Source organism: Phodopus roborovskii, unplaced genomic scaffold, assembly GCF_943737965.1.
Source record: "Phodopus roborovskii unplaced genomic scaffold, PHOROB, whole genome shotgun sequence".
NCBI lineage: Eukaryota > Metazoa > Chordata > Mammalia > Rodentia > Cricetidae > Phodopus > Phodopus roborovskii.
Window position 1 is genome coordinate 9,966,977 of NW_026126547.1, and position 65,024 is coordinate 10,032,000.

The following is a 65,024-nucleotide window of genomic DNA, read 5'->3' on the forward strand; positions in this document are numbered from 1 at the left end:
ATTCACAATACCACTGCCAACAACAAACCTTAATCAAACAAGCATCAACAATCAATGGTCCTTACTCACCCTCAACATTAATGGACTTAACTCACCTATAAAAAGACACAGGCTAACAGAATGGATACGAAGACAGAATCCATCCTTCTGTTGCATACAAGGAACACATCTAAGCTTCAAAGATAGATATTACCTCAGGGTTAAGGGTTGGGAAAAGGTCTTCCAATCAAATGGAAATAAGAAGCAAGCAGGCATAGCAATCCTAATATCTAACAAGTTAGAATTCAAACCAAAATTAATCAAAAGAGATGAAGACAGTCATTTCATATTCATCACAGGAGAAATCCATCAACACAAAGTCTCATTTCTGAACATCTATGCCCCTAATACAAAGTCAGCCACATTCATAAAAGAAATACTACTAAAATACAAAGCTCATATAAAACCTCACACACTTATAGTGGGAGACTTCAATACACCACTCAACACTAGACAGGACCACAAATCAGAAACTCAATAAAGAAACAAAAGAATTAACAGAAGTTATGTCTCAACTGGGATTAACAGACATCTATAGAACATTCCATCCACACACAAAAGAATATACCTTCTTCTCTGCTCCACATGGAACCTTCTCTAAAATTGATCACATACTAAGTGGCATAACAAACCTCAACAGATACAAGAGAATAGGAATAGTCCCCTGTATCTTATCAGACCACCATGCTTTAAAATTGAAATTCAACAACAACACAAATAACAGAAAACCTGCAAACTCATGGAAACTGAACAATGTGCAATTGCACCACACCTGGGTCAAAAAGAAATAAAGAAAGAAATTAAGGACTTTCTAATATTCAACGAGAATGAGGACACAACATACCTGAACTTATGGGACACCTTGAAAGCAGTACTACAAGGGAAGTTCATTGCACTAAGTGCCCATATGAAGAAAACAGAGGATAGTCACATAAGAGAATTAACAGCGCAACTGAAAGCCTTAGAACAGAGAGAAGAGAACTCACCCATAGTTCTCTGGAGTAGATGCCAGGAAATAATCAACTTGAGGGCTGATATCAACAAAATAGAAACCAGGAAAACAATACAAAAAAATCAATGCAATGAAGAGTTGGTTTTTTTGAGAAAATCAACAAGATAGACAAACCTTTACCCAAATTAATGAAAAAGCAGAGAGAGAACATGCAAATTAACAAAATCAGAAACGAAACAGGGAACATAACAACAGACACAGAGGAAATCCAGACAATTCTCAGGTCATACTTTGAAAATATGTATTCCACAAAAATTGAAAATTCAAAGGAAATTGACAAATTTCTGGATAACTATCACTTACCAAAATTAAATAAGAACAGACAAACAACTTAAATAAACCTATAACCGGCAATGAAATAGAAGCAATCATCTAAAGCCTTCCAGCCAAAAATGTCCAGGGCCAGATGGATTCAGTGCAGAATTCTACCAGACATTCAAGTAAGAAATAATACCACTACTCCTCAAACTGTTCCACAAGATAGAAACAGAAGGTTCATTGCCAAACTCTTTTTATGAGGCCACAATAACCTTGGTCCCCAAGCCTCACAAAGACACAACTAAGAAAGAAAACTACAGACCAATATCCCTGATGAATATCAATGCAAAAATACTCAATAAAATACTGGCAAACCGAATTCAAGAATACATCAGAGAAATCATCCACCTTGACCAAGAAGGCTTCATCCCTGGATTGCAGGGATGGTTTAACATACAAAAATCTATCAACGTGATCCACCATATAAACAAACTGAAAAAGAAAAACCATATGATCATCTCCCTAGATGCTGAAAATTCAACACCCTTACATGATAAAGGTCTTGGAGAGGTCAGGGATAACAGGAACATACCTTAACATAATAAGAGCAATATACAGCAAACCAACTGCCAACATCAAACTGAATGGAGAGAAACTTAAGCCAATTCCTTTAAAATCAGGAACAAGACAAGGCTGTCCTCTTTCTCCATATCTCTTCAATATCGTACTAGAAGTTCTAGCTAATGCTATAAGTCAACAAAAGGAGATCAAGGTGATCCAAATTGGAAATGAAGAAGTCAAACTTTCTCTATTTGCAGATGATATAATAGTTTACATAAGCGACCCAATAAACTACCAGGGAACTCCCACAGCTGATAAACACCTTCAGCAAACTAGCAGGATACAAGATAAACGCAAAAAAGTCAGTAGCCTTACTTTTTTCAGACAACAAAGAGACAGAGAAAGAAATCAGAGAAACGTCACCCTTTACAATAGCCACAAGCAACATAAAGTATCTTGGTGTAACGCTTACCAAACAAGTGAAAGACCTATATAGCAAGAACTTTGTGGCTCTAAAGAAAGAAATTAAAGAAGATACCAGAAAATGAAAAGGTCTCCCATGCTCTTGGATAGGTAGGATAAACAGAAAAAATGGCAATCTTGCCAAAAGCAATCTACAGATCAATGCAATCCCCATTAAAATCCTACCACAATTCTTCACTGACCTTGAAATGATAATAATCAACTTTATATGGAAAAACAAAAGACCCAGGATAGCCAAAACAACCCTATACAATAAAAGAACTTCAGGAGGCATCACCATTCCTGACTTTAAGCTCTACTACAGAGCTATAGTTCTGAAAACAGCCTGGTATTGGCATAAAAATAGACAGGTAGACCAATGGAATCAAATTGAAAATCCTGATATTAACCCACACACCTATGAACACCTGATTTTCGACAAAACAGCTAAAATTACACAATGGGGCGAAGACAGCATCTTCAACAAATGGTGCTGACAAAATTGGATGAGGGTGTGTAGAAGATTGCAGATAGACCCATGTCTGTCACCATGCACAAAACTCAAGTGCAAATAGATCAAAGACCTCAACATCAATCCAGCCACATTGAACCTCTTAGAAGAGAAAGTAGGAGGTACCTACCCTTGAACAAATTGGTATAGGAGACCGCTTCCTGAACATAACTCCAGAGGCACAGATACTGAGAGAAACAATTAATAAATGGGACCTCTTCAAACTTGGAAGCTTCTGTAAGGCAAAGGACACAGTTAGACAAGACCAAACGGCAGCCCACAGACTGGGAAAAGATTTTCACCAATTCTATAGCTAACAAAGGGCTGATCTCCAAAATATACAAAGAACTCAAGAAACTAGTCAACAAAATGCCAAATAACCCTATTAAAAAATGGGGTACAGAACTGAAGAAAGAATTCTCAATAGAGGAAATCAAAAAGGCTGAAAGACACTTAAGAAAATGCTCCACATCCTTAGCTATCACAGAAATGCAAATCAAAACAACTTTGACATACCATCTTACTCCTGCCAGAATGGCTAAAATTAGAAACACCAATAATGACTCATGTTGGAGAGGATGTGGAGAAAGGGGAACACTCCTCCACTGCTGGTGAGAGTGCAAACTCATACAGCCATTTTGGAGATCAGTATGGCGGTTCCTCAGGAAAATGGGAATTAGTTTACCACAGGACCCGGCATTCCCCCTCTTAGGCATATACCCAAAGGATTCACATCCATGCAACAAAGACATCTGTTCAACTATGTTCATAGCAGCACTATTTGTAATAGCAAGAATCTGGAAGCAACCTAGATGCCCCTCAATTGAAGAATGGTTAATGAAGATGTGGCACATCTACACAATGGAATACTACTCTGCAGAAAAAAAATAATGGTATCTTGAAATTTGCAGGCAAGTGGATGGCACTTGAAGAAACCATCCTGAATGAGGTAACTCAGTCACAAAAAGAGGAACACAGTATGTACTCACTCATACATGGATTTTAGACCTAGATCAAAGGATCACCAGCCTATAAGTGACACCAGCAGAGGAACTAGGATACAAAGTGTATTCTAAGAGATTCATATAAAGTCCCTCACAGAACCGGGAAGGGACAAGGCCCCCCAGAGCTCAGGGGAAGTGGTAGGGGCAGCGATTGGAGAGAGAAGTAGGAGAAAACAAGGAGGAGGAAAGGAAAACATGTGCGACCAGGAAGATTGAGCCTGGTTAGGAATAGAAGACAGGAAAGAGAGAGACAGAGACAGAGACAGAGACAGAGAGAGAGAACATAAAAGAGGGAGCCAATATTGGTTTGAAGATAAAATTGAACACAGAGAAAGGTCTAGAGGACTACAAGACTGCTGCCAACTAACAATTTGAGCTTCCGTGGAAAGGCTACCATAAATGCCCTTCCCAGAGAGTGAGATCAACAACTAACTTATCCATGGAGCACTCAACTAATGCCTGTTGGAAACAGGAGCAAACAGCCATACATAAATGCTGAGTCGAAGTAGAACTCAGATGCAGATGCAGAGGACAAGACCAGGCGGCAGAAACACATAGAGACAGCTTACCTGAACAAGGAGGAACTAAAGGGCCACCAGACTGATAGCTGGGATACCAGCATGGGGCTGACTCAGGCCCCCCTGAATATGGGTCTCAGCCAGAAGGACTGAGCAGTCTAAGGGACCTCAGACAGTGGAGCCAGGATGCACAGGGGGACCTTGCAAACACATCCCCCATGGAGGGATAATTGCCTTAACCTAGAGTCAGGAGAGAAGCCCTAGTCCCTACTTCACATTACCTGTCAGATCGACATGACCCCAACTGGATGGCATTCCCCTACATATGGAATTGGGGTGGGGGGATGGGAGGGGAGGGTGGTTAGAGTGCATGTGAGAGGGCAGAGAGGGTAAAAGGGGGGGAGAAGGAGGGAGGAAAGGAGGGAACTGGGATCGACATGTAAAATAATAAATTAAATTAAAAAAAAAATGCTTTGACTCCAAAATTTAAGTTCAAGGACAAGTTACTGGGGAAAAGGATTTCTATTTTTGTTTCCACAGAAAATGAAAAGATGTGGATTCCTTCCAGACTAATGTGGTTTGATCAAGCCAGACTGCCTGAAACAGAGTACCAGGTGATCCTACATTCAAAACAGCTGGACAAAACAGCCTGACAGACTACAGCCTTGATTTCTGCATCTTCTTAGAATCCCCCATGACAGCATCCCTTACCAGGAGGAAGTAGTTTGGAAAGAACGACACCCAAATTCCCAAATATTGTCTATAAATGTTTATTTTCATTTAAATGGACTTGGTTATATAAAATAAATAAAAATAAATAACTTGTTAATAACTTAGGTGGGAGTAGAGGAATGACTCAAACATTAAAATTGTTTGATGCCCTTCCAGAGGACCCAGGTGTGTTCCCAAATCCCAGTGCCCAAATCTTCCAGAGGATCTGATACTTTTTTCTGGTCTACACACACACCATATATTCATGCAAAGGTGAATGCATATACATAAAATAAATCTAAAAATGTGTAGGTGGTACTTTGCTAAGACAGAGCATCAGGTGAACATAATATCTAAAATGCAATGTCTGGAGCATAGTCCTGGGTTTCTCACACATTTCTCTAAATTCTCTGAAGATGAGAACCACAGCCAGCTATAAATAGAAAATATTGCTGGAATTCATGTCATAAGAGTCAGAATGACTGTCCATAAAATAATGGGTAAAACAGCCACCTTTCTGCAAACAGTGGCCAGGCTATCACAAATAGCCAAAAGCATATGAAAAGAAAAATGTCACATCAAAAACCAGCTCATATACACAATGTTTGCCTAAGGTCAGTTTCTACCACAGTGTTGGCAAATCCCATGTTCCTTATGCCTTATTCCCCACCTTATCTTCAAGTTCAAAGTACAAAACAAATACTTACCTGTCTATTCTTTAGGTTTTTTATTTCCAAGCTTAAGAATTTCAAAACTGATGCTATAATTTCATGAGATCTGTTCTCAACTCTTCCCTTTTAAAAGGAAAACACAGTAAGACCCAAGATTCATTGGGTTTGTTTGTTTGTATCATTACTTTGAAAAACTCCCAATTCCTGTGACAGAAGTGATACAATAGAAAATGTGTTTTGTGTAGGCTTTAGTGTTTTAGACCAAGATGAAAGGTCTTTTAAAGCTATATAATCTAGCCGGGCAGTGGTAGTGCCACCTTTAATCCCAGCAGTTGGGAGGCAGAAGCAGGCAGATCTCTGTGAGTTTGAGGCCAGCCTGATCTACAAAGCTACACAGAGAAACCCTATCTCTAAAAATTTTTAAAAATGTATAATCTAACATTACTTCCATAGCAGAAGTTCTTTAAGGATAGTGTCGTAGGTTTGGTGCTTGATAGTTTTTGTCTTCTTGACACAAGCTAGAGTCGCACGGTAAGAGGGAACCTCAATTGCCTCTATTACATTGGTCTGTGGGTGTGTCTGTGGATCATTTCCTTGATGAGTGATTGATGTTGGAGGGCCCAGGCTACTGTGGGTGGTACCACCCTTGCACAGATGGTCCTGGGCTATATGGAGGGCAAGCTGAGCAAATCAATAGTCATCATTCCTCTTGGTCTCTATTTCAGCTACTGCCTCTGGGTTTCCACCTTGAATTCCTCCTTTGGCTTAACCCTTTCTTTCCCCGTGGTGCTCATGGTGTTTATAATAGCAACTGAAAAACAACCTAAGACAAAGAGGAAAGTGAAAATGGAGTTTCTTTCCTGCCAGGTCCCTCAGCTCTTTCCACCCAAATAAACAAACAGAGGCTTACGTTAACTATAAACGTTTGGGCAATGGCTTAGGCTTCTTACTTGCTAGCTCTCTCTAAATTATTACCCATAACTATTAATCTTACCAGAGAATGTCCAGGTGTCCTACCTTCCCAGTAGCTACATGGTGTCTCATTCCTCTTCCCAACATTCTCCTAGTCTGGTAGCCCTACCTATACTTCCTGCCTGGCTTCATCCTGCCTGTCAACTGGCTGAAAGAGCTTTATTCATCAACCACTAAGAGAAACATACTCATAGCGTATGGAAGGGCATCCCCCATAGGAAAGCATAAAGGCCTTTAAGAAGTTATTTCTTTTATTGTTTTTGAGATTAAAACATAATTGCATCTCTATTCCCCCCTTTCCTTTCCTCCCTCTAAATCCTTACATAAACCCCCTTGCTCTCTCTCAATTCATTAGCTTTATTTTCATTCATTGTTTTTACATGCACATATGTGTTGTGCCTACCGGGTTTCCTCAACCTCCAAGGAAGTGACTCCTGACTGCAAAAGCAAAAGGTTTTTATTGCTAAGAACCAAACTGGCTGGGACCTCACTCTATCAGAAGAGTAAGGTGCCCGCTTATGATTGTGAAACGTTTTTAAAGGGAAAGGGAGGTTTGAGACTGCTAGTCTCAGCCCATAAGGTTTCCAAGGTTACAGACATTTCATAGAGAACAAACATTTTACTGCATCTGCAAGGTTAGGGGGGTTTCTTTCTCTAGGACCTGCAGGCTCAGTGGCCTTGTCCTTAAGATAATGGGGAGCAGGGAGAATGTCCTCTCCAGTCAGAGAGTTATCTATATCTATTGGCAGAAGCACTTGTTCTTTCTGGTTTTCCCTTCTTGCCATGGGTCCCGTATCTTTTAGTTATTAATTTTCCCTCACATTCCCCCCTTTGCTACGAATCTTAGAGGCCCAATCTTGGGTCTCTATTAGTTAAAAGACTTCTGGTGAGTTTTGGGGTAGAGGTTACTCATCTTGTCCCCTATATATGTTAGTATCTCAACCAGGGAAAGGGGGTGATGCAGTCCTTCCTGTGCTACTTCCTGCTGATTTTTGGGGTGTTGTCTGGAGCCTGACAAAAGTCAAAAGAAAAGGGGGGGATTCAGGAAGTGGGATGTTTATCAGAGGCATTAGTTCGCAGACTCTGTTGAAGATTCACATCGTCTGGGCCGGTTCACGTCCACAGCAAGTCTGGGCTAGCGGTCTTTAGGAGGAGGCTGTAGTCAGTAACTGATGCTCACCAGCCAGAAGCAGAAATCTGTTGAGACATGTTTAAACTGGGAACAGAAGTTAAAATTTATATATCTAATTGGAACTCTTAGGTCCAAAGTTTTAGTGATCAAGAAGGACAGGAGTCCTAAGACCAGGGAGAAAATCCCATTCTCAGGGACAGCCAGGTGAGATAATAAAAGCTGTACTTATCTGGAGTCCTTTTGACCTGTGAGAAGTGGATCCAAGTTTTATGACTTTTGATCCTCTGACGTCTGTATGAACTTTATTATATAAAAGGACATAAATGTTTTAGATACATTATCATTACCAATTTGTACTGAAATATATATTGTAGAAAAAGTACATATTGGGTATCTGTAAAACAGCAGGAATATACTTATTACTTTGAGTCCTAGCAAAAACTACAGATTTGGGTTAGAAGCTTGTACTTTTTTTCTTCTGTCTAGAGAGAGCCAGTTATAGATTGGACAGCGGTGCCTTAGGCCTGATGAAAAGCCCTTTGCATTTATAGCTAAATGAAAACCAAATAAATTATAAAACCTTGAGCTTGTGACTGAACAGCAGGTAGTCACCACTCAATTAGCTTATCAGGACTTGATTAAATGTTAAGCTCTGAATTTTTATATTTTAAATTATTTTATATCTTTAAGACTTATATGTTTTCATATTTTTAGATTCTTATTTAGGAGCCATATTAAGGCAGCCTAATACTGCCAAGCTGACAAAGTTATGGCTAGCCCAACCACCAATACTATTAGAGATCTGAGAAGGATAAATTTTATGTAACTTTTGAATCTATTAAAAAGTGACAGGGACCAGTCCATATACAGTTAGTCACAAACAAGTCTCTATAGTGTTAGGGGCAGAAATAAATCTTTGCCAGGTCCATAAAGTGAGAGGTTTTTTTTTTTCTTTCTTTCTTTTTCTCTCTCTTTCTATGGAAAAGACTGACCTTATTCTGTCTAGGCAAAGGTGGTACAATCAATTTTCCAGTACCCTGCAGCCTGTCCACAGTCTAAGCTGGGTCCTGCCTGGCAGCAGGCATCACATTTGAGCATCTTGCTCACTGGTCAGTGCTGTCACAACCTGTGGTGCCCAATAATAATCTTCTTTAGAGACAGTAGGTCAGGATCTGGGACTCTCTGTCTGATATAAGCTTTCAAGTTATCATTGTAAATGCCATATTCTGTAGCTCTCTGTAGTATTAGAAGTCTGCCTAGGTAGATCTGAATAGACAACTTTGTTTTTAGTTACTTGTTTTAAGCTTAACCTTTGAAAACATATGTAGGTGACTGAATAAGTTTTATCCCCATTATTAGTTATTAATACTTAGTTTGATTATAACCAATAGTTTATTTATAAGGATGGCTACTATCTTATCTTTTTGTAATATCAAAAATAAAGTACCCTTTATGTTTTTAAAACCATTATCACCTGGATGACTGTTAAATTTATGTTATTAATTTTTCAGTGTTACTAGTTTTAACCTTTAAGTTTTAATTTTTTAACAGATTTAATCATAAAACAGTTTTATCTGAATTTAATTACCAGAGCTCAGAGATAAATTTTGAGCTGTATCCATAAAAGACTGACTACTGTTAGCATTAGACAGTAAAAATATTTAAACCATTTTTGTTTTAGCTCTATGTTTGTAACAAAACTTATGTTTATACCAGAAAACACAAAAGGACCCAACACAGAGACTTACATACACGAGGTTCTCTCTGATTCAGACGGCCCGTCTCCCCTGTTTCGCCAGGAGGGTGTATAATACCAAACACAGTACGGATGGGAAGTGGCCTCCCCAGTAGGGTGACTTGGTCCTTGACTGAGTCTTCACCCTCAAATGGCAGGTTAATCCAGCCCTTGGCTGGATCCCTGCCCAGACGAGAATCTGAGGCATCCTCCAAATTCTTCAGGTCTGACCTCTTTTAGTGTGTCCACTGAGGTGCTATTGACCTGTATACAGATACAGATGTCCACTGCTGGACTTGAACGAGAACCTTCCTCTGTATATTTTTTAGACAGTCAAGTAGACTAGCAGACAGACATAGAACACTCACATATGTATGTGCATAAACACAACCTGCTCAGTCTACATAATGTTACTTGCATGTGTGTTTTCAGGGATGACTATACACCCAATCAAAACCAGACTTTTTCTTTGTTTAATAAGGAAGAAAAGAGATTGATTCTATTCAGTTGAGGACAAGAAATGAACGTGAATCTCAAGTAGCTTACAGAAATTTAGGGAAGAGGCAGGAGCTAAGAAAAGAAAACGTATACTCACTTGAATCAGTTTAGATGAACTTCTCATGTTTCACCAGGAATATGAACTTCAAATAAAACCACAAAGGCATCCACTTTGTACCATTAATGTGAATTTGAATCTCCTTTTTGAGAAAGAATGCTTTAAGGTGGGCGGGGAGACGGGAGAATTGACCTACATTTACTTGGTATCTAAAAAATGAAGCTTGAACTCATTCTGGACTCTAGTGCTGGGATTAAAGGTGAGTGACTCCCAAGAATTGGAATTAAAGGTGTGAGCCATCATCACCTGGCTCTGTTTCTCTTTTAGACTGGATCCATCTCATGCAGCTCACAGACATCTGCCTGCCTCTGCCTCTCAAGTGCTGGGATAATGTCCTCTATGTCTGGCCTCTGTGGCTGGCTTCTGTGGTTAACTAGTGGCTAGCTCACACTCTGACCTTCAGGCAAGCTTTATTTATTAGATCATTAACAAAATACCACCACTCTGTAGAGACTTCCTCCCCATGATGAGTCAAACTGAAATAAATCCCTTCTTCCCCAAGTTGCTTTTGTTCACCGTATTTTATCACAGCAATAGAAACCCTGACTGAGACTATCCTGACAAGATTTCTCCTTAAATTCAGTGACAGGAACAACTTCAGTTCTTTAAAAAAATGTTTGCTTCTTTCTGTCATACTAAAGAACTGATTTCCTCTTTCTGCATTTTTTTCATAATTCTCAGGAAAGTCAGGACTGAACTTTACATAAGGCCCAATTTTGTTAGTCAACAATTTACAAGCCCTTGGATTTCTCTGTGTGTGTGTCTCTATCTCTCTCTGTCTCTCTGTCTCTCTGTCTCTCTCTCTCTCTCTCTCTCTCTGGTTTTGCTTTATCAAAAGTGTCCTTATTACCTTCATATCATATTATGGAAGTAATACATATTCATTATTCATTGTAGTAAATATGACAAAAAATTAAAAAAGGGAAGAGAACAATTATTTTTAAAGACTTGAAAGTATACTCTGATTATACTGTTCTACATTATAAAATTTCTTGTTGTTGCTAGAAAGGAAATTTAACTTTTAACTCCTAAACACTATAAAGTATTTATCAGACAGATGCTAAGAATCCAGCATCATTCATGGAGAACACACAGACCTCAAAAGACACATGTAGCTTGGTGATCCATTGGTATCTCCCACCAAAGGAAATCATGAACTACCGTTTTAGGTCCCTGCCATTCACTAAGGTATATCCAGAGTACTTATTTTTCTTAAACGGCAATCAGCATAGAGCTCTATTTTATGAAATTCCACTAGGCATATATGAGATGTGCTGGGCCAACCATCAATGTAGGATAATGGAGAATAGTTAAGTTACCCTTAAAAAAAACAAAAACAAAACAAAACAAAAACTTCTCTAATAAAAGGTATTACACATTATAGAACCAGAAAATATCTTGATCTTGACAAATGCCCTTTTTAACTTAAATTTCTAAATTTTTGAGAGTTTTATACATGAATGCTTGTATTTTCATCATTTCAAACCCCATTTTTTTTCCTCCAACTCCTCTCATGTCCCCACACTCCCTCTCAAAATCATGACCTCTTCTTCTTTAATTGGTGGTGGTGGTGGTGGTGTGTGTGTGTGTGTGTGTGTGTGTGTGTGTGTGTGTGTAAACACAACCTGCATTTAGAGTTCATTTAGTATTGCTCATGTGTCTATATGTGTAGGGCTGACCACTTAAGGGTGGGTAACCTATCAGGGCACTCATTCCTAAAGAACGCTGATTCTTCTCTTTGCAGTCACTAAATGTCTGTACCTCTTCATCTAGGGGTGGAGCCTTTGTGAGATTCCCCATCCATGTTACAATGTCAATTGGTATTGTTATTGTACAGGTCTTGTTCTAGTGACTAAATTGTTAAGATTTCATGGGTTAAACATCCCTGGTGTGTGTGTGTGTGTGTGTGTGTGTGTGTGTGTGTGTGTGTGTGTGTGTTTCTGTCACATTCTCTAACTGTTGGGGGGTAGCTTCTTTTGATGAGGGATGAGAGCTCATTCATCTTTGGGTTTAAAGATAGGTATTTAGAATGTAGTTAAGCATTATCCTGTTTTAGGGAACTGTCAGTAATACATTCTCTCAGGTCCATGTCCTTACTGTAAGCTCAGATAGGATGGACAAGGACTCTGGCACTCGGGAGCCAGAATACTGAGTGTTAGAGCTCAGATGGAAAGGTATTCTGGCACTCAGGAGCCAAGGAATATCACAGGAATACCATAGCAGCTTACAGCCCTGCTCCAGGGAAAGGCTTCCCCAGTGTATCAGCTCTGGCAGTTCAGCTCCAGTACCCAAGAGAATGGAGCGTAACAACTTCACTTTGCCTGCTCCACTCAGAGTCTTCTCTGTGTCTCTGTGTCTCTGCTCCGGTAAAAGTGGCCAAAGGCCTCACCCAAACCTCAATCATGAGAGTTATTGGGAGGGAAGAATCCAGGAGAGTGGCTGCCCTCTGCCAGGGTGGCAGTACACAGCCAGGGAGGCTGAACAGCTGCAGGCTGAACAGACACGGGGTTTATATAGGACTTCTTGCGGGGTGGAGTTTTCCTAGGGAGATTTCCAGGGTGGGGATTGGTCAGATTTCAATCCTTGAGCTCAGACTGGTAGATCTGCTCAGGGATTGGTTGGTTTTCTGCATAGGTTTAGGGTCAGATTTGGCTCATGTTTCAGGGCCAAAATGTGTTTCTTTCACTGGTCCTTTCTAGCCTTTTGGCTCTAATTTTAGGACCAGGGTGTATTTCTTTCACTAGATTTGATGCCAAGGACAAAGTGTGTTTCTTTGGCACTGGTTTCATGGTCAGAGTACATTTCTTTGTTTCTGGTTGTAGGACCAAAGTGTGTTTCTTTAGCTCTGCTCAGGGTGTGTTTCCTTGGTTGGCCCTTTTCCCTTGCATTTACCAGCCAGGTAGGTTTATAATACCAAGAATGATTTACTTCTTATTTAGCGTTCCTGAAGTCCAATTAAATAGCTGATGGTTACCCTCAAGATGTAAGTGCCACTACATTCTTGGGGATTCTTACTGAGGTTCATGGGCTTTATAATGTGCTCATTCTTGACAACTTGCATAACCCCTTACAGTACTATGAGATCTATTCCTCGGTTTCCAGGTAGATTCCAACATTTCAACATTATTCCTCCAAGACCATGTCCAAAGCATATGGCATCTTCAGCAATAGACACACCCTTTTGTTTACATTCCTTCTTTTCCTTTCGTCCTTCTGAGCGCTCTCATATATTTGACCCACTCTCCTTTGAGAAGCTATACTCAAACTCTCACCAATGTGACCACCCAAATGCGAGCTGAATAAGGATACCTGTTGCATAACAGTTTCCTCTGAGAACTGAAACATTCCATCCTGTAGAACCGTCTTAAACAGGAAGGTAAACAACTCAAAAATAGCTTCAGTAGGCCCCTCCCTGCCAGAGTAAGCAATAAAAGCTGAGAATCTCTCTTAGACTAGCAGAGCTGGGTTGCAAAGAACACTGTCAGAGGAGAAAAGCTACAAAGATTCTGAGACCAGACCAGCTTCCGGGAAGGAGAAGCCAGCAGAACTGCATGGAACAGGTTTAGACCAGAGTCACTTGGAAAGGACACTCTCCTGTCTGCTGAGCTGCCTGCAGGCTGTGCAGTTGTTAAGCCTGAAATCCAGAACCCGAATCACCATCACGAGATCCACTCTGGTGCAAAAGCAAATAGTCTTTATGAGTTAACTCGGGTCCCTCCATGTGTCTGAAGCTGTGGCAGCAGACGCAGCAGCAGGAGCAGAGCAGGGAACCCAGAGCATAGAGGGAAGGGAGTTTATATAGTAGCCAGGCAGGAGGGAGGAGCTTGGGGAACTCCACACCTGCCTAGCTACAAGCCTTGTGATTGGCTCAAGACCTCCACGACTTCATAGTTATAGCCATTGGATTGGCTCTAGCCTGGACTGAGCTAACTGGTTGCCCTGGGGAAATTCCAAGTCCTCTATATGGTGATTGGCTGCCCCCACGAAGTGGTGGGAATTCCAAGTTTAGGGGAGAATTCCAGCCTGAGGAGATTCCAAACCCAGGGATTGGTCAGTTTTTCTAGATCAAGGATTGGCTAGTTTGGAGTCAGGTTCTCCAATTCCAAGGCCAAACTGTGTTTCTTTCTGTTGTTCTTTTTGGCTCCAATACTAGGGCCTGGACAAATTTGTTTTACATGTTCTGAATCAAATTTTTTGTTGTTATTTTTTTTTTATTTGATTGGTTTTTGTTTTGTTTTTTGTTGTGTTTTTTGTTTTGCCCCCCCCCCACACACACACACACCTCCCGCTAGTTTTGGAGCTAGGGTAGTTCTGGGCTTAGGGATAAAGTGTCTCTTTCACTGTGCTTCTTTCACTGGGTTGGAGCTTGGACACAAACCATTCAAGGGATTTTCTGAGGCCTGGGTCTCTCACAGTTTGTTCCAGGTTTCCCAGCTTCATTCCCAGGTTTCATTCATGCTGGAATGGGCCTTGGTGATTCAACTGTCTTTGAGTCATTTTTGTTCCTGTAAGTACCTCCTTATTCGTATTCCTGTAAGTAATTCCAGTAAAGCTCATTGGTTCTCCAAATTGGGCATTGGTGGTATCCATACTTTGATCTGTGGTGGGTTCCCTATCTGGGTAAGTAGATGTATGTGTTGTGTCTCCCCAGGGAAAGTTTTGTCACACAACACCAATGGACATACCAAACTGGATGGGGGAAAGCCCACGAGGTGCCAACCCCACACAAACAGCTACAGGCAGCTGAGTAAAGCAGGGAGCAGGAGAGGTGATCTTTCCCAGGGAAGAGCATACAACTTAATTTAATGTCCAATGATAAATGGTCATCCCTGAAAACATACATACAAGTGAAATGCCCTTTCTTAATCCTTCACCTATGGTCATAGCAAAGGGTCCATAAATTTATCACCACTACTGTAGGAAAGAAAGCTTTGACTCTTAGAAGATTATTCACATGGGCCACAGTTACTGGGGACCACAGCTATCTGTTGCCTCCATCCCCCCCCCCCCGCCTTTTCTTCACTGATGATGGCTGAATGTGGGGTTGAAGGCTGTGATTCCCCCTCAGTTCATTATATATTGTCTTAGTTACTGCTCTATTGATGTGAAGAGACATAATAACCAAGGCAATTCTTATAAAGGAAGGTTCTTAATTGGGGATTGCATATAGTTTCAGAGAGTTAGTCCATGATCACTATGGCAGGATCTTCCAGGCATGGCACTGGAGCAGTAGCTGAAAGTTTTACATCTAATCTGTAAGTAGCAGACAGAGAAAGAGAGATACTGAGCCTGGCATGGGCTTTTGAAACCTCAGAGTCCACCTCTGCTTCCTCCCACAAGGACATACTTCTTAATCCTTTCCAAACAGTTCCACTAACTGGGTATGAAGCATTCAAATATATGAGCCTATGGAGGCTATTCTCATTCAAGCCACCACACATATAGAGCAAAACAAGGTTGATTCTTTCAAATCTAAAAGTCAATACTGGATGGTCTAATTCTGCTTCATACTCTAAGAGATCTTAGTATATCCTATTACTTACCAAATGCTGTTTCTCAACACTTATGTGAACTGTCGTTCATGGACTACTAATTCTCTCTGTGATAATAATATTAGACTTTTAAGAAAGTGGTTTTGACATCTGAAAAATGTGAAGCGCTACATGTTGTATTATGGTGTTGGCAATGGAAAAAAAAAATCACTGCATCAAACTAAAAGCTCTGAAACAAAGAATGATTTTCTAAGAATTGTGTGTGTTGATGCACAAAAATATATCCCAGTTTTTTTCTTTTTGTTTAAATTTGAAACAAGGTTGTTTTACATGTCAATCCCAGTTCCCTCACCCTCCTATCCTTCCCTATCATCCCCACCAAACCCCAGCCCATCCCCTTTCTGCTCCCCAGGGAGGATGAGGCCTTCCATCTGGAGTCTTCAAAATCTGTCATATCATTTGGGGCAGGCCCTCCCCCATGTTTCTAGGCTGAGAAAGTATCCTTCTATGTGGAATGAGCCCCCAAAGTCCATTCATATACTAGGGATAAATACTGATCCACCTCCAGAGGCCCCATAGATTGCCCAGTCCTCCAACTAACACCCACATTCAGGGAATCTAGGTTGTTCCTATGCTGGTTTCCCAGCTAGCAGACTGGGGTCCATGAGCTCCCCCTTGTTCAGGTCAGCTGACTCTGTGGGTTTCTCCAGTCTGGTCTTGACCCCTTTGCTCATCATTCCTCCCTCTCTGTTACTGGATTCCAGGAGTTCAGCTAGTGTTTAGCTGTTATCGCAGTATTTTAAAATAATGATTTGTCCTTAGTTGATTATGACACTTTTTCACAAAATAGCCAGTAATTCTAATGGAACTGGTACTCTGTGTAAATACATGAAACAGTACTTTAACATTTTAAAGATACTTAATATCCCACAAATCAGCATTATTAAAATGTGCATTTTAACTGAAGGGTTGACATTGAACTAATCAACATTACCAGAAGTTAATGTTCACAGTTTTATTGATTGGTGTTCAGCACTTTCTCGGAAATACTGCAGACATCACATATAACCTGTTAACAACATATACAAGTTTTTATCCTCCTCCTTAAATCATTTCTTTCACATCCTCATTACTGCCTAGCCCAGCTCATTCTGCCCCTTCAGCTGCAATGCATGGAAAACATTAAATGATTCTTAATATAGTCATACTCACTGAATAATTCATAAATTAAAAAATAATCTTTTATCTCATAATAATTTCAACACTTAACAAAGAATAATACTCAGTATTGTGACAATGTTGAGATGAGTCAAAAGTGTTACCACGTTTATGGTGGAGTAGTTTGACATGAAAGAGCTCTTAAAGCAACTTATCTAAACCTCAAAGGGTAGGAAATATTTTAATTGTCCTTTGCTCTGGCTTCTCCTGGTCCTCAGTCTATGGCTTGCAATACCAATAATTCTTGCTTTTATTCTCCCTCTCATGGCTCTTTCTGGACACGAGTCAAGGACTCATCTTCCTCACTATACTTGGCTGTTATACAAATGGAACTATCTATATACTTTCAGTGTCCCCTAGAAAGTCCCACTGAAGAAATATCTCAGCCACCTCACCCAATGACCCCACTCAGCTCTAGGAGACTATAGAAAGATTGATGCCCCAATTTCCTAGATGACAGTTAGGGTTACCACTTTGTGGGGGGCTGGGCATGAGAGCAGGGGGTACAAAATATTCAACCTTACTTAGCAAAGAGATGCCCCCAACATCGCATTTCCAGAAATGTTATTGTTTCTCTGGCCAGGAACGGGAACAGCAGAGCTTGGATATCTTACCTCCTCTTAAATGAGCAGCCCCACCTGCAGCCTAAACTCAGGGGTGATGACAAAAACTACCATACAAACATAGGTTCCTTCTGGTGAACAGTTTTGGAACAGAATCTCTACTTCTTAGTGAAGATGGGTTGTATTCATTCCCCAATTCCACCATATTGTCTAACTGAGTTTAGCGTTACTGCTTCAGACGAGAAATGGGGCAGTAAAGAATGAGATCTATTTCCAGGTGGAGACTTGTGGTTGTCCCCTCCCTTGAGGGTTAATCCAAACTGGCAGGTCAATAGCCTGGCTAAGGAATCACCCCCTACAAACACCCAAGAAGGTGGATCCACATGAATTCATGCGGAAGAGACAGAAGGAAAAACCATTTCTTTAATAGGACAATCTACTTTTCCTTCCACAGTCCCTGTCTGCTTTGTACTTGTCCCATACTCACTGTAAGGTTCTGCTGGGTCTGTCTATGTCTCTAAGTGAAGAAAAGCCTAATTTTCCCTTCTTTTCTTTTTCTCCTGGATGCTTGTCAGAGCCTAAGCATGCTTTCTCTGGTATTTCGGGCTCCTCTCTTTCTCGAAAGTTCCTCTCCACATCTATGTACCTACTTGTCCACCATGTAGCTGACCTCCAAGGCAACTTAACTGGAACAGCATGAATTTTGTTTTTCCTTTCCCTGCCTTCCTCATCCAGACAGCTGCCAGGATTATATCTAGTTTGCACTAGGGTTTTTCCTTTAAACTAAGTAGTCCCTGAGCTTCAAGACAAATAATAAAATTATACAGATAATGTTTACAATTAGATTTGTATCTCTTTGCCCTCATCATAGGTATATCATTATGAATCTAATTACTTTTTGTATCATTATGAATCAAATTACTTTTAGATGTGGAAAAATCTACATATGACCATGGTTAAAATACAGTAGTAATGCAAGTCAGTCAACATCTGGGGGCATGCAAAATGTGTCTGGTACTCTTTGAGCATGCTGAGTATTCAATAATAAATAAAACAGAAAAAAACACCATCCTTGTGTTTCAAATACCACCCTCATGTTTCCACTACCTATCATCCACCCACCCACTCTCGTAATTAATTTTTAGCAACTGTTAATCAATGTAATATAATATACCTTTTAAATAGTCCATAGCAATCTGCACTATATATGTGTATTATGTATGCATACATATATTTATGCATACATAATACACATATACATAAATGTATGCATGTATAATACATATGTATGAGAATTTATTCATTCATTCGGTATGTTGTTGGGTCTTTTTTTTCAACCATTCTTTATGAATTGACAGTGCATTTAAATTTTGTTTTGGTTTTTGCAATCATAGATACTATAAACACCAATACGGCAGAATCATGTATGTATCCTATATCATATATATAGCTTATTATTTCTGAGGAAACGGTCTAACCTGGATGAGTACAAAGTTACAGACAAGCCTATCTTTTGTAATTGGACGCAGTAATTGGATCCTACATTTCCCAGGTATGTAGAGGAGGCTATGGTACTATCCACCTGTGTGGTGCTGAAGAAGGAACTCATATTCTGTATCCGAAACCAGGTCCATACACCTGGTCTCCCTTTGCTGCTCTAAACTTTCAGCTGTCAACAGATGTCTATAAGAAGACCTTCCAAATAACATCTAACTTGCAGTATCATATGTAGTGCTATGCAGTAGTCCTTTGGGCTAATCGCCATGACCTACACCTTAAGTGCCATACTAGTTTACCTTTTACAGAGTTGGTTAGTTCATCCTTACAGATTTGTGTAAATATATGTGATTGATTAAAGTGCCTTTCTTGAGACAAGAAGTGTATAGTGAAAATGAACGTATAGGGCTCTCTCAGCCTCCCACCCCCCCACTCCTTTCTCCCTAACCCGCATCTCTCTTTCTACCTGACCTAGGGTAGCTTCCACTCCACAAGAGAAGGAACTCTGCCTTCCCGGGCCATTTGCCCTAAGCGGTCACTTCCTGAAATTTAAATCATTAGCTAGCAGTTTCCTAGCCTGTTTCCCGTCACTTGCCTCTATTTTCCCTCTCGGCCTCTTCACACCAAACCGCAGCTCAAACCCTCTAGAAAGGGAATCTGCATCCCTTGGTGCCTACACTCTGGGGTCTCCGCTGCTTGTTGTAATAATCTTTGCCCAGTGCCTCCCGCCCCATCCTCCTAGCATCCGGTGCTGTTCTAGGAGGAGCCTAAACGTCAGTCCTGCTGAAGGGGATTGTGGTGCGTAAACAGGATTAACTCTCTAGCCCCCAGCTGTGCTGATTTGCGGGGCAGCCTGCCAGTCCAGTCACCACGAGCCCTCGCGTGCGTGCAGGGCCCAGCGCATGGAGCGGGGGATGGGGCGGCCAGATGCCTCCGTGCTGTCTCTAGAGCTGGCTCCGTGGCTGAGTGCGGTGGAGGGCCACAGCCTCACCAGCTGCTGCTTAAAATCTGGGGTGGACCGAGGCGACCGCTGCTAGCTGTGGCCTGCATCCATCTGCTCCCTCTTCCTCCCACTGCGTGTCCTCTCCGCCCATCGCGCTGCAACAGCTCCCTCCAGCCCGCACTGTCCATCACCACGGCCAGGGTTGCCGGCCCCTCTGCCAGCTATGGGAGACCTTCCCGGGCTCGTGCGCCTTTCCATCGCACTGCGCATCCAGCCCAATGACGGCCCTGTTTTCTTCAAGGTAGACGGCCAACGCTTCGGCCAGAATCGCACAATCAAGCTACTCACCGGCTCCTCCTACAAGGTGGAGGTGAAGATTAAGCCCACAACACTGCAGGTCGAGTGAGTGTGGGGAGCCCCGGGTGGCAGGGCGTTAATACCCTCGTTTGGGAGAAGCACAGTGGCCCCAGGACATCCCTAGCCTCCACTTGTTTCCCCTAGTCTCTCCCCTGCTCAGCGGGATCTGGGGTGAGGGCGGGAGGTGAACGCCCTGTCTGCAAGCTACTCCCCTGCCCTGAGCTTGTAGTCTGCATTCCAGCTTCCTTCCTCCCATTTCAGAGAGTGCTTTTAAATCTGCGACAAGAAGCCAGGGTCTGGGCTTTGTTGTGTTTGATTGGGGGATTGCTTTGTTTTGATTTCTTGTGAATTTCTCTTCTGCCCAGCTACAGTGGGAAACCACAGGTATCATAGGGTGGGGCAGATGGTAGAAAGACATGGAGGGATTCAGCAACCGCAATCCCATCCCTGCTTTCCTGGGTCCTAGGATCTCTCCTGCTTTTGCTGAGGAGACTGAATGGGGTGGGGGAGGGCTGAGGAATGAGGAACCTCAGGGGACAGATGGTCATTGGGTTCCCTGAGGGATGCTCTCCACTACTCTTTTTAGAGGGCGCCGCCTGTGCTGGGGCCTCGCTTTATGGTTTTCCTTGCACTGTGGCTTTTCTTTCCTTCCTGGCTGAATTTTTTTCGGTCAGCCCGGTGATGTTACCTGTGATGGTTAGCAGCATCTTCGCAAGAAAGGTGTGAAACAGTGTACTGACGTGTGGAAAACAGTTTATATATGGACCTTAGTTCCGTTTCCTGTTGCTGTGATAAAATTCCCTGGAGAAATCAACTTAGGAAAGAAAGGTTTTGTTTGGCTCACAATTGGAAGTTACAGTCCACCTTGTGAAACAGTCGAGACAGCTAGAACTTGAAGAAGCTAGTCACAATTACATCCATGGTCAAGAACAGAGACAGTGATTTGATTCATGCATGCCAGTGCTCCACTGACTCCTCTCTTTTCTCAAGCCCAGAGGCCAGCCCATGAGATGGTACCCTCACTTTTAGGGTGGGTCTTGCCACCAAGGTTAAGAAAATCCCACACAGACATGGCCAAGCCATGGGAAACACGTCCTCACTGAGACCTTCTCAGGTGGTTCTAGACGGTGTCAAGGTGACAACTGAAACTAGCCATCACAAGGTCCTTTACTGTCTTTCACCTAAATGTGGTGTGAAGTCAAGTTTGTAAGAATGAGCAAAACAAAACTTTCGTCGCTAATGTAGCTGACTTATGCTGAGAGAGGAAGGGGCTTTGAATCTATCGAATACCTTTAGTTAGCTTGAACTCATTAACTTATTTAGCCTTCTGGACACAAAGATCTGTAGTCACATTTGCATGGTTTCTGGTATTCCCAGTCCATTTATTTATCAACATCCCAAAACCTCCACCTCACAGGTCCCTGTACCCGTTGTCCTCACACTGCCTAGTTGTCTCTGCACTTGCAACCAGACTCTTCCTTTCTCATCTGCCCTGACAACATTTGCCTTTATAAGTGTTATTTCTCTAAATTTTGAGTTAATCTAAAAGCAAATTTGGTGATGGCAAACTTTTCTCTTCTAACACTTAAATTTTATTAAGGATTTCTTCAGTGCCCTAATCCAGTGATTCTCAAATTGAATTTGGCTTGTTGAACTGGTCGATTTGGGCTCACCAGAGTTTCTAGTTTGGTATTTCCATGGTGAGTCCTAAACATTTATATACTGAGAGGTTGTCAGTTGGTACTTGGAATTTTGATAACAAGGATACAAGGAATGATACAACTGAGAATTTCTAGAATGAGATAAACCTGGATGAAAATATTTGATTTTTGGAACAAACAATAAAAAAATAATAAAATCCCTTAGAGAGTTAAGTCAGAGGTCTTTGAAATTTATCTACATATACTCGTCACCCAGATTTACCAGTGCCAATTACATCCCAGACCAGTGGAATCCTGATCACTGGAATTGGAGTAGGGCTGAATATAGGTGAATTTTAATTCTGTAGATTATTTCAGTGAGAGAAGAGCTCTTGTACATGAGAATACTGAAGTCAGTCCGGAGAGTGGAAGTAGTTGGTCTATAATCATAATACTGTAGTATTATGTAGTTGAACAACTGTAACCTCCCAAGCTTTCTACCATGTCTTCCTTAGCCAAACCCTGTGGGTTTCCTCTCTACGATTTTGGTTCAGATTAGAACAGGATACCTAAGTTAATTCCTACCATCTGTGCTCAACTCAAGTCCATTGCAGGAACATTTCCATTGGTGGTGTGCTTGTCCCACTGGAGCTGAAGTGTAAAGAGCCTGATGGGGAGAGAGTTGTCTACACTGGCATATATGATACAGAAGGTGTAGCTCCTACCAAAAGTGGAGAGCGACAACCCATCCAGATCACCATGCCGGTAAGTTCAAGTTGGAGGTGTGGGGTATGGTTTCAGACAAATGGAAACTACAGGGGGAAAAATCACTACCTCTTTAAAAATAAGAAAAGATGCTCTGGAGCCAGCTACTGTGGAAATTGGGTTTCATTTCCCTCATGGACCTGTGGAGAGAAAGTAATGTAACTGATGCTCTTTTGCATGACAGACTTAACTTTCAGACATTAAAGATACCAGGTAAATCATTCTGGGAGAGAGAGCGTAGCTATGCTGCCATTTTCTCTGTTGTGTTCTATACCGGACTTGTGTAAAGATTGTGATTCTGAATAGCTTAGTCTTTTGGATATGAAAAAGACATCTCTAAATAAATGACATTTTGATACTTAAATGCACCCTAATTAAAGGAACCTAAAAAGTGACTGTTATGGTAAGCAATAAGTCTTACCATATCCAGTGCAGTCATTCCTCGGAGATTCATTCCATTCACAGATGCCAGAATCCACAGATGAGCATCCCTTATATATGATGGCTCAGTATTTGCAGATAACCCATGCATGCCATCGCCTACACTTACATCACCCTTACAGTGTGACTGTTATGTAAAAGGTTCTTGTGTTTATTCTTTAGGGAATGATGACAAAAAAAAAGTTAATGCTTGTTCAATACATACACAGTTTCTTTCTTAGTGTTTTCAGTTCAACGTTAATTAATCCATGAACATAGAGTCTATTAACATGGAATGCATATGTATATTGTAAGAAAATATTTATCACCAAGGAATATGGACACCAAATAGATGAAAGACTGACAAGTAGACTCAGTTAATTGTATGTGCACACACAATAGATGATGCAGTAAGCTTGCTAAAATATAAGAAATATAAGAAAAGGGCAGATCACCTAGTGGACTACTATAAAAACTGGTTGGTCTTTCTCCTCAAAAAGAGCAGCTTGGGTAGATGGCTCAGTAGCTTGCCGCCAACACACACGCACACGCACACGCATGCACACACATTTAAAATAAATAATATTTTCTAAATGTCCAGACTGTTGTAACTTTTTCTTTCTACTGCAAGTGTAGTGTGAATCCTGGTTGCTTTAGATCCTCAGTAGATGCCCATCTTTAAATTGGAAATAAAAGAGACGTAGAATATCCAACAAAATTTTGTTTTGCAATTTATACTGATTTCTTACTTTAGAATTCCAAGATTATATTTAAAACTTTGAGTTGTGCTTTCAAGCCCCTTATATTGTTATACCTTAAAAGTAGCTGCTCTGTTTATTCAATAATTGGGCTGCCATATTTGTATCAAATCTATAGGCCAGCCACGTGTGATAGCATACATCTGCTAATCATAGCTACTCACTCAGAGATTGGGCAATAGGATAGCTTGTGCTTAAGAGTTCAAAGTGAGGCTGTGAAATAGCTGAGACACCATGTGAAGAAGGGGGAAAAGAAAAGGAGGAAGAGAGGGGTGGTCAATGCATGTAACCACAGCAACTGGAAAGCCAATTTCTTTTATTTATGGCTTGATTATAATAGCTAGGAAGTTCAGTATGATGCTAAATGGATATGGAGAGAGTCATTACTCTTGTCTCCCCATCTTCAGGAGAAAGAGTTCAATTTTTTAACAGTATGTTAGCTGTATAGATTTTATTATTATTATTAGGAACAAGCTTTTTTTTTAACATGTCAATCTCAGTTCCTCTCCCTCCCCTCCTTTTCTGCCCCCAACTCCCTAATCCATCCCCTTTCTGCTCCCCAGGGAGGGTGAGGCCTTCCATGGGGGAATCTTCAAAGTCTATCATATCACATCATACCATGTGTCTAGGCTAAGGGAGTATCCCTCCATGTGGAATGGACTCCCAAAGTCCATTCATGCACTAGGGATGAATACTGACCCACTACCAGAGACCCCATAGATTGCCCAAACTTCCTAACTAACACCCATGTTCAGGGGGTCTGAGTCGGTCCTATGCTGGTTTCCCAGCTATCAGTCTGGGGTCCATGAGCTCCCCTTTATTCAGGTAAACTGGTTCTATGGGTTTCTCCAGCTTGGCCTTGACCCCTTTGCTCATCACTCCTCCTTCTCTGCAACTGGATTCCAGGAGTTCAGCTCAGTGTTTAGCTGTGGGTGTCTGCTTCTGCTTCCATTAGCTACTGGATGAAATCTTTAGGATGGCATATAAGGTAGTGATCAATCTCATTATCGGGGAAGGGCATTTAAGGTAGCCTCTCTACTAGTTCTTAGATTGTTAGTTGGGGTTATCCTTGTAGGTCTCTGAACATTTCTCTAGTGCCAGATTTCTCTTTAAACCTATAATGGCTCCCTATATTATGGTATCTTTTCTTGCTCTCCTCTATTCTTCCCCCAACTCAATCTTCCTGCTCCCTCATGTCCTCTTCTCCCTCCTTTTTCCCCTTCTCTTTCTCATGACTCCCTCTCCCCTCTCTCCATACTCCCAATTTGCTCAGGAGATCTTGTCCTTTTCCCTTTCTCCGGGTTCTCTTAAGTTCCTCCTTGCTTTCTAGTTTGGCTGGTGATGTGAATTGTAGGCTGGTAATCCTTTGCTCTATGTCTAAAATCCATATATGAATGAGTACACAACATATTTGTCTTTTTGTGATTGGGTTTCCTCACTCAGGATGATTTCTTCTAGTTCCATCCATTTGCCTGTGAATTTCAAGATTCCATTGTTTTTTGTGTTGTTGTTGTCATTTTAGATTCCTCTATTGAGAATTATCTATTTAGTTCTGTACCCCACTTTTTAATTGGATTATTTGGTGTTTTGGCAACTAGCTTCTTGAGTTCTTTGTATATTAGGGATATCTGCCTTCTGTCAGATGTGGGGTTGGTGAAGATCTTTTCCCATTCTGTGGGCTGCTCTTTTTGTCTTCTTGACTGTGTCCTTTGCCTTACAGAAGCTTCTCAGTCTCAAGAGGTCCCATGGTTGATCTCAGGATCTGTCCTACTGATACAGGACTCGGTCTCCTGTACCAATTCATTCAAGGGTACCTCCCGCTTTCTTTTGTAAGAGGTTGCGTGTGGCTGGATTTATGTTGAGGTCTTTGATCCATTTTGACTTAATTTTTGTGCATGGCATTATATATGGATCTATCTGCAGTCTTTACATACCAGTGTCCAGTTATGCCAGCACCATTTGTTGGAGATGTTTTCTTTTTTCAATTGTATAATTTTAGCTTCCTTGTCAAAAATCAGGTATTCATAGGTTTGTGGGTTAATATCAGGGGCTTCAATTCAATTCCATTGGTTTACCTGTCTATTTTTGTGCCAATACCAAGCTGTTTTCATTACTATTACTGTATAGTAGAGTTTGAAGTCAGGGATGGTGATGCCTCCAGAAGTTCCTTTATTGTACAGGATTGTTTTGGCTGTCCTGGTTTGTTTGTTTTTGTTTTGTTTTGTTTTTCAATATAAAATTAAGTATTGCTCTTTTAAGATCTGTGAACAATTGTGCTGGGATTTTGATGGGGATTGCATGGAATCTGTAGAATGCTCTTGGCAAGACTGACATTTTTACTATGTTGATCCTATCTATCCCAGAGCATGAGAAATCTTTCCATTTTCTGGTATCTTCTTTAATTTCTTTCTTTAAAGACTCAAAGTTCATGCTATACAGGTCTTTCACTTGTTTGGTTAGCGTTACCCAAAGATATTTTATGTTGTTTGTGGCTATTGTTGAGGGTGACATTTCTCAGATTTCTTTCTCAGCCCATGTATCGTCTGTATATAGTAGGGGCTGCATAGTTTTTAATATAAACTTTGGTATTAAAGAGATTCCCTTCTGCTTTAGTGAGCATTTTCATCATGATGTTATAGAATGTTTTCAAGATTTTTGCGTATTCTCAGAGTTTACCATTAGGTATCTTCCTCTTTGTTTTGTTTGTAACGTAGTACATTTTTTTTTCAATGTTGAAATAACCTTGAATTTCAAGATAAACGGTAATTGGTTATGGTATGTTTCTTTATGAGTAGCTGAACTTTTCTTATTAACATCTTACTAATGATTCTTCTATCTGTGTTTCTTCAAGTGATTGATCTAAACTTTTCTTGTTTTCTAGTCTCACTATCAGGATAGCTGCATGAAATGATTTGGAAAGCATTTATACCTTTCAGATCTCATAATATATTGGATAGAATTCACCAAAAGCTTGCCATAAAAATTCAGTTTCATCAGGCTAGTCATATTTACAGACTTTGCCTTGGAAGTAATTTTATTGTTGTTTTATTTGCTCCAATAAAACTGTTAATGCTAATTCTTCTTTTAATATTTTATTAATCCCTCTGTTAATGTACACCGGAGTGTGTTCTATTACCTACTTCTGTAGCTATAAACATGGATATGCAAGTATTTCTACAGTATGTTGGTTTAGAGTCCTTTGGGCATATGCCCAAAAATGCTATAATAGTCATTTAATAGTTCTGTTTTCAGAATTTAGAGAAATTTTCTTACTACTTCCTCAGTGGCTATATAAGTTTATACATCCATCAACAGTGGCTAGTTCTTGTTTCCCCACATCCTGGCCAGCTATGTTATCATCTGTTTTCTTGGTAATAGCCATTCTGACTGTGATGAGGCAGAATCTCAATACAGTTTTAACTGGCTTCCCTGGTAGCTAAGGATATTGAGCAATTTGTATAGTAATTATTTGCCACCTTAATGTCTTATTTTGAAGACTGCCTATTCAGTTCATTAGCTCATCTTTTGATAGGAGAGTTTCAATTTGGAGTGTTTCATTTTTGTAGTTCTTTGTGTTTCTGGATATTAATACCCTTGGCTATGCAGAAACATCATAATCTTCTCATAGACTACCACCTGTCAACTCTTGGGCTCACTGTATGTGCTACTGGAATTCTGTTTAGGGATTTTCTGCCTGTGTCTACACCTTGAAGTGTTTGAACTGTGTTTTTCTTATCAGTTTCGAAGTTTCTGGTCTTACAAAGTGTGATGGTTTGAATGAAAATGGCCCCCATAAGGAGTGTCACTATTAGGAGGTGTGACCTTTTTAGGGTAGGTATGGTGTTGTTGGAAGAGGTATGTCACTTGGGTGGAATATGGGGTTTCAGATGCTCAAGCCAGGCCCATTGTCCCTATTTCTTCCTGCCGCCTGTTGACTTGGATGTAGAACTCTCTCCAGCACCATGTCTACCTACCTGCTTCCATGCTTCCCACCCTGAATATAATGGACTAAACCTCTGAACTGTAAGCTAGCCCCAATTAAATGTTTTCCTTTATAAGAGTTGCATGGTCATGATGTCTCTTATCAGTAATATAAACCTAAGGCACAAAGTTTCTAGGGTTTTTTTATTATCTTCTTTTCATTTATCCATTTTGAGGTTATTTTTATGTATAGTGGGAGCTTTGTTTCCAGTTTAATCCTTGCCCTTTGAAACATCATTTGGTCTTCCCAGCATCATTTTTAGGTTAGGTTTCTGTTGCTATGATAAACACCATTAACAACAACAAAAAGTTTATTTCATCTTACAATTGTAGACCATCATGAAAGGAAGTCAGGGAAAGAACTCAAGGGAGGATCTAGAGTTAGGAACTGAAGTGAAGGAATGCTGCTTACTGGCTTTTTCTTCATGACTTGATTACCTTGCTTTTGTGTACAACCCAGGACCACCTTGCCCAAGACTGGGGCTACCCACAATGAGCTGGAACCTTGCACATGAAAAATCAATAAATTCACCCACAGACTTGCCTACAGGGCAATCTGATGGAGGCCATTCCTCAAGTGAGATATTGGGGTTGAGGGGCTCTGCAAACACCACAACCAGCAGAGTGTCAACCCATGAGAGGCAAGAAGGGCACAAGACTCAGTAGACAGTCTTGGTTCAAGCTTCAAGAATCTGACACCACATAGTTTATTTTGGACATTCTTAAAGCACGGCAAAATTGGGGGGGGGGGCTTCCTGGTAATAACTCAATCCCATGTGCAAAACAAATTTTCAACATGACTACATCAAAACTCCTGCAAAGTACAAGTGACATCTTCCCTAAAGATGGGTTCTATAGATTAACTGAGAAAACAGGAAGGGTCTGCGGAAGCCAGATGTGCCCTGGCCCCTACAGATAGCACAAAGATCACCAGGCTATGACCCACATCCATCCCAAGCCTTGTGGGTGGAAAACAGGTTATACATCTCTCCCTTTGAAGACACAACCCTGTGTGTTTAGCACTCGTGGTTCCCCTAGTGCTTGTCTGTAAGCACAAGGACATCCCTGCTACAGGTTCTCCCCCATCATACATGTCTTAAGTTTGTGTCAGCTTGACAAAAACCAACCAGCACAATTTGTTAAAGAGGCTGTCTTGTCTGTATAAATTCAGTCTTCCCGACATCATTTTAAAGATGCTATGCTTTCCCCAAAGAATGTTTTGGGACCTGATTAGTTAGCTTTTCTTGTTACTATGACAAAGTACCTGATTAAAGCAAATCAAGGAAGAGAGGGTTTGTTTTGGCTCAGAGATGGAGACACAGCTCATCCTGGCAGGAGCAGGAGACAGCTGGTAACAAAGTCTCTCAAGTTAAGATGCAGACAAAGATGAACACTGGTGCTCAGCTCATTTTCTCATTTTTACTTGGTCTAGGACACCATATAACAGTGCCAGGCACACTTAAGTTGAAGCATCCTATCTCACAGACAGACCCAGATTTGTTTCCATGGTTATTTTAAATCCCACCAATTAATCATCCCAAGAACTTTTACCAAAATCTAGGAGACTGTAACATGTGGGTATATTTTTGGCTCTTCTAATCTGTTCTATATTTCTGTGTGCCTAGTTTTCTATATCACTATGACTCTGTGGAAGTGTTTCTCAACCTTCCTGATGCTATAGCTCTTTAATACACTTCCTCATGTTGTGGTGACCCCCAACCATAAAAAGTATCTTATTGCTACTTCATAACTGTAATTTTGCTACTGTTATGAATCATGATGTACATATTTGATATACAGGATATCTGATGTGCAAGCCCAAAGGGGTTGCAACCCAGAGGTTGAAAACTGCTGCTCTACAGTATGATTACATGGTTAAGTATTTCTGTGCAGGGTTGCTCTGGCTGTTCAGGATCTTATGTCTTTCTCTGTTAATTTTAGGTTTGTCTTCTTCAATAGAAAGAATGTCACTGGCATTTGTTTTTAGAGAGATTGTATTAAATCTGTGTGTTGCTTTTGGCAATATTGCCATTGTCATAATATTAATTCAACCTATCTATTGGTATGAAAAGATTGACTATCTTCTAGTATCTACAAGTTCTTTCTTTATTACCTGTAAGTTTTCATTTTATAAGTCTTTACTGTCCTTGGTTAGGTTTATTTTTTGAGTGCATGCCTCTGTGTGTGTGTGTGTGTGTGTGTGTGTGTGTGTGTGTGAATGTGCATGTAGGCACCTATGTGTGTGCATGAAATTAAAGTCAGGTGTCTTCTGTTATCATTCTCCACCTTAGTTTTTGAAACAGAATTTCTCACTGAATTCAGCACAGTATTATTGACTGACTAGACTGGCTGGCTTGCAAGCTCCAAAGTCTCTCCCACTTGATCCCCAAGCACTAGGGTTACAAATATATGTGACATAGGTACTCGCAAACTTATGTCTTTGTGCTTGTGAAGTGGACATTTTACTAAAAGGGTTATCTATCCAGCCCATAGGTCATGTTTCTGGAATTTTATTTATTCGTTTATTTGTATGTCAGGGAATACCACAGCATACATGTGGAGATCAAAGGACAGTTTTGTGGAAGTTGCTGATTTAAGGAATTTTAAATTTTCACCTCTCATTTATTCAACGACTCATTAATACTTCTAATATATACTTTCTGTAGTTTTTTTTCTATTAATTTCTAGTTCATTTTACTACAATCTAGTAAGATACAAGGGGTTATTTTTATTCTTTTTTATTTGCTAAATCTTGGCTTGTGGCCTCCAATGTGATCTATTTTAGAGAGGGTTTCATGGGCTGATAAATGGACTGTTCTATAGATATCTGCTAAGTTGAATTTTTCTGTAATATAGTTTAACTCTGAGGTTTCTTTGTTGGTTTTTATTTTAGAGGACCTATCTAGAGATGAGGCTGGTCTATCAAAATAATCCACCCTTGTCATACAAGGATGAAGCAGATGTTTTAAGTCCATTGTTACTTACTTTGTGACATAGTCTCCTGCACTAAGTGAAGGAACACAAATTTCCCTTCTTAGTCTACCTACAATGCCTGAAAACCTCCTGCACCATGTGAGAGACCTCCAGCTTCCCCTGCTTAGGTCTGCCTAAGCCCAGTGGAAACCTCGCTCTATGTGCCCAGACTCCTGTACCAGCCCCATCTATGTCACCCAGGAATTCTTCTTCAGGAACCCAACCTACACAGCTTCCCTACACAGCTTCCTGTACCAATTGAGGGACCCTGACTATCCCTCCTTAGGACCCCCTATGCATGAAGACTTCACTCTAAACCAGTGGATCTCAACTTTACTGATGCTGCTTTCTCATGTTGTGGTGACTCTAGCCATAAAATTATTTTCGATGCTACTCCATAACTGTAATTTTGCTACTGTTATGAATCATAATGTAAATATTCATATTTTCAAATGGTCTTAGGTGATCCCTATAAAAGGATCATTAGACCCGCAGGGTGAAACCCACTGCTCTAAACAGTCATTAACTCTCAGAAGAAAGCAATAGAGCCTGTGGCCCTGAAGACTAGCCACACAATGGAAAATTATTTCAAACATACTAAGACTTAACCAACTTCCGAATATTGTACACAGTTCCACTGAAAGAAGAAAGGTGGCTTGAATAACAAAGTGGGGGCTGGAGAGATGGCTTAGCAATTAGGAACTCTTTCTAACCTTCCAGAAGACCTGAGTTTGAGTCATAGAATTCACCTGGAGAAGTTGGCAACTACCTGTACCTCCAGCTCCAGGGGATTTAATGCTTTCTTACGGCTTTCACACATTCATGTACACACACACACACACACACACACACACGTGCTCATGTGCATTCTTGAGCACTCAAGTGCACACATTAATTAAAATAAAAACAAATCTATTTTAAAGGAAAGAAAGACACAGCCAATTAACTTCAGGTGCATATATCCCAATACAAAAACACAAACAAAATGAAAAACCAAGAAAAATGAACACCAATGAAACATGAAAGAACTTCCAGAAGAAGAATTTTAAATAATGGTTATAACTGTATTCAAACAACTCAAAGGAAACATGGACATACTACAAGAAACAAGCTGAATGAAATAAGGGACTAGGACAAGATGCAAATATACAATTTAGAAAAGAGAATTACTAAAGAAAAGCAAGCAGAAATGATGCTGGAAATGAAAGTCCTCAATAAAACAATTTTTTAAAAAAAATTCCCACCAACACAATGCCTTATGTAGAGGACAAAGTGCTAGGTGGAGGAACTGGACCATGCATTAAGTCAATGACAAATTGTTTAAAAATATATTTATGGAACATAGGAGATATTTGAGACATCACTAAAAGGTTTAGCCTTAGGATGGTGTGCATAAAAGAATAAAAATAATATCTTACCAAAGGCATAGAGAATATTTTCAATAAAAGCACAAAAGAAAAGTTTGTAAACCTAGAGAAAGAAATTCCCACCCAGTTACATGAGGCCAACAGAGCACCAACTAGATAGGACCAGAAATGAAATCCTCATAGCATTATAGTTAAGACAGTGGAAGCTCAGAATAAAGAAAGGGTATGGAAAGGTGAAGGAGAGAATGATCAAGTTATTTATAGAGGCAGCATCAGAATAACAGATGACTGATAAGTCAAAGAACCTTTTTCAACTGAGAAGTATCCACAAAGATTTCATCCAAGTTCTGAAGGACTACAACTGTCGACTCAGACATTGTAAATAGAACAAATTATCTATTAAAGTTGAAGGAGGAGTAAAAAGAAAACTTTGTGTGTTAAAAGCTGATGAAAGGAACTCATGATCATTAAGACAGCTCTACAAAGGACACTGAAAGAAATACTTAGCCTGAGGGAAAGGATAAACACTCTAGAGAGGACACAGGAAATAAATAAATAATACCAGGACAGTTAATCAAAGAAATCTTGGAAAGCACCACAGTAAAATGACAGGAATTAATACATATCATTTATTGTGACTGGATATTAACAGTTTCAACTTCCTGATAAAATATTCAGATCAGCAAACTGAATCAGAGAACAGGAGCCATCATGTTGTTGCTTCCAAAAACAATGCACATCACAGTCAATGATGGTCAGCACCTTAGGGTAAAAATATAGAAAGGTATTCTGAATAAATAGACCCAGAGAAGCAAATAGTCATAGCTATTTTAATATCTGACAAGATAGACTTCATACCACAGCAAGTCACAAAAGATGACCAAGGTCCCTTTATACTCAGTAAAAGAACAATATGCTAAGAAAGTATTACAGTTCTGACCATATACACAACAAATACAGGTGCACCCAATTTAATAAAACAAATACCACAGAGTGACCTCAACACAGTGACAGTGAGTGACTTCAAACCTCATTCTCACCAGTAAGCATATCACCTGGATGTGTGTGTGAGTGGCGGGGGGTAGGGGGAATACATTGGAGCGAAATGACATCACAAATCAAATGTGCCTAACACATTTGCAGGACATTCCACCTAAACAAAAAAGATTGAGCATACTTTTTGGCAGCCGTTTATGGTGTTTTCTTCTGAATTGACTCACATGTTAGGGAACTGAAATGACATCCTCTATCCTATTTGACCACTGTGGAATAAATCTATATATTAAAAGTAATAAAAACTACAGAAAGTACATAAACTCATGAACATATAACTACACACTATTAGATGATAGCTGTGACAAGGAGAACTAAAGAAGTAACTTTTAAAATCAGTAGGATTTAATGAAAATGCAAACACAGCAAGCCAAAATCTATGGGGCAATGAAGGCAGTCCTAAAATGAACATATAGTACTAAATGCCTATGTCAAAAATCTGAGAGATATCATATTAATGACTTAATTATGTACCTTATGACATTAGGAAAATAAGAAACCAAAGCCTCAAAATGTCTCACTGTCTCTTGGTTACTTTTCTATGACATACTTCCTCCAACAAGGACACACCTCCTAACCCTTACCCAAAAGTTCTATCAACTCGGGACCAACTATTCAAACATGAGCCTATAGGGGCCAGTCTCATACTGAGATACATACTATGTATCTCAGGATCACAGATCTTCCTGCTTCTGAAGCCTCTCTCCTTTAGCCCTTCCTTGGGAGACCATATAGACAGACATTTTGTCTGCCTTAATCCTCATAATGCCCCTTTGTTGGCCTTTTTCAGTAGCAGTTGAGAGGAATAAGGTAGAGAAGATATGAGGTGGTTATGAAGCTAATGTATGATGAGGAAGGTGACCTTACACATACACTACCAGGTATAAAATTTGTCCCCCATACTATATTATTTGGTCAAAGTTTGAGAAGAGCTGTCATGTTGATGCACACACACAATTTAGCCACCATTTGGAAAGAAGTAATATTAGGATATGAAAATGGAAAAGTGAGCCAAAAAAAAATGTAAGTGGGCAACTCCCAAGGGAAGAACAATTGTCCCATAAGTATATGAATATGATTTTGCTTTTACTATTAGCAAAAATATATGTATATAAATATATCAATACTAAAGCTCAACTATAAAATAGCGAACATTTTTGTATCCTATACACCTACCAAATTCACTCATCCTAGTAGGTTTGTGTTAGATTGCTTAGCAATTTCTGCTGGACAGTTTTCATCTGACAACAGAAACATTTGACTTCACACCACACTATTTTGTTGTTGTTGATGTTGTTTCTCGGCAGTTACTAGAACTTCCAGGACAATTCTGGATAGTGGAGGTAGGGGTTTATACCTTTGCTTTCTAATTTTATGAGCAAAGGATTCACTCTCTTTTTAGGATTTTGTTTGCTATAGATTTTTTTTTTTGGTCAGTTCCCCTTAGTAAGTTTGAAAAACTTTCTGTTTCCAGTCTGCTGAGTACAGAATCAGCACTACACTGTCAACATTCTTTCTTTTATCTGTTGATATTATTAAAGTTAAAGATGTATTTTAAGAAGTGTCTCATGGAGCTGGAGAGAGAGAGAGAGAGAGAGAGAGAGAGAGAGAGAGAGAGAGAGAGAGAGAGAGAGAGAGAGTGCCCATATTTGGTTCCAAGCACCTACAATGAGCTTCTTATAACTCCAAGCCCAGATAATCCAACTCCCTTTTTTGCCTTCCACATAGGCACGCAAATTCATGTACACACACAAATTTAAAAAAAAAAAGGAAATACAAAAAGAGAAAATGCATCATTTGGCAATTTCATTATGAAAATATCATGGTAACTACTCACACTTGTTGAGATGGCTGTGATGTCACAATTCAGTATATATCAGGTCCATTATCACCTAAAACAGTTATCTAACACACATACATATACTCTTTCTCCTTTTATTCTGTTCTAAAAAAAAATTCTTGGTCTTGACATCCTTCTTATATATTTCGAAGTTTAGTATTTCAAAAATAGAAACAATACACAAATTTACTTAAAAAGTCATAACATTTTCTGTATAAACCTCCTTTATTTATGATTTATTTAACAGTTTGGGTTTTTAGAGTGAATTACTGCCAGTTTTGTATGTCAACTTGACACAAGCTAGAGTCATCAGAGGATGGAGCCTTGGTTAAAGAAATGCCTCAATGAGATCCAGCTATGAGGCATTTTCTCATTTAGTGATCAATAGGGGAGGGCCCAGCCCATGGTGGGGGGTTCCATCCTTGGGCTTTTGGTCCTGAGTTCTAGTAGAAGGTGAGCTGAGCAAAAAGGAGAAGCAAGCCAGGAAGCAGCTCCCCTCCATGGCCTCTGCATCAGCTTCTGTCTCCAAGATCCTGCTGTGTTTGAATTCCTGTCCTGACCTCCTTCAGTGATGAACAGCAATACTGAAGTGTAAGCCAAATAAACCCTTTTCTCTCCACTTGCTTTTTGGTCATGGTGTTTCATTGCAGCAATAGAAACCCTAACTTGCCAGGAGTTGGTAGCACTTCAATCTCCCCACCCACCCCCATGTAGGTATGTCTGCATATCTATATGGAGGCCAGAAGTTAACATCAAATGCCCCCCTTCATCATTCTCCACCTTCTTTTTTGAGATCAGGTCCCTCGCTAAATGTGGAGCTCATCACTTTGCCTAGGCTAGCTGCCCAGTGAGCCCCAAGGATGTGCCTGACTCTACCCTCTCAGCACTGGACTTTGGATCTGTACCCATCATTTTACATGAGAACTGTGGACCAGCTTAGGCCCTTGTGCTTGTGCAGTAGGCACCTAGCAGGGAAGCCATCTCCTCAATCCAGTTCCTTTAGGAGCTGACTTTACTTGAAGTTTGTGTCTAGGAGAATCTTGTCGATTATTTCTCTCCCTCCCTCCCTCCCTCCCTCCCTCCCTCCCTCCCTCCCTCCCTCTCTCTCTCTCTCTCTCTCTCTCTCTTTGTCTCTCTCTCTCTCTTTCTCTCTGTCTCTCTCTCTGTGTGCGTGTGTGTGTGTTTTCAACACAGGGTTTCTCTGTGTAACAGCCCTAACTGTCCTGGAGCTAGCTCTGTAGAACAGGCTCTCCTCGAACACACAGAGATCCACCTGCTTCTTCCTCCCAAGTGCTGGGATTAAAGTCATGTGCCACCGCTGCCCAGACTTTTTTTCTAATTTCTACTTCTAGCGTGTGTGGGAGGGCGTAAGGTGAGGTGTGTACAGGTGTGCACACCATGGTGTACATATGGAGATCAGGTGACAACTATGTATAGTCATTTTTTTCCATCCACCTTTATGTGGGTTCCAGGAATAAAAATCTAGTTGCTAGGCTTGCATGCTGCTACTTACTCTTTTCTACTCACTGAGTGATTCTGCCTGGCCAAGCTATTCATCTGTATTGAAGTTATTGCTATAACTCTTTCACAGCTTAAGATCTATGCAATGTATAATCATGCTTTGTTTTGCTTTTTATGCACGACATTGGTAATTTTGATTCTTCTTATTCAGTTCTTAAGAGTGTATTCATTTTTTACAATGTGCACAAGGTCTATATAAACTCAAGCCACACGAAATCCCAGCATGGAGAGGAAAGGAGAGGAAAGGGGAGGGAAGAAGAGAGGTGGGCCCAAAGTCCCACCCCTAGGTGAAGAGCTATTTCAGTTCATAGGTGTGGCCCCTGAGATGTCAACCATGCTCCAGTGCACACACATCCAGGTGTATACAGACAGCACAAACTGTATGTGGTGGGTTAAAAAAAAAATTAAAAGACTCAAGTTGGATGGATAGAGGAAGATGTATCTGAGAGATGTGGAGAGACATGTGAATATGACCAAAATACATTGTTCAGAATTCTCAAAAAATTAATAAAATGAGGGGGGAAAGTTTATCAATTTAGACATTATCAATACACTAGATTTTAAAATAATTAGTTTTTTTCCTCCTAAGAGACAGATGGATGAGGAGGGAGAGGAGCAAGGCTGTGTGGTTGCTTCTCTTCTCAGATAGATGAGAAAACAGTCTGAGCTAGATAGTGAAAGGACCAGGAAGTGGAATTCCAGAAACTTGGTGGGAAAAATAAAAATCTCAAGACTGGGAGAGAGGAACATGTACAGATGTAACAGCAGTGTCTTTGAACTTAACAGCATGACTGTGGACTTAGCAGTAATCAGAGAAGTCAAACCAACTAAAGACGATAAACCAACATCTTGTGTATTTGCTATGACCATTGCCATCAGCTTATTTCTACTTTGGTTTCTTGTGTTACTGAATATTACGGAATATTCTTAGATTAAGACTTCCAGGGACTGGAGAGATGGTTCAGTGGATAAGAACACTCTCTGCTCCTCCTGAAGACCCAGGTTCTATCCCCAACCCCACATGGAAGTTCACAACCACCTCTAATGCCAGTTCCAGAGAATCCAATGCCCCCTCCTGGCCACCATGGGCACTGAACGCACATGCTGCACAAACATATTCAGGCAAAACACCTTTTCATATAAACTAAAAATAAATGTTTAAGAATGACTTTCCTAATTTAGATTTTTTCCGAGTATGTTAATAACACTGGTTTTCTGTTATGTATGGTTATATAGTATTCATTTTTTCTGTTGTTGTTTTATACCCAGTTCTTTCTTATTTCAAAAGGATTCTCGGCGTTTTCCTTCACTCAGCTGACACATGACTTCAGGCTGCTGCTTCTTTCAGATGACTAGCTGTATTTGAAAACTGTCTTCATAATAAAATGGTTTACTACTAAATATGTACTTTACTGGCCAGAGGTGCACTTAACCCCTCAGAAGGCAGAGGCTGTCTGTGCTCTCAAGGCCAGCCAGATCTACATAGCAAGCTTCCAAAAGACAGAGCCACAGATGAGCCCTTACCTCAAAGTAGGGTAGCCATTATAATTTAGGATTCAAATTCCAGTTATAATTCAGTTGTGCCTACTGCTGGGAATGTCTTCTGTCAGTTAAAGCTAATGATAGCACATCTTTAAAAGTGAGTTATTAAATGGCATTGCAATCTGTAATGCCACTATTCTCTTACTTTGGACAAAGCTGTGATGTTTTCATTACAGTGTGCATATTCTTAATCTATAACATGTCAGTCTTAACATTAGAGGTAGCAAAAGTCATTTCATTTTGAAAACAGCTCTTTTTTCACAGAAAAATCTGAATGAAAAAATAGAAAAGCTCAATTACTTAGAAGTTAAAACTCTGCTTCTATATACTTTAGATTGTCCATATCTGAGCTCATGTGTATAAATAGTTCTAATCTCTTTCTGGTTAAGATTGTTCTGTGCATATTCTCACATCATACTAATAACCTGCGTTACTCCATAATGGCTATGCAAATCCACCATCCCAATACTCCAACATTTCCATAATGTTTTCTTAATAACAGATTTCTGGAACTTACAAATCATAAGTAATCGGATAGATAATTGGTATCTCTGTAACACATTTGTATTTGCTTAACTGATAATACTGTGCTTGAATATTTTTCAAATGTTAGTCACAGTTTTCTGTTTTACTTTAAATGTTTATTGATTTTACTTTATGTGTATGTATGCATGCCTTAATGTAGGAGCCCAAAGAGGTTAGAAAAGGCCTCCGATCCCCTGGAACTGGGACTTACAGGTGGTTATGAGCCAACGTGTGGGTGCTGGAAACTGGACTTGGGACCTCTGCAAGAGCAACAGTGCCATAACCACTGAGCCATCTTTCCTGCCTCTATAATTTTCTAATGATTCAGTCTCTTATCCTATCAGTCTTGGTAACTCCTAAAATTCATATAATATTCAATTTACTTACTATGTAGTTTATATTACTGTTTGTTCAAAATTGTTAATATTAGTTTGGCTTTGTCTTTTATTTTTCCTCATTAAATGTTAAAGAATACAAATATATACATAGGAAAATAAATGTATTCCATCGGTTTCCAACATTAAGTTCGAATTCACTAAGTATGATTAAATTGGTAATTAGACTAATGCTATCCTAGATTTTTCTGGATTTTTTTTAACTGAGGATCATCCTAGAGTCTTTCATGTTTTCTACCACTGAACTATATCCCTGTCCTGATACCACGCATTCATTATTGTACTGTACTTGGTTTATGTAGGAATAAGAAATAATAGAAAAATTGCTTACATTAAAATTTCTATATAATAGTCTGTTCTATAACTAAGTATTTCATGTTCAGTTTCCACTGAACTATAAGAAGTATGATTTCTTGGCTCACACACACTCACACCTTTAACCTGACTGTCAAAGGACTCCTTGATGAAGGACTTGGTAGCCTACTGAAGCTTACTGCAATTGGATACCGATTTTAAAAGCAATCAGCTATGTGACATCATTTACAAATAATAAATAAACCAGTATACAGGTCACTGTTTCTTGACCTACATCAACCAAGATATAGAATATTTGTATCATTGTCTTCTAAAAATTCTGCCACACATTTTCACCAATCTCCCCACTCTCAGGCCCCATATAACCACAGATATTTTCTGTTAGGATAGCTTATATTGTACCATATAGTTTTAAAGTAATTGGAACCATATGGATATATTCTCTGGAATCTAGATTATTTTGCTGATAGTGTCTTAAGATCTATCCCCGTTTTTACCTCAATCTGCATGTCCTATTGATAAGTCAGTCAAAACTCGCTTCCCATCAAGTCAATAAGGAGGGGTGTTCTGAATTTATTCCAGCCTAGGGTTATTATAAGCAAGCTACTTAGGCTCATAAACCTTTAGGCCATGACTCTCCAAAGGGAGATACTTCCCATTTATATTTAGGAAGACTCCAACAATATCACCCTGTGTTTCACCGGGCACATTTCCCAAAGGAAAGCCCGGATCTTGATTTGGGAACAAGTTAATTGATGAGGCAACGAACGGTACAGGGGCTAAGTCCTGAGCACCTGGGAAAGCTCCCTGCAAAGCACTTGATCAACCTCCTCCTGTATCAGATGCTCGGCGTAAAAGCTTGCCTTGCTCACTACCCTTCTCTCTACGTCTCCTGGCTCTAAGAGAGTCTGAGATTCCTGCCAAGTCGTTCTCTGCCCCTTCCCATCATGGGATGATCAGTGGAGAAAATAACTACAGACAGAATGCTGTTTAATGCCAGATCCTCTAAATAGCTGCAGAAGGCAGTAGTCAAGCAACCCCAAGCCACTTGAGCATCTGCCCAGTGGCCTCTTGAGCATTCTATGCCCTCTTTGTGGCTACAAGACACTCATCCTTATGGTTCAGAGTTCTGTACAGTGGTTTCTGTTGAGCTTACCTTCCAACCTCCTAGTAGAATAATAACTTCCATTTGCATGGTGGTTCGAGGTAGCCTCGAACTCGCGGCAGTCTTCTTCTCTTGGCCTTCCACATTCTGGGATTTCAGTGTAACACAACATACCTGGCTGGAATGCAAACATTGTAACAGCAATAATCACACTTTACACATAGCAGGCACTCATAGTGTGGATGGTAAAGTCCCGAAACTTGAGACAATGGCATATACATCTGACTTAACACACCCTAGATATTTGACAACTAAAGTGAATATTTATGAATTCAATACTTTGAAGCAAAACATTTGTGGTTGTCACCTCAGTCAAATGTGCTCCCCTGAGTTGAAACTAATAATATAAGAGCAATTATTAATTACAGTTAGATGCATAATATGGACTTTTTTGTACTACTGTCTTTTGAAACAGACCCCAAGAGATGACCAGTCAATACTATTTCCTTTCTTCTCTTTCCAATTCCCTTCTGTGGCAAGGGAAAAAAAATTTTTTAAGCACTGAAATTGTGATAGTCTAAGGTTGGCTTTTCAGAAAACTAAACTTGGAAAACAAGATAAGTTAATAAATAATCCAATGCCAAAGAAATTTGGGGAAATATCTCTTAGAACTCTAGTTCCTAAAAGGAAATGTGTGAACTTTGCAGACTAAGAGATGTAGTTACTGAGACCTGATTATCGAGGGTTGCACCACTGACATTAGTAGACATCCACCGCTTGTGTGTGTCACTGACTTTCGTGGGCATCCACTGCCTGTGTGTATGTGTCACTGACAGTAGCAGCCATCCACTGCCTATGGCAGGATGGGATTCTGATGGGTGTCTCTCTTCCTTCAGTTCACAGACATTGGGACCTTCGAGACAGTGTGGCAAGTCAAGTTCTACAATTACCACAAACGAGATCACTGCCAGTGGGGAAGCCCGTTCTCTGTCATTGAGTATGAATGCAAGCCCAATGAGACACGCAGCCTCATGTGGGTGAACAAGGAGTCCTTCCTCTGAAGACAGCTCCTTCTGATGTTACTAGACAATCTCCAGAAATCTACGTTTAGAGAAACCAGCACAAGCCTTAACCAAGGCACCACACCATGGCTGTTTCCTAATGACCTCCCAATTACTTTGTGAGATTCCTTTCTGGTACAGTAGCCTGTGACATAAAAGATGATGTCACATCCCTGAAAGTCCCCCCCTCCCCACTATTCTTTGCTGGTGTTCCTGCATCACTCCACACTCTGCCAGTGTCATACTGCCTGTCGGTGTGACTGGAGCTCAGTGGGACTACCAGATTTGTCCTATACCCAAAAGTTCTACAGAAGGACCCATGGCGTTTTGTTTCCAAGACAAGCAATTCCTCCCTTTTGTGGTTGTTGTCAAATTAAAATAACAATGTGCTTGAGTCCCCTGTGTGTGGTATTGTAACATGTAGCATGCAATGTTTGTGAGCATCCAAAGCAGACCCTGAAAATGTAACTCAATCAACAGTAAACCTGACATGAATGCTGTGCTTCCTATCAACTGCTCAGCTTTCTCAGAGAAAGATGATGACAGAATAAAAAAAGAATCTATACAGAAATATTTATAATGTATTAATGGTCTTTCAAATAGCAAGGCAGTATGCGCTGGCCTAGTAGAAACGGGAAAAAGACATTGTTGTGGAATTGGAACTTTGGCTCACCCTTTTGGCAAGCTACCATAGACTAAACAGACATAGAGATGGCATCCCTACGTACCATTCCACTTGAATTTTGTACAACCGTGTATGGAATGGTAATCAAATTTTGATATTTCTTAATAAAGACATTGAAAATCCTGCCCCAACTTGAACTCTGATTGTACAGCAGTTGTCTGTCAAGCAGGTCAATCTCTTTTCTAGGACAGTGCACTGGAATCTCTATGCTGAAGGGTAAGGGCAGTATACCGAGAGTAAAACTGCAATACCTATCTAACAGATGGCCTCCAGCATGGTCTAACATGGCAACAGGAGTCTGAGTACCTACTAAGCAATCAGGAGAGGTTTGTCATTATCTCTATTCCTTCCTCTGTAGCAACCTCTCCACTAGCTCACTATTTAACTCAGTAGCAGGAGAGCCTCGCTCTGTAGCAGAGCATGAGCACCGGCACTGAGACTTCATTGCCTGCCCACAGGATACTTCAAGATACATGACACAAAAAATAATATTCATGGCCGGGTAATGGTGGTGCACACTTTTAGTCCCAGTGCTTGGCAGGCAAAGGCAGGCAGATCTGTGAGATTGAGGCCAGCCTGGTCTACAGAGCGAGTTCCAGGACAAACTCAAAGCTATAGAGAAATCCTGTCTTGAAAAACAAATAATAATAATAATATCCTACTTTCCTTATTATCATTCACTTGTCCAGCAAAAATCCTATCATGTTGGGGGGAAAGTAAGCTGAGGGTGTCATTTCTTTTTCTCTACCTGTAAACCTTTCATATGAGACTATGATGGTCCACATCTGCAATCTCAGCACATGAGAGGATAAGGCAAGAAGATTTTTAGTTCAAGGCAGCCTGTACTGAATAACCAGACCCTGTCTCAAAACACCAATGGCATGCAAGGTTAATGGAAGCATTTAAAAGTTGATTTATTACAGAACTAAATTTGGAAGCCTTTCTTCCATCAGTAAGTAGCTGGCCTGCAATGAGTCTGTGCTGCCACCAGGGAACAGCAATTCCCTGGCTTTGGGCTAATAAATTTTTAAAGAGCTCAATGTGTTCCTCAGTTAGCTTGTTCAAAAATAATAGCATCTATTACATTTGCCAAGCAAAAGCACAAGCCTGTTTCTAATTACCATAGTTTAAAAGTCTAACCTCAATTATTGGCTAGACATTGAACTATTTTTAAAAGTAGGTTTATTGTAGGGGCTTCAGTTTCCCGCCAGAGCATAGGGCAATTTGAATGCAACAAAGTGTGTGGGGTGGGACAACTGCACAATTCAATCTTTATAAATACTTGATTCATAAATTTTGTATTTATGAAATGTAAGTTTCGAGCCAGTAAGTGATCTCAGAGCCTTAGCATTTGTTTGGAGATTGTAAATGGTGTCATGTGTTTGCAAATAGTCTGTGCTTTTTGAAGCAAAAGGATTCATTGCAAATTGGAGTCCAGTCAACACAAGAGTGGAGGAAATGTGGTTGCTCTAACTGCATGAGCCTCGAACAGTGGTGATGTAAACTGGGTCTGGATGACGAGCCAAGGTGGGAGTCCCACAGAGGCTCTTCTGAGCCCATCGTCACCTCAGCTTGTTCTTTTCTAGAGTTTTTCTAAAATCCTTTAAAATCTATGGCTTTCACCTCTATTCAGTACTTTTTTAAAAAGTGTAGAGTGTGCGTGTGCGTGCGTGCGTGTGTGCGTGTGTGTGTGTTATTCCTGCAGGTCCAGAGGCAAGGAACACTCAGAGAGTGGGCCAGTGATGGGAATGAAGCAATAGGAAATCCTAACAGCTAATCTGCATGTTAAATGATGGCTTCTGTCATCTTCTGTTCTATTTAGGAGTGGACTCCAGCCCAGTCTCTCAGGCTACTTTTCTCTGCTTCTCCTCCTACTGCAAAATGTAAGTGCTCAGCTTTATCAAGCCGCTGAGTTGTAACTTTGTCCCTCAACCACCTGGGAGAGCTATTTTTATACAAGTTGTAGCCTCTCTCTCTTTACTTCCAGCATCAGATGGCTCCCCAGAAGCCTGAGGGATGAGGCCATCCTTTTAATCGGGGTGATGATGGAAAATGCTGGGAAGCAGGAAGAAGGGTAGAAATGACTTTAATATATGCTGTGTGACAACATGTTTCTTAAGAAGTCATCTATGGAGTCATGTAAATTATACAGATCACAGAGCATAAAACATGACAAAAATAAAGATGCTGCCACACAGATGTCACAGAATTTGTTCACTACAGACTGCTTCTGCAATAGCCTGTGACTCCCAGGCTAACCTGGGAGTGTCTAACACAGTAGAACTGTGTCTAACACGTTCAGTGATCCAGTTCCTGGCTCTAAGGAAATAAAAAACAGAACAATTAGAGCAGAGAGGAGAGTTTATAGAGATTAGTTATATGAAGAGTAAATTTTTCACAGAAAAAAAAAAGGCAAATATCATAGTAAATCAAAAATATACTAGTAACCTCCTTCTATGGTAGAGATATAACCATCCTGAATCAAGGAGTGGTTCCAGATACCAAATTTTAAAAAATGATGTACATAATCATGGCTCACATTCATTTAAGGAAACTGGTCCATTGTTTTTATTAGTGTATCATTCATAGTTCAGTGCTTGGGAGCTCTGATTCTAGAAGCAAATATCTCAATTATAGAAGCAAATACCAGGGCTGGAAACTAGGAACATAGCTCCTCCTGCCTTTGCCTCCCAGTGCTGGGACTGAAGGCATGCACCATCGCACCTGATAAGAATCAGTTTTTAATAAAACTCAAAATCAGCACAGAATCAGAGCATCTCAATTCGGTAAAAGTCAAAAGTTATGTCAAGATTTCTATGTATTATTTCTTTCAATCATCTTGTCCCTGTGAGGTGGGCAGTGTACATCCTGTTTCCATTTCTCACCGAAAAAATAGTCTCCGAGGGTGAAAAATAAAATGCAAGTTTGTCTTGAAAAAAAAAAAACCAAAAAACTTTGACACTTTGACTTTTGGTTTTGCTGGTTGTGAGTTAGTAAAATAATAGCTACCTCACAAACTGGTCAAGAACAAGCATTTCTTCCCCGCCCCCCCACCCCCCACTCTCCCCTTGAAATGTGTTCTTATATAACCACACCCCTACACTGTCTTTTTTTAACCTGTTGTGTGTGTGTGTGTGTGTGTGTGTGTGTGTGTGTGTGTGTGTGTGTTACAACACCTTACTGGGAGGTCATTTAATATAATACAACTGTCCCCTCTTACCTGTATTTCTAAGAGCTTTAGTAGATACCCCAAAACTTAGCTAGCACCAAACCTATATATTCTATTTGCTTGCTATACCTATTCACGTGGTAAAATTAAATAGATACAATAAGAGAGTAACAACATCAATAATAAAATAGCATAGTCATAAAAGCACAACCAAATGTCACAAGAGAGATTACATCATGCTCAGAACTGCATGCAGTTTAAAATGTACAAGCTATTTATTTCTGGAATTGCCTATTTGATCTTTTTGGACCACCATTGGCCTTGGACCTGTGGAGAGCAAAAGTTAGAATAAACAAACACTAAATAACAAATTACATGATAATAGTCATTATTAGTGGTGGCTATGATGAATTAAACATTTTATTTGGAAAGCAAGGCACCTTATCCCCGTCTCTTAACAAATGCAAATATTTGGTTCTGCACTAGAATTTTTGATCCTATGGTAGAATTTCAGTGTGCTCCAGATGGGCACAGGAGCCCCAGCTCCTTTGGTTACTGTAAGCCCAGCAGTTTTCTGATCATACAACCTGCCCACTGCTAGGAATGCCCCACCTAGCAAAGGCCTTCATCTGACAGCTTAAAGGTCACTTCTACTATGAAGTCCTTCCTAACTACTGTAAATGATTGAGTCAAGAAATGTTCAAATTGTAGTTTATTCAGATGTTTTGGTTTCATTATTTCGTTTCTTAAAAGGTTCATCAACCCTCCTCCACCAACTTATACTTTCCTCACCCTCATGACAGCTTCCACACTTCCTTCCTGACTCACTGAAAACTAGCTGACTCAATAAAAAGGTGTTGTGGTTCTAGAAAGGGCTAGCTACCTGGTAAGCGCATTGGCTAAAGCACCCTCCAGCAAGAACAGATTAGTCCTTAGCTAGCTCGAACTGGTCCTTTTGAAAGAGACTTTTCAAAGAAAGAAAGTGGATGGGGGTTGGGGGTGTGAATTCTCTTACTGAAATCACTTCCCTTAGCCTACTTTTTCATGATAATTAGTTCTTTGAAGAAAGTTCTGTATTTACTCTTGTCAAGATAGTGTCAATGAACTGAATGGAAAGAAGCTTAAGTGATTCCTCTAAAATCAGGAACAAGACAAGGCTACCCTCTCTCTCCATATCTCTTCAATATGTACTTGAAGTTAAAAGCTATAAAACAACAAAAGGAGATCAAGGGAATACAAATTGGAAAGGAAGAAGTCAAACTGTCACTATTTGCAGATGATATGACAGTGTACATAAGCAACCCAAAAAAACTCTACCAGGGGACTCCTACAGCTGATAAACACCTTCATCAAACTAGCAGAATACAAGATAAACTCAAAAATATCAGTAGCCCTACCATATGCAGATGACAAAGGGGCTGATAAAGAAATCAGAGAAGCATCACCCTTTACAATAGCCACAAACAACATAAAATATCTTTGGGTAATGCTAACCAAACAAGTGAAAACCTGTATAGCATGAACTTTGAGTCTTTAAAGAAAGAAATTAAAGAAGATACCAGAAAATGGAAAGATCTCCCATGCCCTTGGATAGGTAGGATAAGCATATTAAAAGTGGCAATCTTGCCAAAAGCATCTACAGATTCAATGCAATCCCCATCAAAATCCCAGCACAAATCTTCACTGACCTTGAAAAAATAATAATCAACTTTATATGGAAAAACAAAAGACCCAGGATAGCCAAAACAACCCTGTACAATAAAGGAACTTCGAGGCATCACCATCCCTGACTTCAAGCTCTATTATAGAGCTATAATCCTGAAAACAGCTTGGAACTGGCACAAAAATATACAGGTAGACCAATGGAATCAAATCAAAAATCCCAATATTAACCCACACACCTACGAACACCTGATTTTTGACAAAACAGCTAAAGTATACAATGGGAGGAGGAAAGCATCTTTAACAAATGGTGCTGGCACAACTGGATGATGGTATGTAAAAGACTGCAGATAGACCCATGTCTATCACCATGCACAAAACACAAGCCCAAATGGATCAAAAACATCAACATAAATCCATCCACACAGAACCTCTTAGAAGAAAAAGTGGGAAGTACCCTTGAACAAATTGGTACAGGAGACTGTTTCCTGAACATAACTCCAGTTACAGACACTAAGATCGACAATTAATAAATGGCAAAGGACACAGTTAACAAGACCAAATGGCAGCCCACAGACTGGGAGAAGATCTTCACCAATCCTACATCTGATAGAGGGCTGGTCTCCAAAATATACAAAGAACTCAAGAAACTAGTCAACAAAACACCAAATAACCATATTAAAAAGTAGGGTACAGAACTGAAGAGAGAATTCTCACTAGAGGAAATCAAAAAGGCTGAAAGACACTTAAGAAAGTGCTCAACATCCTTAGCTATCAGAGAAATGCAAATCAAAACAACTCTGAAATATCATTTTATTCCTGCCAGAATGGCTAAAATTAGAAACACCAATGACAGAGAAAGGGAACACTCCTCCACTGCTGGGAGTGCAAACTCATGCAGCCATTTTGGAGATCAGTATGGCGGTTCCTCAGGAAAATGGGAATCAGTCTACCACAGAACCCGGCAATCCCACTATTTGCAGATACCCAAATGATCCACATCCATGCATAAAGACATCTGTTCAACTATGCTCATAGCAGCATTATTTGTAATAGCAAGAACCTGGAAGCAACCTAGATGCCCCTCAACTGAAGAATGGATAAAGATGTGGCACATTTTTATACAATGGAATATTACTCTGTGGGGAAAAAGCAATGGAATCTTGAAATTCGCAGGCAAATGTATGAAACTTGAACCATCCTGAATGAGGTAACCCAGTCACAAAAAGAGAAACATGGTATATACTCACTTATATATGAATTTTATACACAGAGCAAAGGATCACCAGCCTATAATTCACACTGCCAGAGAAACTAGGATACAAGAAGGAATCTAAGAGATTCATACAAGGTCCCTCACAGAAGGGGAAAGGAACAAGATCTCCTGAGCATATTTGGAGTGGGAAGGGGGGGGCGGGAGTGAATGGAGAGGGAGCTAAGAGAAAGAGAGGGGGAGTAGAGGAAAGCAATTGGGACTAGGAAGATTGAGTCAGGGGAGGAATAAACAAGAGGAGAGAGAGAGAGAGACCATAAAAGAGGAAGCCATTATAGGTTTGAAGGGAAAACTAGAGACTCTAGAGAAATGTCCAGAGACCTACAAGACTGACTTCAATTAACAACTTGAGCAACAGTGGAAAGGCTACCATAAATGCCCTTCCATGATAATAAAATTGATGACTTACTTATCCACCATCATAGAGCCCTCATCTAGTAGCTGATAGAAACAGAAGCAGACACCCACAGCTAAACACTGAGCCAAACTGGAATCCAGATGCAGAGAAGGAGAACAAGACCAGGCTACAGAAACACACAGAAATAGCTGACCTGAACAAGGAGGAGCTGATAGCTGGGAAAGCAGCATTGGACAGACTCAGACCCCCTGAACATGGGTCTCAGTTAGAAGGCCTGGACAGTCTAAGGGACCTCTGACAGTGGAACCAGGATGTATTCCTGGTGCACAAAAAGGACTTTGGGAGCACATTCCCCATGGGAGGATACTCCCTTAACTTAGAGGCAGGAGGGAGGGCCTAGTCAGTACTCCAAATGACTTGACAGATTTTGTTGACCCCTACTGGAAGACATCACCCTCCCTGTGGAGTGAGGGGGGGGCATGGGAGAGAGGGAGAGATGGAGGGTAGAAGGGAGAGAGGGAGAGGGACTGGAATTGATATGTAAAATAAGAAAAAAAGAGAAGAATTCAAAGTGGGAAATCCAACTTCCCCAGTCACACATGACACCCAATGTGAGCCCTGAACAATGTGAGTGATCCTTCTCTTTTTCTCTCTGTCCTTCACTTTGTTTCTTTCTCCATCACTGATGTCTTTGTATCATTTTATATCATCACCACAGGATAGCTTTGCTCATGTAGAGTATCTTGAATCAGATGAATTTGAACTGACTGTTCTTTTCTGCTGAAAGTGGAATTATTCAAAAAAGAAAGAAAGAAAATCTACACGGATGATCCCAACTAAGAATCTAAGCAATAGTGGAGAGGCTACCTTAAATGCCCTTCCCTGATAATGAGATTGATCACTACCTTATATGCCATCCTAGAGTCTTGATCCAGTAGCAGACACCCACAGGTAAACACTGAGCTGAACTCCTAGAATCCAGTTGCAAAGAGGGAGGAGTAATGAGCAAAGGGGTCAAGACAAGCCTGGAGAAATCCACAGAAATAGCTGACCTGAACAAAGGAGAAGCTCATGGACCCCAGTCTGATAGCTGGGAAACCAGCACAGGAAACCAGACCCCCTGAACCTGGGTCTCAGTTAGGAGGACTGAGCAGTATATGGGACCTCTGGTAGTGGATCAGTATTTATCCCTAGTGTACAAGTGGACTTTGGGAGCCCATTCCACATAGAGGAATACTTTCTCAGCCTAGACACATTGGGGAGGGCCTAGGCCCAGTGCCAAATGATATGACAGACATTGAAGATTCCCCCATGGAAGGCCTCATCCTCCCTGGAGAGCAGAAAGGGGATGAGATAGGGGATGGGTATGTAATACGTGGGAATTAAGATTCACTGGACTCAGTATAGGTTAAGTGAGGTTTATTTGGGGAGAATTCACTTACACATGAAACAGATGACAGCCGTGGGTTCCCGCTCCATGGATGCCACCCTGCCACCTGGATGCTCTACACAACCCAACAAGGAAGTAAGAGAGCGAGCTGGGGTCTGGGACCCCAGACCTAGCCTCCCCTCCCCGGAAATGGGCATGGTCAGTGCAACAGGTATAAGTGGGGTGGATATCTCACTACAGGTGAGGGACAGGGGAAGAGCGAAGGGAGAGGGAACATTGGGAACACATTCCCCACGGAGGGATACCCCCTCAGCCTAGAGGCAGGAGGGAGGGCCTAGTCCCTACTCCAAATGACTTGACAGGTTTTGATGATTCTTCCTGGAAGGCATCACCCTCTCTCTGGAGTTGGGGGGGAATGGGATGGAAGGGGGGCCAGGGAACATGGGAGGGAGAGGGAACTGGATCAATATGTAAAATAAGAAAAAAATAATAAATATATATAAAAACAGAATAAAGAAAGAGGAAATAATAAAAAACATTTTTTTTTCTAAAAGAATGAACATAGGTTGATTAGAGAGAGGTGAGATGATAGAACTCCCAAGAGTCTGGAGGCTATCCAAAATATGAATCAGGGAAAGAGAAATTTTTAAGTCAGCTCTAAATCGGTTTTGGCCATGTAATGTCAAATTGGGCGTTAAGCTGGACACGGTGACTTGTGACTGTAAACCCAACACCTGAGGGACAGAGGTAAGAAATCTCAATGTAGAGAGCTGCCTAGGTTACATAGCCAAACCCTATCTCCAAAGGCAAGTACAAGGGTGGGTTAGAAGAATGATTACTTATTTTTCTCTCTCACAGACTTAAAGCATAAATAAACTGACTAGTTTGTATGGTATTGTATTTGGTGTTAGGAGGATGGATTGAACTGAGAAAGAAAAGGTAAAGTTGGCTAAAATTCTGTATATACTGTCTCTTTAGAGCCTATAGACTGCTCTAGCCACAATGTTCACATGATTTGCATTTTAAAGATGAAGATATTGAGCTAAAGATGAAGAGATAGCTCAATGGTTAAAGCATCTATTGCTCTCCCAGAGGCCCCCAGGTCATTTCTCAGCACCCTCATTGGGTGATCCAGAACCTTCTGTAACTCCAGCTCCAGGGCATCTGATGTCTCTGCCTCTGGGCGTCTGCACTCATGTGCACATATGCACACACAGACATACACACACACAGAGAGAGAGAAACACACAAGCACACATACACACAATTAAAAATAATAAGAATAAATCTCTAAGACAATGGAGCTATTAAGCTTAGAGTGGTGAGGTGCCTGCCCACATAGCTAATGTGAATGAAGGTGGCAAATCGAGGACTCAAATCAGAGTGAGTCCAGGACCCTAGCCCTTCTTTCTCTAAAGCTTGCTAAACCCTGGGTCTCTGGAAAACCTAGCCGCTGCTGATTCTTCACCCTGACATAGCCATTCCCATGAAGCTGTGGCTGAGAGGTACCCCTCTCCTGCTTGAAGCTAAATTTAAAATGTCAAAATTATTTAACAGGAAGATTTTCTGCCTGCTCAGGAAAGTGCAACAGGGGCCTAAATATAGAAGCATGTGAATTTTCCGAAGCTCACACAGCTGCCTTGCCCTTCACCGTCATTACAGTCACTATCTCTAACAAAAGCATACATTGTAAAATACTAGATTGTGGTGTGTAAGTGCTCATGTCTATGTGAACATGTACATGGGTGGAGGTCAGAGGCAATAACCTGGTGTCTTTCTCTGTTGATCTCAACCTTTTGTTGTTTTTGAGACAGGGTCAAACTATGTAGTTAGTCCTGGCTGTCTTGGAATGCACTATGCTGACCTCAAACTCACATAGACCCTCCTGCTTCTACCTCTAAGTTCTGATATTGAAGGTGTGTGCCTCCATCTCTAGCTCTTACCTTCTTTTGAGACAAGGTCTCCCACTGAACCATGAGGCTATCAGATCCCACGAATGTACCTTTCTCTGCCTTCCCCATGCACATCACTGCACCCGTTTTTGTTGTTGTTGTTGTTGTTGTTGTTGTTGTCGTGTGTGTGTGTGTGTGTGTGTGTGTGTGTGTGTGTGTGTGCGTGTGTGTGTTGGGGATCAAGCTCCAGTCTTCATGGCTATACAGCTAGTGCTTTACTAGCAGGCCCTTCTCCCAGCATTCATTCTGTTTTCACTGAGACAAGATACCCCTATGTGATCCATGCTGGCTTGAAACTCACCATGTATCCTAGGCTAGCCTCAAATTCACAATCCTTCTGCCTCCACTTCCAAGGGCTACCAGTAAACCACCACATCTGACTTAAAGGACTAATATAATCATTTACATGTTTAGATGTTTGTAAACATCTAAACATGTACATCCCCACATATACATACTTAATTTATTGCCTAGGATTTCTAATTAATCATCAAGAAAATAAAATCAACAAGTGAGAGATACTGAATATTTACAGTAAGGGAACAGTAAAGCCAAGTTATTTTTAGTTAGATTTTTTTCCCCATTTTTTTCAAATACATGGAAGACAAATTAACAGATTTATCGAACATAAAACCAGTTAGGGTAACAAATAGTTGCTTTCTCTCTCGTTTCAAATTAGATATTATAGAACTGGACAGATAAAAGAGACTAAGTGTTAGCAAATTAACAAACTAAATGAACACAAACTAAAATGTTTTCAGGTATCTGAAGGTAAACAAAACAAACAAAAAAAAATGAATTGCTGGAAACCAAAATACTTTCAAACCAAATGTTCTTAGAGGAAAATTTCAAAAGATAGCTCATAAACAGTATCATAAACAACCAGCTCGAAACAAACCGATGAACCATCTATTGAAGGGGGTCCCAGACCAACATCTACTCTAGGAATCAATGCCAGGTGGTTGGGCACAAGGGGCCCCTGCTGTTACCTCCTTCTGATCAGGCTGACTCCACCAGTAAAAAGTGGATTGTCTCCAGGTACCACATTAAAAGTGCACACCTGACCATGTGTAAAAGAAATCTCCCACCCCAGAGGGGACCTGAGATAGTTTATTTTGGAGCCAAGTCTAAGTGACTATGGGCTGGGAACACAGAGTTGGGTTACACCAAGTTCCATGCTGATGACAATTTTAGCTTTGGGGATTAGTAGAAATCAGTGATCTGGTAATACATTACAGAAGGGCTCTCTTGATAGTCATAGGATGTTAGATCCAACACAGAAGTCAGTAATGAATGACCATTAAGAGGCCTAAAGGTAGCCCAAAATACATTGACTCTTGGGCTGCATCATTCCAACCTCTCTCCAATTCCTGAAGTTATAATCAGCCAATGCATGTTCTATGCAGGGGTAGCTTCTGCCCAAGACCCTTAGTTCACAGTTTCAATTAATATGGAAATGAAAACATCACAAATCAAGAAAATTCTGAAAACCAGCACTCAAGTGTGGTCATATTACTTAAATTTTAAGATATAACCAAGTATATTTGTAGGAACTGAGTACTCTGTACAAATGTGTGTATACCCCCCCTATCTCTCTCACACACACACACACACACTTGCATACATACTTGCCTACTCATACACACACACACACACACACACACACACACACACACACACACCTCCTACATTAAAGTAGAAGTTTAAGTAATAAACCACTAAAGACAAAGATTCTAGCTGAGCTCACCTAAGTTTAAAAAGGACAAGTTAAAAATAAAGAAAAAAACAAAATTTTACAGTTTATATAAGATCTAAAGAAAAAATCTGAGAATCTAACACCTCCCCCATCTCATCTGTCCTCCTATGACCTTGCTTCTCTCTTCTTGATCACCCAATAGAATGGGTTCTATATCAAACGGAAAGATAGTGATGGCATGTGGATTGTCATCTTCAATCTAGACTTAAGGAACTGAAGAATGAGGGTGCCATGGAGATCCCAGCTAAGTGGGAAAACAGAACATTTGGAGTCAGATAAATACTAACTCAAAACTAGGTTAACCCAATTGGGCTAACCTCATTGGACAAATATGTTTGTTATACAGTAGGTAGTGGTAGAGATTCACAATTGATCCAAGTACAGAGAGAAGAGGGTAGAGAGTTCAGCCACAAATCACCACCCTCTCCCAAGGATCATCATAGAAGAAGGGGTAGACTGAAAGATCCGGAGGTCAAGGCCAAGATTGAAGCAGTGTCCTCTGGACCTGACAGGACCACTGCACTCACAGACTCTAGTAACTGTGGTGGCCTGCACAAAATCAAGACAGTCACCATTCTAGCAAGGAGGTGGGGAAGGGGACATGAGGCCCCGACCCTAACTGAGGTGCTCTGGACAGCAGATGACTTCTTGGGGAGCAAGAGTTAATTTTCTGTAAGTGAGTGGCCCCCGGGGAGCTTGACTATGCTCCAGTGCACAAGCTCCCAACCAGACAGCACAAATTAGATTCAGTGTGTTATTTGAACACACACACACACACACACACACACACACACACACACACGACATAAAGTTGTGCGTAGGAAAGTGGGATAGGATTCAGGAGGGATTGAAGGAGAAGTAGAAGGTGAATATGATCAAACTACCCTGTATAAAATGCCCAGAGAATTTTTTTAAGTGTATTGATTTTTTTATGGTCAAAAAAGGAGTCTGGGAAATGCAGCATTCAGAATTGAGAGGAGCCTATGAGCACCCAAGGTAGGTAAGCCCAAGCATATCCAAGGAGCTACATAGGTGGAGTTCCTGGATCTCTGGGAGTTCCTGGATCTCCAGGCCTGGTAGAGATGCTGTGGTGGTTTGAATGAAAATGAATCCAATAGGCCCATAGAGACTGGCAGGATCAGTAGGTGTGGGCTTGTTGGAATACCTATGACATAATCACAGGAACTGTGTCACTGGTAGTGCACTCTGAGGTTTCAGAAACTCAAGCCAGGCCCAGTGTTGTTCTCTCTTCCTGCTGCCTGCCAATTCAGATGTAGAACTCTGGGCTCCCTCTACAGCACCATGTCTGCTAGTGTGTCATGATTCCTGCCATGATAATGGACTACACCTCTGAAACTGTAAACCAGCACCCATTAAATGTTTTCCTTATTAAGGGTTGCTGTGGTCATGGTGTCTCTTTACATCAATAGAAACCCTAACTAAGTTGTGCTAACTGAAGCTTCTACCTTCGGAACTATTCATAATCTCTGTTTACCCTTTCTGAAAACCTCTGCAGACTATAACTGTCTAAGGCTCTACCCTGTCCAGTGATATTCCTTTACTCTAAGTAGATCCCAGTAATCCTTTGGGATTTATCGCTCTTGAAAGGGAAATTATCTAAACAGCCGGGAAAGCACCTGCTGAAGATAACATGAGCATTTGGCAAGGTGGGTGGTGAGAATGAGACAGAGCAGAGAGGAGGGGGCTGGAAATTATCCCACATTCTCGTGCCTTGTATCTGGTGCCCCAGGAGCTGCTCTTGTGCAATGCCTCTCCAATGAGTTGGCGGGAACTTGTACTTGTTCCTCCTTCAGGGAACAAGGGAAGACAGGCTTAAATCTGCTAAAAATACTTGGAGAGCATCCAAAGAGAAGTCTGACAAATGCAACATGCTAATGCAAGCGGGGGTTACAAGCTCGGCCAAAAAGTGACTATTCTGACAAAACGGTACGCTTGACCTGAAGAAGAAACGATGAAGCCCTCGTATGTAGAACACAAAGCTTCGTTTCACTGAGATCTATTTATTCTCAAGACTGCAAAGAACAACCACTTCCAGGGATCCCTTGAGGGAACAAGCACTTTCTTCAATGTGTGCTACCTCCAGGAACAAATGTTCATTGCTTTTTTTCCCCCTTCAAATTACTTACTTTGTATTCTAAAGGAAGTTTCCCCAGATCACCAGAATTATCTGGTGTCTTAAACTGTAGGTCCATGAGCCTCACTTTGTTGACTTTCAGGGAATAAGTTCAAAGCACCTGCATTTTAATAATAAGCACATTGGGTGATTCTTAGACATTATACCCTAGGGTTTGTTCACTACAGGCCTTTTATATGTGCTTTTGTTCATTCAAGCAGCATTGCTGTAGCTAGTATTCCGAGGTAAAAAAAAAAAAAAAAAAAAAAAAAAAAAAATGGCCATTGGAATGTAACCCAGTTGCTCACAGAAAATCAGTAATGATACAATGTGCTTAATTAAAGTGTTTATAGTTGAACATTCCCAGAGAGGAGACACACCTACCTTACAGCAGGCTGATGGGAAGTCTGACAACTGAGAAAAGATTTGAATGTTTTAAGTTAGGGCCTAAATACAAATTACCTTGAGCCACCCTGGTCCCTTGAATACCCATTGTTCTCCTCTGTGTGTGACTTTTTGACGTTTTTGTGACTATTACATGAAACTATTTGGAATGCATTAATAGATGACTGTCTACCACCAACCCAAAAGCAAAGGATGTCCTCGGAGAGCATCAAGGACTACAACAGAGATTTCCCTGTCTTTGTATAATTTGCCAATCGGCTGTTTCCACTGTGTTTAAAAAACACCATGATTTATGGTTTTCTTTGTTCATTTACTATAAAACACCATTAAACTGTTGATATGTTAAAACATGGAATTGGGGACAACCTAAAACTGTGTTCCTGGACTGTGATCACATTGGCTCCAGAATGTACTATCTCTTGTCCCTTGGATTTGAGAGATGTTTCTTGCATCATCAGCTATGGTGCCCAAAACTGGAACCTCAGGAATGATTCATTTATCACCTGGGATGGGTGGAGCCAGGTGCTAGCATGGATCCATTGGGTCCAAAATGTAGATTTTTTGTTTTAATTCTTGCTTAATGCCAGCTCTCCCTTGGTTTGATCCATGGCACATTTATTTTTTCTCATAATATCCTATTTGTTGTATGTCTGGTGAGACTGCTCAGCAGTTAAGAGTATTTCCTGCTCTTCCAGAGGGCCCAGCTCCCACATGGCAATTCACAACCACTTCTAATTCCAGTTGCAGAGGATCAAGTGCCCTCTTCTGGCTGCTGTGGTCACTGCACACATGTGCTGCACATATAGGAAGACAAAATACACATACATACATACATATGTGTGTATACATACACATATTCATATATATGCATATATATATACATACATAAAGATTTTATTTGTTGGGTGCCTTTACTTGGTTCACTTTCAAGTGTTTGGTTTAAGGTAGCATTTTGTTTGCTTGCTTGCTTGCTTGCTTGCTTGCTTGCTTGCTTGCTTTGAAGGTATTTTGTTTCCTGGCCATTTGGTTCATTAATTTGCTAGCATTCTGTGTTTCCTCTGAAGACACCTCCCACACCTTATTCACAGAAAGTGTTTTCCTTTTCAGAGAAAAAAAATTGTTTGCTACTTTGGCTGGTTTCATACTTAATGAGCTGATAGTTCTACTTACATGCATTTAAAAAGTGGAAAAAAATCTAAATAAAGACAACTTAGCTTTACATTTCCTTGAATGCAGAACATTTACTAACTATAAATCAGTTTAACCAGAAATTCTAAACAATAAAAGTACAGTCTTAAGTGACCAACCTGCTTTCAATGGAATTCAAAAGCATCTAAAAATGATATAAATTATAATTTGCAAATTAATAAGTTGTAGAAACACTATTTATAGTAACATGATATATTAAAAGAATTAGAATATTGGTAACTCCTAGGGACTTCAGTGTAGACTCGATTTGGCCTGTACTGGAGCCACTGGCACTGGGGTAGTTCTGTTTCTCCCAGTGATTTCAGAGGTAGCTGTGGACCCTGGATATGTATGATTCAGCCCTGTACTACCATAAGACCTATTGGTGCTTGGGGAATTCCACATCCTGCAGCATAAGAAAACACAACTGACCCAGGATAGACATAAAAATCTGAACAGTAAAAGCACCAATCCTGATTTCAAGTTATACTACAGGTCCATAGTGCTACAACCAGCATGGTACTAGCATAAACACACACACACACACACACACACACACACACACACACACACACTTGCATGTGCGCTCATATTCCTATAGCCACCTGCTTTTTGACAAAGAGATTCAAAATACACAATGGAGAAAAGATAGCATCATCAACAAATGGTGTGTGTTGGTCTAACTGTATATAAATAAGTTCATTAAGTTGTATAGACTTTGGGTTCATTTACCTTTGTTGTTGATTGTCTTATTTGCAAGGGTTTTTTTAAAATAAGTTTATTGTAAAAAAAAATGTTAAAGTACACAAAGCTGGGTGGGTAGGGAAATAGAAATGAGTGTGAGAGGAGTTGGGGGAAAAGGGCTCAAAGAAGTAATAAAAATATTATTTTAAGACTCCACTATTGAAAGCAAAGGGTGAGGCAGGCTTTGGACATTTCCTCTTCAACTTGCAACACCCCCCCACACACACACACTTTAAACCTCTGCTTCAGCCATTGCTTTACTCCATCCATTGCTGCCTGGCAGACTTTGTTAGTACTTCAACAACCACAAGCCATTGTTCCCAGACTGGTGATCCATGTGTATATCGCATCTTCTTAGAGCTCTAAGGCAATTAAGAAGAAACAGTAAGACATGGTTGGTTTCTGAGAAGTCAATAAAATGGGGTTTGAAGAAAAATATTTTCAGCGAAGAAAGAGAAAAACAGAAGTGGAGGGGAGAAGATGTACCCCAAAACACTCTACCAGCCCCAAACTACCCCTGCCGCCTTGGATTTCCAATGAAAGCCAGTATGTGGTGCTTTCTTTGATAAAATAATGCAGTTTGCCTTTTTTATACTTGAGGCACCAACTGGATGGAAAAAAGCAGAAGCCTAGGCAAAGCTTCAAGTGTGGATATTGTGCATCACTACTTCAGCATCTTGAAAATGCAGTCTCCGTTGCTTTTATAAACTAGAAAAAAATTACCTTGACTTCAAAAGGAATAAGCTTCATGCTCAAATAAGAAATTAACTGGTATTTCAAATGAAAACAATCAAGGTCAATACATAATTGAAATGTGATGGTGAGGAAGGTAGAAAAGGAAGCTCAAACTTTAGGTAGATTTTAGAAAAGCATTGCTAACTGCCAAGACATTTTATGTAATTTAAGGATTAAAAAAAAAAACAAAACATACTCCTGTTTCTTGATATGACTGTGTAGCTTAAGGACATGTGCAATTCAGCACTGAGGAATTAAAAGAGGAGGGATGGAGGGCGAGTAAGATTCTTAGTCCAAAATTACATTAATTTTAGTAACCACGAATACATACCTTGTTGATGTGAAGTCACTATTATTTAAATGTGTTTTCAAGTCATGTCATGATGTGTTAGACATTGTCATTTCCTACAGTGCCTTTGACAATGCCATTCTTTTGTACAAGAAACTTATATGTCTTGGGCCACAAGTTTTCCAGGCTTCTAAATATAATCTCTCATTATACATCCAGTGATCAAAATAGTTGACTTCCCACAAGAAATGCATTAAATGCATTTCACTGACAGATTCCTCATCTAACTATGCAATTATGACATAGTTATGTTTATAAGTCACTTACCACAGTGAAATATGGATATGTAAGTCCTGGAAAAAAGGATGGCAACTGAGTTTAAGCTGGTCTCTTCTCACAAACAGCAGACTTTTAATTGGCCATCTAGAGAGTCCCATGGTGCTTGAGATGCAGTTTGCCTGGGTGCTTGCTAAATCAACCTCAATGGGTCCTCCCACACCCCTTGAACATTGCCAGTGATCACTGTTTGGTCCAAAGCAGGCCCTCCAAAAGCTAGGGCTGCTAACAACTCCCTGAATAGAAGGACTCTGACTGGGTAAGCAGAAGGGTTGTTATTGGTAAATGGAAGACATTTCTCAGCATTCCTCAGGCTGGTTTCTGTTTCCCAGGAAAGCCAATACCTCCACCCCCACTGTCACCTACCTCAGGCAAGGGCATTTAGTTCCTGATTCATCTGAACATCCTACATCAGTTCAAAGTTCCCCATCCTGCTGACTGTCCTATAAAATCCACTTGTTATCTACCGCCAAGTGCTGTCCCCTATTCTTTATTTTTTTTTTATTTTATATAACCAAGTCCATTTAAATGAAAACAAACATTTATAGACAATATTTTGGAATTTGGGCATTGTTCTTTCCAAACTACTTCCTGCTGGTAAGGGGATTCGAAGAAGATGAAGAAATCCTGACTGTAGTCTGTAAGGCTGCTTTGTCCAGCTGTTTTGAATGTAGGATCACCTGGTACTCTGTTTCAGGTGGTCTGGCTTGATCAAACCACATTAGTCTGGAAGGAATCCACATCTTTTCATTTTCTGTGGAAACAAAAATGGAAATGCTTTTCCCCAGTAAATTGTCCTTGAACTTAAATTTTGGAGTCAAAGCATTTTTTTTTAATTTACTTTATTATTTTACATGTCGATCCCAGTTCCCTCTCCCTCCCTCCCTCCTCCCTTCATCCCTCCCTCCCTCCCTCACTCCTTCCCTCCCTTTTACCTTCTCTGCCCTCTCACAGGCATTCTAACCACCCTCCCCTCCCATCCCCCAACCCCAATTCCATATGTAGGGCAATGCCATCCAGTTGGGGTCATGTAGAGCTGACAGGTCATGTGAACTAGGGACTAGGGCTTCTTTCCTGTCTCTAGATTAAGGCAGTTATCCCTCCATGGGGGATGTGTTCCCAAAGTCCTTTTGTGCACCAGGGATACATCCTGGCTCCACTGTCTGAGGTCCCTTAGACTGCTCAGTCCTTCTGGCTGAGACCCATATTCAGGGGGGGCCTGAGTCAGTCCCATGCTGGCTTCCCAGCTATCAGTCTGGTGGCCCGTTAGCTCCTCCTTGTTCAGGTAAGCTGTCTCTATGTGTTTCTGCCACCTGGTCTTGTCCTCTCCACCTGCATCTGGGTTCTACTTCGACTCAGTGTTTATGTATGGCTGTTTGCTCCTGTTTCCAACAGGCATTAGTTGAGGGCTCCATGGATGAGTTAGTTGTTGATCTCACTCTCCGGGAAGGGCACTTATGATAGCCTTTCCACAGAAGCTCAAATTGTTAGTTGGCAGCAGTCTTGTAGTCCTCTAGACCTTTCTCTGTGTTCAATTTTATCTTCAAACCAATATTGGCTCCCTCTTTTATGTTCTCTCTCTCTCTTTCTCTCTCTCTCTCTCTCTCTCCTCTCTCTCTCTCTCTCTCTCTTTTCTTTCTTCTATTCCTAACCAGGCTCAATCTCCTCCTCCTCGTTTTCTCCTACTTCTCTCTCCATTCGCTGCCCCCCCCCACTTCCCCTGAGCTCTGGGGGACTTGTCCCTTCCCAGTTTTGTGAGGAACTTTATATGAATCTCTTAGAATACACCTTGTATCCTAGTACTTGTGGTGGTGTGAATTATAGGCTGGTGATGCTTTGATCTAGGTCTAAAATCTATATATGAGTGAGTACATACTGTGTTCCTCTTTTTTTGTGACTGGGTTACCTCATTCAGGATGGTTTCTTCAAGTGCCATCCACTTGCCTGTGAATTTCAAGATACCATTATTTTTTTTCTGCAGAGTAGTATTCCATTGTGTAGATGTGCCACATCTTCATTAACCATTCTTCAACTGAGGGGCATCTAGGTTGCTTCCAGGTTCTTGTTATTACAAATAGTGCTGCTATGAACATAGTTGAACAGATGTCCTTGTTGCATTGATGTGGATCATTTGGGTATATGCCTAAGAGGGGGATTGCCAGGTCCTGTGGTGAACTAATTCCCATTTTCCTGAGGAACCGCCATACTGATCTCCAAAATGGCTGTATGAGTTTGCACTCCCACCAGCAGTGGAGGAGTGTTCCCCTTTCTCCACATCCTCTCCAGCATAAGTTCTCATTTGTGTTTCTAATTTTAGCCAGTCTGGCAAGAGTAAGATGGTATCTCAAAGTTGTTTTAATTTGCATTTCCCTGATAGCTAAGGATGTGGAGCATTTTCTTAAGTGTCTTTCAGCCTTTTTGATTTCCTCTATTGAGAATTCTTTCTTCAGTTCTGTACCCCATTTTTAATAGGATTATTTGGTGTTGTGTTGACTAGTTTCCTGAGTTCTTTGTATATTTTGGAGATCAGCCCTTTGTCGGATATAGGATTGGTGAAAATCTTTTCCCAGTCTGTGGACTGCCATTTGGTCTTGTTGACTGTGTCCTTTGCCTTACAGAAGCTTCTAAGTTTGAAGAGGTCCCATTTATTAATTGTTTCTCTCAGTGTTTGTGCCCCTGAAGTTATATTCAGGAAGCAGTCTCCTATACCAATTTGTTCAAGGGTACCTCCTACTTTCTCTTCTAAGAGGTTCAATGTGGCTGAATTGATGTTGAGGTCTTTGATCCATTTGCACTTGAGTTTTGTGCATGGCGACAGACATGGGTCTATCTGCAGTCTTCTACACACACTCATCCAGTTATGCCAGCCCCATTTGTTGAAGATGCTGTCTTCACCCATTGTATAATTTTAGCTGTTTTGTCAAAAATCAGGTGTTCATAGGTGTGTGGGTTAATATCAGGATTTTCAATTTGATTCCATTGGTCTACCTGTCTATTTTTATGCCAATACCAGGCTGTTTTCAGAACTATAGCTCTGTAGTAGAGCTTAAAGTCAGGAATGATGATACCTCCTGAAGTTCTTTTATTGTATAGGGTTGTTTTGGCTATTCTGGGTCTTTTGTTTTTCCATATAAAGTTGATTATTATCCTTGCAAGGTCGGTGAAGAATTGTGGTGGGATTTTAATGGGGATTGCATTGAATCTGTAGATTGCTTTTGGCAAGATTGCCATTTTTACTATGTTTATCCCACCTATCCAAGAGCATGGGAGATCTTTGCATTTTCTGGTATCTTCTTTAATTTCTTTCTTTAGAGCCACTAAGTTCTTATTATATAAGTCTTTCACTTGTTTGGTAAGCGTTACACCAAGATACTATATGTTGCTTGTGGCTATTGTAAAGGGTGATGTTTCTCTGATTTCTTTCTCTGTCTCTTTGTCGTCTGAAAAAATAGGGCTACTGATTTTTTTGAGTTTATCTTGTATCCTGCTAGTTTGCTGAAGGTGTTTATCAGCTGTAGGAGTCCCCTGGTAGAGTTTTTTTGGGTTGCTTATGTACACTGTCATATCATCTGCAAATAGAGACAGTTTGACTTCTTCCTTTCCAATTTGGATCCCCTTGATCTCATTTTGTTGTCTTATAGCATTAGCTAGAACTTCTAGTACGGTATTGAAGAGATATGGAGAGGGCAGCCTTGTCTTGTTCCTGATTTTAGAGGAAGTGGCTTAAGTTTCTCTCCATTCAGTTTGGGGTTGGCAGTTGGTTTGCTGTATATTGCTCTTATTATGTTTAGGTATGTTCCTGTTATCCCTGACCTCTCCAAGACCTTTATCATGAAAGGGTGTTGAATTTTATCGAAGGCTTTTTCCCCATCTAGGGAGGTTTTTCTTTTTCTGTTTGTTTATATGGTGGATCACATTGATAGATTTTCGTATGTTAAACCATCCCTGCATTCCAGGGATGAAGCCTACTTGGTCATGGTGGATGATTTCTCTGATGTATTCTTGGATTCGGTTTGCCAGTATTTTATTGAGCATTTTTGCATCGATGTTCATCAGGGGTATTGGTCTATAGTTTTCTTTCTTAGTTGTGTCTTTGTGAGGCTTGGGTACCAAGGTTATTGTGGCCTCATAAAAAGAGTTTGGCAATGAACCTTCTGTTTCTATCTTGTGGAACAGTTTGAGGAGTATTGGTATTAGTTCTTCCTTGAATGTCTGGTAGAATTCTGCATTGAATCCATCTGGCCCTGGACTTTTTTTGGTTGGAAGGCTTTCAATGACTGCTTCTATTTCATTGGAGGTTATAGGTCTATTTAAGTTGTTTGTCTGTTCTTGATTTAATTTTGGTAAGTGATAGTTATCCAGAAATTTTTCCATTTCCTTTGAATTTTCAATTTTTGTGGAACACATATTTTCAAAGTATGACCTGAAAATTGTGCGGATTTCCTCTGTGTCCTTTGTTATGTTCCCCTTTTCGTTTCTGATTTTGTTAATTTGCATGTTCTCTCTCTGCTTTTTCATTAATTTGGGTAAAGGTTTGTTTATCTTGTTGATTTTCTCAAAAAACCAACTCTTCGTTGCATTGATTTTTTTGTATTATTTTCTTGGTTTCTATTTTGTTGATATCAGCCCTCAAGTTGATTATTTCCTGGCGTCTACTCCTACAGGGTGAGTTCTCTCTGTTCTAAGGCTGTTAATTCTCTTATGTGACTATCCTCTGTTTTCTTCATATGGGCACTTAGTGCAATGAACTTCCTTCGTAGCACTGCTTTCAAGGTGTCCCATAAGTTCGGGTATGTTGTGTCCTCATTCTCGTTGAATATTAGAAAGTCCTTAATTTCTTTCTTTATTTCTTCTTTGACCCAGGAGTGGTGCAATTGCACATTGTTCAGTTTCCATGAGTTTGCAGATTTTCTGCTATTTGTGTTGTTGTTGAATTTCAATTTTAGAGCATGGTGGTCCGATAAGATACAGGGGACTATTCCTATTCTCTTGTATCTGTTGAGGTTTGTTATGCCACCTAGTATGTGGTCGATTTTAGAGAAGGTTCCATGTGGAGCAGAGAAGAAGGTATATTCTTTTGTGTTTGGATGGAATGTTCTATAGATGTCTGTTAACCCCAGTTGAGACTTAACTTCTGTTAGTTCTTTTGTTTCTTTGTTGAGTTTCTGATTTTTGGTTCTGTCTAGTGTTGAGAGTGGTGTATTGAAGTCTCCCACTATAAGTGTGTGAGGTTTTATATGAGCTTTGAGTTTTAGTAGTGTTTCTTTTACGAATGTGGGTGATTTTGTATTGGGGCATAGATGTTCAGAACTGATACTTTGTGTTGATGGATTTCTCCTGTGATGAATATGAAATGACTGTCTTCATCTCTTTTGATTAATTTTGGTTTGAAGTCTAACTTGTTAGATATTAGGA

The 65,024-nt window shown here is 40.4% G+C and overlaps 1 protein-coding gene across 1 annotated transcript; it reads left to right on the top strand.

Moving 5' to 3' along the window:
* The first annotated feature begins 19,717 nt into the window (after positions 1–19,717).
* Positions 19,718–42,355, top strand: Cnrip1 (cannabinoid receptor interacting protein 1). The gene is made up of 3 exons (XM_051200591.1): positions 19,718–20,317; positions 22,527–22,677; positions 41,369–42,355. The coding sequence occupies exons 1-3, from the start codon at positions 20,139–20,141 to the stop codon at positions 41,531–41,533; spliced, it is 495 nt and encodes a 164-aa protein (XP_051056548.1). The 5' UTR covers positions 19,718–20,138; the 3' UTR covers positions 41,534–42,355.
* The last annotated feature ends 22,669 nt before the right edge of the window (positions 42,356–65,024 follow it).

Bases quoted from the DNA above. Each gene is read 5' to 3' on its own strand.
- Cnrip1 (XM_051200591.1), top strand. From the start codon at position 20,139: ATGGGAGACCTTCCCGGGCTCGTGCGCCTTTCCATCGCACTGCGCATC. The intron at 20,318-22,526 runs GTGAGTGTGGGG...AGTCCATTGCAG, and splicing joins CCCACAACACTGCAGGTCGA to GAACATTTCCATTGGTGGTG. The intron at 22,678-41,368 runs GTAAGTTCAAGT...CTCTTCCTTCAG, and splicing joins CCATCCAGATCACCATGCCG to TTCACAGACATTGGGACCTT.